The sequence below is a fragment of the Nannobrachium achirus genome (assembly GCF_963921795.1).
Source record: "Nannobrachium achirus genome assembly, chromosome: 4".
Classification (NCBI taxonomy): Eukaryota; Metazoa; Chordata; class Actinopteri; order Myctophiformes; family Myctophidae; genus Nannobrachium; species Nannobrachium achirus.
In genome coordinates, this window is record NC_137813.1 from 13018171 (window position 1) to 13086735 (window position 68565).

The 68565-nt window shown below is 43.9% G+C and overlaps 3 protein-coding genes across 3 annotated transcripts; 1 reads left to right on the forward strand and 2 right to left on the reverse strand.

Moving 5' to 3' along the window:
• Positions 1-26683: 26683 nt before the first annotated feature.
• Positions 26684-60667, forward strand: LOC308284334 (pregnancy zone protein-like). The gene is made up of 36 exons (XM_080724919.1): positions 26684-26815; positions 27005-27173; positions 28664-28814; positions 29562-29614; positions 29732-29752; positions 30502-30667; positions 31032-31116; positions 32475-32625; positions 33171-33288; positions 33548-33660; positions 33763-33924; positions 34309-34542; positions 35308-35371; positions 35964-36109; positions 36926-37075; positions 41448-41546; positions 41717-41798; positions 43063-43234; positions 44456-44684; positions 45371-45497; positions 46154-46275; positions 47042-47093; positions 47603-47698; positions 49937-50113; positions 51029-51104; positions 51823-51979; positions 52425-52499; positions 53630-53798; positions 54893-55080; positions 55773-55985; positions 56832-56956; positions 57588-57678; positions 57786-57851; positions 58409-58514; positions 59746-59834; positions 60479-60667. The coding sequence occupies exons 1-35, from the start codon at positions 26730-26732 to the stop codon at positions 59790-59792; spliced, it is 4338 nt and encodes a 1445-aa protein (XP_080581045.1). The 5' UTR covers positions 26684-26729; the 3' UTR covers positions 59793-59834; positions 60479-60667.
• Positions 60668-62096: 1429 nt separating this feature from the next.
• On the reverse strand, positions 62097-62750 carry LOC308282657 (cytochrome b-c1 complex subunit Rieske, mitochondrial-like; the record flags this gene model as incomplete). The annotated part of the gene is made up of 1 exon (XM_080723046.1): positions 62097-62750. One exon carries the CDS (start codon positions 62748-62750, stop codon positions 62097-62099), a length of 654 nt encoding a protein of 217 aa, XP_080579172.1.
• A 2962-nt stretch (positions 62751-65712) lies between these two features.
• Positions 65713-66753, reverse strand: LOC308282658 (C3a anaphylatoxin chemotactic receptor-like; the record flags this gene model as incomplete). The annotated part of the gene is made up of 1 exon (XM_080723047.1): positions 65713-66753. One exon carries the CDS (start codon positions 66751-66753, stop codon positions 65713-65715), a length of 1041 nt encoding a protein of 346 aa, XP_080579173.1.
• Positions 66754-68565: the final 1812 nt, after the last annotated feature.

Genomic DNA, 68565 nt, shown 5'->3' on the forward strand with positions numbered 1-68565 from the left:
ATACAAAATAACAAATTCAGTTAATCTGCCGATCTACCATCTTAAAAAAATATTCTGCTAATCTACAAGCCGTCTTTAAACTCAAAATACATCAATTCAATAATCAATTTAGCAGCTTAAATACAAGCATTACATTCAAAAATAAATATTTTTTACATTTAAATCCCAAAAAACATTACATTACAGAGCACATGGTCACTCACCAAGTCACAATGTTCCTCATTCACCCAGCCAGTGTAGCGAGTGGATCAGGTAGGTATGGTATCTAAAAGTCAAATTATTGCATCATGGGTAAGTATAAATAATGAATGACTTAAACTGTCAGAACTTGGAATAGTTGTTGAAATAAATAAAGAGTACATACCTGCTGCATGTAACACCTCCAGTGTTGTGGACCACACTGTGCAAGTTACTGCAGAAAGACTGACTTTATACTGGGTGTGGTTTGATTGCAAATTGCTGGGCAGCTGTGTTTGGGTCTATTCTGCATTAGAGGTGGGATTTATGGCTCTTTGAAGTGAGACAGTACCATCGATCTGGCTCACTAAAAAGAGCCGTTCAAAAGACTGGCTCATTTGGCTCCTTGTATATTTATATATTTTTAAGAAGAATTTGTTTAAACATGAATCCACAAGGTGGCACCACATTCCTCTGCTGACAGTTGAGATCACAATTTAGTATTTACCCTTTTCATAAAATGTGTGTGTAAATTAAGCTACCTTGACTTTTGTTATTCATAAAACACCTAAAAAAAACAAGCAGGCAACAATGAACTCGCTCCTCCACTTGTTCTCTCTCTCTCATTCACTCACTGTACTCAGTCAGTACTCAGTGGAGTAGCAAGGAGATGTTGAATTGGGGGGAGGGGGTCTCCCCCCCAAATGAACGGCTCTCTACTGCGCAAACCGGATCCCATCGTTCACTTCAAAGAGCCGTTCAAAAGATTTGATTCGTTCGCGAACGTCCCAGCTCTATTCTGCATCTAGCCTAAGGCCCAGATCATGGGAAACCCCTACTCACGTCAGGGTGGGGGGTCCCCAGTTCAAATATGATTCTTTTTGGTTTCAGTGATATTTGGACTTACCCTCTACAGTATTTCATCATGAAAATGTGACTTTGCACGTATGTTTTAGAGGCAGAAGAATAATTTGCATAAAACTTGCAATGTTTAAAAAAGCATGTTTCAATTTGAAAAAAATCCGATCTGACAGATCTTTAGATATTGGTCCAAAGTTCATGTAAAAAAAGTTCTGTGCACGTGACGCGAAAGTTCCGGAATAAAAGCGGGTTTAAGTGTTTTACGAACTGCTCAAAATGGCGGAAAATCTAAGGGCGGAGCTTACTTAACAAAGACACAGATGTCTTCCGCTTGAGTCAAGGCACGCATGTAAGCAAGTTGCATGTCTTCAAACGAAACGAGGCATGACTTATGCCCCTTTAAAGTTTGAGTTTTCAAACGCTTCGTATAGCGCCCCCCTTTGGCCAATTGGAGTAAGATTGCTTTCAGTGATATTTGGACTAACCCTCTACATATTTGCCAAATGCCATGAACGTGTCACTTTGCATGTATGATTTAGAGGCAGAAGAATAATTTGCATAAAACTGCAATATTGAGTGAATTATTAAAAAATAATGTTTCGCTTTAAAAGAAATCCGCCGAGACAGATCTGACCGTATTGGTCCAAAGTTCATGTAAAAAAAAGTTTTGCGCACGTTACGCGAAAATCCCAGGAGGAGATAGATTTTGACTGTTTTTCATATAATTCAAAATTGTGGGAGAAGTAAAGGTCAGAGGTCAAAAGTCAGAGCGTAAAAGTTGTTCGGCATGAGGAGACGCATAAGTGTATACAGGTTTCATTGCTGTACCTGAAACAGGGCATGAGCTACACCAGTTCAAAGTTGGCATTTTTCAAAGGCTTCCTACAGCGCCACCCTTTGGCCGATTGTTGCGAGCTTCGCATTTTAGCCGTTTGGCATAGTCCTCTGCCATACTGCCGAGTTTCGTAAAAAGCGACTGCACGGTCTAGCCGCTAGAGAAAAAGTGGCGGAATAATAATAATAGTTATGATGAAGTCCAATAACAATGAGTGGCCTTTTGCCACTTCGTGGCCTTGGCCACTAATGATAATTAATTATTATTAGTATACAATCGTTTTTGGTGTTCAAGGCAGTTGATAGGGGTAATTATAATAATTATAATTATTTTTATTATTTTTTAGCAAACCCCCAATAGCCACCTTTTTTCACATGGTTTAAGAGTGGGATCCTATGGGGAGACACAGAGCCCAGGAAGGCCTAGGCATTTCCCCTCTCTGGAGAAAAATGTCCATAAAAGAGAGGGACTTCAGCCAACAGGGAAAAGTAAGGCCTGTCCCTCGGCAAAGATTAATCGAATGGCCCCTTAATGGCCTGGAGGTCTGAGGTATAAATGTATGGGCTTTTTATGTCCCCATTGTAGATCAGTGAGCTCGAGTTCCAATGTAAGATGTTAAAGGACAGGCTTGCAGGGAACTCACCTTCTGTGTCCAGTCGTGTGAGGACATAGAGCAAATAGATGTCAACGTCAGGGTACTGTTTGAGCTGTTCAAGTTTCTGGCAAGGCAGTTAAGGAAAAGCACATAAACACAATAGCCAAAGTTAGCAGCAAGGCTTTCCAATAGGAGGAAATTGTAAACAGCCATGTAAGGGATCCCGGTTGTCACTTTATGACAATCTAAATTAAACAAAAATAAATGGACATGAAAGCAGTCTTTTGGTATTCTCCAAATAGCGGAGATCAAAATATAACCACACCGCAAACAACAGCATGTGACATGGAACAAAAAACACCATAAAAAGAGCGCTAAAGCACACAATACTTTAACCCTATATACTGTACATTATTGGAAAGTAGTCTATCTCACAAAGCTATGCAATATGAGCTTGTAGATCGGGTATTTTCTTTTTTTGAGCGGTGGTCACAACGCTCCTATACGTGGCTGTGTGTGTGGGTCTGTCTGTCTGTCTGTCTGTCTGTCTGTCTGTCTGTCTGTATGCGTGTCTGTCTGTATGTAGCCTGCCCTACAGTACCTTTTGTGACCACACATGTTAAGGGAGGGGCGCTGTTGTTCAGGCCAGGCCAGACACCCACACACACACACACACACACACACACACACACACAATATATATATATTTGTTTTGCTGTTGCGCAGCCTCCACGACCACCGCTCAGTTCACACGGGTGTGATTTTTTTTTTGCAACTTATTGTTTTTATTAACAGTGGCAAAACAAACTTCTCTTCATGTCCTGGGACAACTAACTGTGCCCCGTAATCCCATGTGGACTTGAATGCCTGTCCAAACTTTGGTCCACACTATGGACGAAGAAGAGGCGGCAATTGATGTCTTCTTTGTTGATGGATCCTTAATTGAGATTCCCGTCTCCTCCTCCACCTCCCGCATTACACATTTTAAAGGGTCCTCAGGTTTCTCTAAGGTTCCTTCGGATCTCCCCATGTGGGGGGACTGGAACCGGCTGTACCCTCCATTTAATTGATCTGGAGTTGTTAACGGTCTGGAATTGTTAACAGTCTTTCACCGGGAGGTGAAATAGGAGACAAAGTCATCAGGGGGTGAACCCAACGACATCCGGATTTCATCAGGCATATTTTTATCGTAGTAAGGATGCTTCAGCTTTATTATCGCACGGAAAAGAGAACTGACGAAGCCTCGACCACGATAGAACGGTAATCTGGGTTTACGAGAGGGGTGGAATTTGTTCGGATCGACCAGATTTGTCCGTGGAGGCTCTGGGATGTACCGTAACCAGTCATCTTTGAAAACGTTCTGCTGCCCCATTTCCAGCCGGCTCATGATTGGTCCATCCAGCAGCTCCCCTTGACGTTTGTCACTCACTTCCTGGAGGAAGTCTAGAAGCTTCTTCGGGGTCCAGAAGTATGGGTGTTTTCGGAGTTCCTCTAGTGAATGCGTCCAAACTTCTCTCTCCTTGATGTTCCCTATACACTTCAACTTGTTATGGTGTGATTTCAATTGTCATTGTGAACTACTTGTCGCGAGTGCATGTGATCTAGAGGTGGTTGTTACCCTCTGTGACCACTGTGTCCTCCTAAAAATCAAAGTCATATGACATTTTATCACCCAGGTCAGACACATCTGAATCGACGTCTTCCTCGTGTGATGGAACATAATTATGATTTGTCACTTTGACACTTTTGACGTCATCCTCGCATGTTTTGAGACTCAGGTCAAGAGCACCTGAATAGTCCTCTTCTTCGGAAGAGGACTCCACTTTAAAGGCAGCAGTATGCAGAGAAGTGTCAGTATGAGGTTTGGAGACAAGATGGTCTTTGGCCTTGCGTTGGAGAGCAGCAGTACGCAGAGAAGTGGTAGTATGAGGTTTGGAGAAAACACTGACTTTGGGAGGAGGCAGAGCGTTGACACGAGCACTTGGGGCCTTGCTGGAGATGACCTTCAGAAGACTACTGGAGTTCCAGAGCTGTAGGAATCAGATATAAAATTCACAAAAGCATGCATTAAACTTTGTAAGACTGTGACAGTGTAATTTATGTTGCCTGATTGTCCTTTCTTTATTCAAAAAATATATAATTATGTAAAACAAGTTAAGAACCACGACGAGGAAAGAAAGAAAGAAAGAAAGAAAGAAAGAAAGAAAGAAAGAAAACTGGTCAAAAGCACATTTAATGTAGTAACACACCTGAACTCCTGGCTCCTTATAAAGACAAATGTTCTCTTGCGTCCATTGCGTCACCGTTGGCACTATAGGCTATTATACTCACATTAAGGTAGGCATCTTCCCATAAAGCCTTTTTATATTTGGCAGAGAAGTCTTGGCCGTACTTGGCCTCACAAGAGCTCCTCATTTTATTGTTGCGGAGCATCAATGAGGTCATGTCCTCCACAATCCCATCGAAACGTTTCTTGAAACTCCTCGCCATGGCTCTGTGTGGAGATAAATAATCAGATCAAACACAATTTAGCTCAAACAGCAGCGATACAGAACAGTATCAATGGTGATATTGGTACAATACATTTCCACGTTTATCGCTCGCTCACTTGCTTCAGCAAGTGATCCCAACTTTCACATTGTATTATATTGGCCATAACCACAAGTGGTTTAAAAAATCACACACAATGTGAAGTGAGTGGTGGTGGTGCTTGCATAACGTCTTCAGACTAGGATATAGGTCTGTAATTGGTGATGTAATACAGGCTACACACACACACACATTGCCATGGCATAACGCTGAGGAAAACACATTGCTATGGCAAAACGCTGAGGAAAAGTGGCTACAGACACATGCACAGCCACTCTATGGAGCGGTTTACCAAAATATATATACTTTAAAGAAAGTAACTGTACATTTACTCGAGTACTGTACTTCAGAACAATTTTGAGGTACTTTGACTTTACTTGAGTAGGCCTATTTTATTTTATTTTATTCAAATTAAAAAAGAAGAAAAGAGCTCACAATGTCTGGAGCTTGTAGATCTGCTGTTTTCAAAATATCTGTATACATTTGAAACATTCGGGAAGTTCGGGGACGGGGTGTTGTTGATGTTGTTTGGCTGAAGCCTGCAGGCCTCCGGATGGATGGGTCGATTCACAATTCACGAAATTGGAAGCCAGCCCAGGCTAGCAGGCTAAGTACCAACCGAGCAGCTGGCTAACTTGTTTGCTAGCTTAACGACTATGTTTAGACCATGTATTAAATAAAGTCAAAGAAACCAAAATATCCACCTCTTTCTGCGGGAATTTACTGGAGAATGTTTTGCACCACACTGCACCGCACTTCCGGTTTACAGCAGACATACAAGTTCACGTCGCTTCGCAGATGCAGCCGTTGTGAGCTTGTAGATCACTTTCGTGATCTACATGTTTTGCATTAGCACAGTGGACATTATTATAACGTTTAAAATACCGGAAGTGCGTTTTGTTTTACATTAAACCATACATTTTATGTTAAAATGCATGCATTGTTGTAGGGATACATTGGATATTTAAATTAATAACAGGTAATCTAATGAATATCTTTTTTTTAGCATTAACCTCTTCTTTTTATTACATTTCGATAACATTATTTGCTCATTTAAATAAAGGGTGGGCTCAAGCTAAATACAACACAGGAAGCTACGTATATTGACAAGGGACAACAAACTTCCTTTCTTTTTTCTGCCTTTCCCGCGAACAGCATGAAAGTGAGTCTCTCCAATATCAAATATAGCCTGCATAATAGATTATTTAAGTTAGTCTGTCACGTAAGGCCAGACATATTATTGTTGGAGTCAACGAGGGTGCAGTGTGTTAAAACGTTTTCACCTGGTCGGTTGATTAATTGACATTGACATATACCGTCATGCATCAGTTTAGCATTTGCTTTGTTTGTTAGCATGTGGGCTAGCTTAACTAGCGTGGGGCTAGCCGCTAGCATCATCGACTAGGCCCCACTCCAGGTACATCTATGCTCAAAATCATAGACATGTACTAATTATGTAGTGTTGGGACGAGCGCGTTACAAAGTAATTATTTACTGTAACGCCGTTCTTTTTTTCAGTAACGAGTACTCTAACACATTTTTTTTTTTAATTCAGTAACTCGGTTACCGTTACTACACAGTGCTTTCCTCCGTTCTTTTGCGTTATTTTATGCACCTATAGAGCTGAGCTGAATCTTCCTCTGTCACTCACAAGCAGGCAGAGGGGAGGGGAGGGGAGACAACGACACGAATACCAGACAGAGCCGCGCTGAAACGTGCTGTGGTGCGTTCTGGGCATGTTTGTGCTTTGCCAACAGACTAGTGCAGACATGCAGACTGCAAACGTGACTACTAGTGGAGCGGCGTAGCTCTTGAAACATGCCAAATCGTTCAATTTTGCGATAAAAGCGCCAAACTTGGTAGATATGTTGATTGATATATTAGAAACAAATCTGGATATCGGGCCATCAAAAATTTTGATTTTTCAAAATGGCCACTAGCGGTTTGTTAAACCTTCCTAAATCACCCTCTAGAAGCGACAGTTTTAGTGATAGGAAGCTGAAATGTTGCATGCTGTGTGTGCTTGTTCATGTCAATTGGTTAAAAGGGGGTATGGCAATGGGAGTGGCCTATCATAAAAAGGTGCATAACTTTGATATAGATGCACAGATTTGCACAAAATGTTGTAGAAAGGTTGGTCACGACCCAAATAACAGCTGAGTAACTGTTCACACCATCTTCCAAAAAAGGGGTTTGTCATTAGGACCAGTGTAATACCAGTGTTAGTACCAGTACAAAACCAGAAGCTCCCTGCAGTCCAAACACCCAGAGGTCGTAGCGGCACGGGGCAGGGTGGAGGAAGCATGGCTTGGCTTTGCATGTGAGCCTACTGTGGAGAGACGTGGGATACTGAACAAGGCCAAACAGCTTCTCTTCAGTACCTATGATAACATCAAGGCCGGGGGAGGAACTGATGGAGAGGGTGCAGAGAGTCCAGCGCATGGTGAGAGGCAGTATGGAGAAGCCTGGACGAGGACGAGGACCAAGGAAGAGGACCAAGGAGGGACAGGTAGAGGGACACACCAGTGAGGAGAGGGTAGCGACCTGGTTCAACCACTTCCGAGGGCTGCTGGGCACAACATCAGATGGAGAGGAGGAAGATATACCATCATTCCTCCAGGACCTCAACATCAAGGATCATCCCTTCACGGTCATTGAGTTTGCCATGGTGAAAAACACTCTGAGAGAGGTAGCGGGGCTGTTAAGGAGAACAATACTTCAGTTCTGGAAAGAAGCACCACAATTTTACAGAGTGTACCTCTTGGGTCATTCTTTAGAAAAATCACATTAGACACTTAATTTTCAAAATGTCCGCCAGTTTTAAAGATGGCCGCCTTTTCGGATATGTTTTACAGTACGCCAGCCAGTTAATATCGAATTTTCATAATATTAGAGTTGTTTTGTAGGTTTTAAAACATCCTGAGTTCATTTATTACACTTTTAAAGCAGCCAGAATAACCTTTCTGACTTTTGGTTGGGGTCTTTCCTCACCTGGGACCCCCCAGACAGACCCCTGAGCCTATTTCAGTAATCGCTCTGCTCCTGCACCAGAACAATGTTAAATTAGATCTGAAATATGCTCTGAAATAAAAAATGACTAGTAGCAAATAACAGAGGTCTTCCACGGGGGGTCCGGGACCCCTGGGGGGGTCCTCAGAGCTATTACAGGGGGCCTGCCAAATCTCGATGAGATCTTTTTTTTTTCTTTTTTTTTTTACATTTGAAACTTTGAATGTTTTTATGTATCCTGGTTTTATGTATTGTACTTTGATGGTTTATTAGTATTCTCAGTATTATTTATAATGTTTTTTGTGTTAAAACAGTTATGGTTGACAGCTGTTACTGCAGGGATTGCAATAATGAAGGTATTGCAACTTTTCACTTTGGGTGCAGAACAACATTTCCATTTATTGCACTGCACTCAAACTGACAACACACACACACACACACACACACACACACACACACACACACACACACACACACACACACACACACACACACACACACACACACACACACTCACACACACACACACACACACACACACACACACATTTTAACCATTTATTTATGTCCACACAAAGGAGATGCATACAAGGACACAAATAGTATAGGTGCAGTAGAGTAACATTTACAAAATCATGGCATTATGTCTTCATGATACAATAGCAAGGCACTTGGTACTCTACGGGTATAAGTAACAGCGTCTCCGCCATATGTGGCGGCTGCCGATTATAGCGGAGACGGAACAATACTTTGCCAGCCTTTTTGCCTCTTTTTTAGGCACTCCAAGTTGTTGAAACCCTCTAACAACCAGCCTGTGGGTATGTCCTAGGCTGCCAAATATGAAAACAAATAGTCTGCACCTGTACCCCAGCTCTGAGATCGTATTTAGGAGAGGTTGGTATTTAATGACCTTGGTCATGAAAGCTTCCTCTAGGCTAGGGTCAAAGGTGCAGGCCATCTCCAATACAGACACTTCCCTGGACTCTTCATCAACCACAACAACATCTGGTGTATTAGCTGTCAAAGATGAAACATTTCCAAGTTATCACAGAGATGAAACATGGATGGAATGACACGGGAATGTTTGTACACACACACACACACACACACACACACACACACACACACACACACACACACACACACACACACCTCTTTGTTATTGTCACCCCAAAACCCTCACCTTATCCTCTTATAGAGCCCATGGTTAATTACGCCCAAAGAGATTCACTACACTACAGTAATTTCAGACATGCAGGATATATTCGTCTTCATCATCATCATCATCTTCAATGTCCAACCTAATAGTGTTGACACAGTCTCCACCATAGCATAGAGTGAAAGGCAGGTTATTTGAGCAGCTGCACCGTCCCCTACAACCTGCTTTGCAGACACATTTGATGGGCTCAAGTACTGCCTTTGGAGCAGGGAGAGCAAGAAAACTTAAACCTGGAATATACCCTCCACTCTCTGAATTCCATCTATTTTCTTCGATTGGTGGAAGCACAGGGAAATTTGTCAGGTATGATTTATCCTGCATTGTGACGGAGTTGGCACGGAGGTAATGTGGTAGCAGTGCATCACGAGTTGGAGGTAGCATCTCACCCTCCAAGTTATTTGACAGAAATAGTTCCCATCTGAGTAATCCCAGGGTTGTTGGACCTTTTGAACTGTAAACATGGCATGCAAAATGTTCGGACTGCAATGTTGATGGAAGCTCACAATTTATAAGCTCAGGAGGAATGGCCAATGACCTTGCCAAGGTCCTTGAAGCGGTTAGTGGCTTGGTCATCATCATCATCATCATCATCATCATCATCATCAAGTAGGCATTGACCCATGTCTTTTTGGTGATTCCAACAAATGTTCTTCCCCAGTCAACACCTGAAAAACGCAAAGGAACCCTTGACATTTGTAACATCAACTTGAACTCACTCGAATATATCAATTTCCTTTTTTTGTACCGGAGGCAAGGACTTGATAAGGAATCGGGGTATCAGCCTCTTCATGTGTTTGCACTTCCTCAAAATCATGTCCCTTGATGAAGGTATCGTATTATGATGCCTACTTCGTCATACCTGACAAATTGCCCTGAGCTTCCATCAATTGAAAAAATAGATGGAATTCAGAGAGTGGAGGGTATGTTCCAGTCAGGTTTCTTGCCATCCCTGCTGCAAAGGCAAAGCTCATCAAATGTGTTTGCAAAGCAGGTTACAAGGGACGGTGCAGCTGCTCAAACAATAACCTGCCTTGCACTCTCCTCCCTGCAAATGATATAGTGGAAACTGTCAACATTATTAGGGAGGACATGTATAGTAGTGAATTTCTTTGGGTACAATTGACCGTGAGCTCTTTAAGAGGATAGGGTGCGGGTTTTGGGGTGACGATAACAAAGAGGTGTGTGTGTTGTGTTGTCAGTGTTAGTGCAATGCAATAAATGGACATGTTAGACTGTGCGCCCAAAGTGAGAAGTTGCAATACCTTAATTCTTGCAATACCTGTGAACCTGTCTGTCTAACACACACACATGTTATAAATAATACTGAGAATACTAATAAAAACAGTTTCAAATGTAAAAATATATATACATATAAAAAAAAGGAACTTCCCCATCAAGATTCGGCAGGCCTCCTGTAGTAACTCTGAGGACCCCCTAGGGGTCCGGGACCCCTGTGGAAGACCCCTGGGTATTTGCTACTACTCATTTTTGCTTTCAGAGCCCAGTTACAACAACTTTAATGCTTCAGTTATGATCTAATTTAACATTGCTCTGGAGCAGGAGCAAAGCGACTACTCAGATAAGCTCAGGGGTCTGTTTGGGGGGTCCCAGGTGAGGAAAGACCCCAACCAAAAGTCAGAAAAGTTATTCTGGCTGCTTTAAAAGAGTAATAAATGAACTCACAATGTTTTAAAACCTACAAAACAACTCTAATATTATGAAAATCGGACATTAACTGGCTGGCGTACTGTTCAGAGGCAGCCATCTTGGAAACATGGCAGCCATTTTGATTTTTCAGTGTCTAACGTGTTTTATCATAGGAACAACCCCTAAGGAGTACTTGTGAAAAGTTTTAGGTTTCTTTCCACTTGTGAAGTATTTTAGTGCAAAAATGCATTTACCTGCCCCGCTAAGGGTAAGAGTGCTCTGCCGGACGGCATACCCCCAGAGGTCGTAAAGAACTGATGTCTTGACCACATCATCCTACAGTTCTGTAACCTTGCCCTGCTAGGCAACTACCAAGGCATCAGCCTGACCTGTATTGCAGCAAAGGTCTACAACCGGATGATACTAAACCGGATTCGGCATGCCATCGACCCTCACCCGAGAAAAAACAAAATGCCTTTCGAGAGGAGGGAACCACATTATCCCAGATCTTGGCCCTGAGGATTTGAATTGAGGAGGTGAAGAAGAACAACCTGATGGGAGGGAGCTTCTGGTTTTGTACTGGTACTACACTGGTATTACACTGGTCCTAATGACAAACCCCTTTTTTAGAAGATGGTGTGAACAGTTACTCAGCTGTTATTTGGGTTGTGACCAACCTTTCCACAACATTTTGTGCAAATCTCTGCATCTATATCAAACTTATGCACCTTTTTATGATAGGCCACTCCCATTGCCACACCCCCTTTTAACCAATTGACATGAACATGCACACACAGCATGCAACATTTCAGCTTCCTATCACTAAAACTGTCGCTTCTAGAGGGTGATTTAGGAAGGTTTAACAAACCGCTAGTGGCCATTTTGAAAAATCAAAAATTTTGATGGCCCGATATCCAGATTTGTTTCTAATATATCAATCAACATATCTACCAAGTTTGGCGCTTTTATCGCAAAATTGAACGATTTTATAGCCACGCCGCCCTACTATACAGATAACCCGCACTAGGTACAACATGATAGAATGCGATCACCTACAGTAGCTGACTTCTCCCTTCTCCGCTGCGAGAGGTGGACAGCTGTGCGTTCGTTATTGATGAGATGATTGACAACGTTTTGTAAATCCATGCATGGTTAGGCTATTAGGCTATAATTATATAACTCCATGGTCCCAACTCGCGGTAAAATCTGTGTCGGGTCTATTTCATTAAGGCTCATCAAACCATGATATTGTTGTTAGAGAAAGAAAGCTTATAGTCTAAACTTCCTGTGGTCGTAACTTAAGGTAATTATTTTTTCCTCAAGTGTTTTGCTTGTAAGGCATTGCACATTATTTCATAAATGGAAAATTGTTAAAGCAATTATATGCAGGAAAAAGCCTAAAAATTAAAACTATATATACATATATATTTAGACCTTTTTCCCCTCTATCAGACACTATAAAATCATGGTGAGGTGTAAAACCAAACATTCAGCATGCAATTCCCTTTTTTTCCACTATTTTTGACTTACATCCGGGTATACGGGTCGAGAACTGAGCTGGCCTGGTCGAGAATGAAGCGGGTGACGTAATGTAGAGAGGTGGTGTCGGTTGGTGGGGGAGAGCGGCGTTCTAGCCAATCACAGCTCCACTTGTTGCTAATGCCTTGCTAACTGCTGAAGCTACATGAACACAGAGGAACACAGCTAGCCTAGCCTAGCCTAGCCTAGCCAACTTGAAGCAGACAGCTCAGCTCTGGTGCCAGTGGCACTTCCAACCAACTTCTAACGTGCATAGCCACGAGCCCACGTCACGATATACTTCATCGCCGTTTCCCGGACTACTTTTTTATTTATTATAATTTTTTTGGCCGTTTACCGGACTACGTTGACTACGGTGCGGGCCGTGCGGCGGACCTCCGTGGACCGTGGTCGGTCTTGCCGCTAAAGACCCGGAGCACCGCTGTTTGGGAATGGAAGTAAGTCTGTCTCTAGTTTATTGATTTTTTTTCTTAGGCTGAGCTTGTATTATTGTACAGCCTCAAAACTTGTCTTGTATCTTTCCAAATTGTGTTTCACTGGACAAATAAAATACTGTGAAGTGAAACATCCCCATAGCCATAATTTATTTTGTTTAGTCCTCATTATAAAAACAACATCGTCACATCCATCAATTTCTTCTAAATGTTCAGCAAACGAGTCAAATTGCATTTTATGTATATTATCATAACAACGTTGCCACACCTATTCATTTTATTATTTATTCACCCCTCCTTGTGACATTCTGCTAAAATACTGAAAACAGGGGTAATGTTACTGCAATGTTACTTGTCTGGTAGTATTCTGCTTGAGTGCAACATTAGAGTCGTTTTCAATCACATGCATCCATGCCTGCATCACCCATTTGATAACATTTAGGAAATAATTGTTGAGTGACTGACTGTACCAGCATTGTTTGATATTGTGTATTTTTCTTGTAGGTCATGCTTCCTCAGAGGGACACACCACACAACAAATGCCATTCCCATGGGTTGATACAAATGTGGTTGAGTAAAATGCTACTCTAGACAAACATTATACCAACATTTTTATGGCCTCATAAGTATACAGTAGCATCATTTCTTTCATAACTTCAGAGACAGTGAATTGTCTGATACAAACCTGATAACATCTTACTGAAAAAGTATTTGAGACCTGTCTGTATATATTGTATTTATAATGCTCTAATCTAACAAGGTGTTTTAGTTATTAGGCTGTGTCCTCATTTATTTTGCTCTTATCACCAACACCTGAAATGTACATGTATACCCAAGGTTATGTAAATAAAAGTTTTAAAATCATGGATTGATTCCTTCATTGACCAGGTCATCACAAGGTTTTAGGTAGTTACCATGAATTTGAAAGGAATGTGTAAATCAATGTTTTTTATTTTTATTTTATTAGCATATATATATTTGAAATTGTACAAAGGGTGTCAAGTGCTCTTCCTCTCGCTTGACATGGTCGTGGAGGTTCTTGTCGCTGTAACCTACATCTGGAGGGAGGTCTGCTCTGCTCTTCACCCACCACTGGTCCTTCACCTCTTCGTCTGCTTCTGACAAGACTGGATTGGATTGAATTCTCCTCTCCTGATAACAAAAGATACACAAGTCAATTTTGCCATGTTACAAGGGGTCAATGTCTGTACATGGAAAATGTGTCTGTGGCAAATCATTTGTAGATTTAGATTTAGCTTTACACGCCATTATATTTTCATCATAATACCCAATTACTGAATGTCAAGTCACTCAGGCTGATTATCCAGAATATGTATGACATTATAAGGCATTAGTGGTTCTCAAACGTTTTATTTGCAAGGACCTCCATAACTCAGTGTACAAATATAACCAAATGGTCATGGTTCCATTTGTACACTGAGTAATAGAAGTCTTATGGTCATTCAGGGCGTTTTGTGTTTCTGGTAATATTATTGTCCATTTCATTTTGTATGTCAGTGGTGATGGACATTTATACCTGTTGTTTCTCACTCGACAGTATTTGAATTAGCACACACTAAGCAGTATATGGGCACATGATTTACTACGACACAAGTCCATTTAGTAGTCTGGTTGTCAAATGTTTTATTTGCAAAGACCACCATAACTCGAGTGTAGTATTACCGATCCATTTGGTTCCATTTGAATCGGCCACCACCAATATGTTACTACCATAGATGTATGGCTATGTAGCCGAGGCGAATTGACAGACTAGCCCTAGCTCTGGTCCATAGCGTTAGTGGTTCTCGAACTCCAACGCTATGGACCAGGGCTAGCTAGACTAGCCCATGATGCTAGTCACTGCTGTGCTTTGGCTAGCCATGAAACATGACGGAGTGAGCGTCTAGACGGCCGTCAAAACCACGATGTTTAGTAGCTACATACCTTTTCACCCTTGTCCAGCAACGTCCAAGTAAACATTATGTCCTCCTCTTTCTTCTTTTTTTCCGGTTGATGGTGAATATACGGAGTTAGACGCTGAATGAACTGAAGTCAATATGGTGTTGCGTGCGTGTGCACGTACATGAGAACGCGTGTGCATGCGCAGTGTAGGACAACAGAAACACATGTGTTTGCCGGGGGAGGGGGGGCGGGTGCTGCAGTATGACGTTGAGCGGGGGAGGAGTGTGAGGTGTTGGAGTGGGGGGTGGAGCCCAGTTTGAATTTCAGTTTGACAACAGGCATTGTTGGCAAACATTTACATTTAGGCTGCTGCCTGCATATTGCACCTTTAAGTGTTTTTTTTTTGTAGCCGACATTATTTGCAAATTAAAAATAAAATCCATGAATACATTATCAATAAAATCGAAGAAATTCCATAAATTGGAACACAAATATTTAAGAAATAGTGAAAATAGCTGATCTACAAGCTCACAAGGCAGCGCAAAGCGATGCATTGTGAGCTTGTAGATCTGCGTGGATAGGAATGGAACTAGACGTTTTAGAAATGTACTTTTTGACAATTTTTGAGAATACGTTGATCCCTGCCTACACACCATCTAGATCAGAGAAAGCGGCAAGCCCGGAGAGCAGGTAGCAGTGCACACACAACACCCGTCATGGTCCACAAATTATATTTTTAAAAACAATGAAGGAAATGCATATAAATATGGATTGCTTTCAGTATGTGAGCGACATATGACAATTCTCTCTCTCTCTCTCTCTCTCTCTCTCTCTCTCTCTCTTTCTTTTTCTTCCTTCCCCCCCCCCAGGGTCTGGCTGGTCAGCCCGGAGCTGCAAGAGTAAGTAAATCATCACTGGACTGCTGCTACTGTAGACATGACATACTATGATTTCATAGGAGTGAAGTCCATCACCTGATAGACTAACACTCCATCTCTCCCTCTCCCCATCTCTCTCTCAGGGCGGCAGAGGATTCCCAGGACAGCGTGGAGCACCAGGTCCCATCGGACCCGCCGGAGCTCGCGGCTCCCCGCGATCTGCCGGTAACGACGGTGCCAAGGTGAGACTGGACACCACCCTGAGCCTTGACCTAAGGTCAGGGTGGTGGGTCACCACCCTGACCTCGTACGTGACATGACGACAATATTCCACAAAAGTGTTTTTGTAAAGTATGTGTAAAGTAAATATTGTAATCCTGATATCTATGCAGTCAGCCTGGCATTAAAATGAGTGTCTCCTCTTCCTCGTTTTTCTCTTCCTCCAGGGAGATGCCGGAGCTCCAGGAGCCCCCAGAGCCCAGGGACCCCCAGGACTGCAGGGCATGTCCGGAGAGAGAGGAGCCGCCGGCCTGCCTGGACTGAAGGGAGACGGAGTAAGATATGACTGAACTACGATAACCCCCCTACCCTGTGACATCATCATTCCCGGAAGTTATGCGGGGACGCCTACTGAGTGGCAAAAAAACTACTTTCTATCCTTGACAGCCCATACATCCAATCGGAAAAGTCTGATTGCATTAAACATTAGACTCACTTTGCCATTCACTAAATGATAACAACACCTACAGTAACCTGGACTGAAGGGAGACACAGTAAGTTATGACCCAACCAGTGGTTCTCAACCTTTTTCTCACATCAGAACCATTTGATGATGTTTAGCCTCAGACCTCAGAAAACATTAGAATATCTTATCATCTTTGGATAAGACTTTGTCCAAAATTCCATGTTGTATTGATGTTGGTGCCATAGGAGAAATAACAGGCAAACATTGATCAAAATAACAACTCTTCTACATTCTCTAATTGTGTAGCTATATTTAGATTACCTTTTCATGAACTGACCTTGAAGCGATTATTTAAGGTTTTTGAAATGTTGAGGTCTTTGCAGACATCTGCCCAAAATCCTTCCTTAAACCTCCACAATATTAGTTCCATGATTGTGGAATACTTGGGGAAAGAAAAACAAACATGAAGAGCACACACATGTTCTCATCTCACACACAATACACCCACACTGGAGGCAAGTTAATCCAGTGTGGTTCAGTATAACTACAGCTCAAACATAACTCTGCCCAGTACGTTGTCGCCTGCATATGAATGACTCATTTATAATAGCCGTGCCATGCCAATACTCAGGATGGATCTACTGTGATGAAGGCCGGCTAGGGCTAGGGCTAGGTCTGGCCCAGCTAGGTGACTCATGGGCAGACAGTATCTGTACAGTTTAGCCTGGGAGGCTGCAGTTGCCTGGAACTCCCTTTCCATCCACCCAGAGTATTTGCAGGCTAAGACTTCCTCTACGATCTGCTTGGGAGGGGAAATTCAGGCCAGATGTGTCTTCAAACAGAAGAAAAGCTGCAGGGATTGGAGGTGGGATCAAGCCCATCCTTTGCGTGACCCCAAGACCTGCTCCTTCCTGGCATCTGTCTAACTGTCTTTCTCTCTCTCTCCTTCTCTGTCTGCATTTCTGGTTTGATCTCAAATCACTGTGTCATTCTAAATTTGCTTATCATCCATAAGATAAGATAGCTAAGTAGCTTCTTTGTTTATTTGATTTTAATCAAGGACGCCAGTTCAGCAAACGTTTTGCACATTGAGAGCTTTGTGGGTGCGTGAGGTGTTTAAGGTGTATCCTTTTCAATACCATTTTCAATACTATCAGCGCTGAGTCAGCAGACATGGCAATTGCCCAGTGCCGTAAAAGTCATCTACGATAAACATCAACCACTTTATTTGTATTTCTTTTGCATATTCCTCTTGTCCATTTGGCATTAGGCTACGTTGTCTCACTGTCTAAGCCTCTACAATTACAGTTAAATAGCGTTCAAGCCCCCACCCCAATTTACTGTCTATATCACTCTTTCTTCCTCTCTATTTATTTATCGCGGTTTCTTAAGGTGTCTCCACACCAAACAGCCTACAGGAGACTACTTCTGACTGTACACAGACTGCAAAGAACTGCAAAGAACTGCAAAAAACACACACTTTCTATGGGTTTGTAATTATGACAACTACATGATCCATGATTCCAACCAACGGCAGGGTTGTGCCAAGGTAGCCCATGCCTTTTAGTTGGGCTTCAAGGAAGAGTGGGCATCTCAGTGTTAAATAGGCTTTATTTTATTTATTTATTTTTAATGTTTTTTTTTCTTTTCTATAATATATTTTTTTATCTCACAATTTCCACCCAGTGCCATTAATTGCCTAAGCTGTAATCCTGGGCTCTGCTCTCCCTCAGCCATGCCTGGGGAGACAACGGACTGACCTCATGCTTCCTTCTATGCAGGAGTAGTCCAAGTTGCCTCTTTTCACCTGACAGGGGGTATTTCCCCGGTTTGGACGTAGCGCATGGAAGGAACACGTTATTTCAACCACTAAACATTTGACAGGGAAGGTCTGATATTTCTACAATTGCTACAAAACGTGTATATCAAGTCATTTTGGGGCATGAACAATAAGTTGAAGGATAAAAGCATTTTTTATTTTTATTGTCTGATAAAGTTGAAGTTTATCTTTTGGTCAATCCATTGACGACACAACACTGTGTATTGTTTGGGTTCAGGAGGATACCTAGCTCTGGTCCATAGCGTTAGTGGAGTTCTCCCTAACGCTATGGTCCTCTACCTCCGTATTTCTTGTCACAAAAATAACAAAAACTGTTTCACAGCTGAATATCACCCAATGAGACTAATGCTCTGTTAATGCGGTGCATTTCGGTCATCTCACCTGCGCGGCAGTAGTGAGCTGGCGCCGTGATGGCGATGACAAATAGTAAAAAACAAGAAGAAATGGAGTCTCCATCCGAATGGAATATTTGTCATATTCCTGAGGCTGTGCGTCACGTTTACAGGACAATTGAGGACATAGACAGATACAGACACACACACACACACACACGCACTCGCACACACACACACACACACACACACACACACACACACACACACACACACGCGCACTCGCACTCGCACACACACACACACACACACACACACACACACACACACACACACACATTCTTACACACACACACACGCACACACACACACACACACACACACACACACACCGTGTCGGGTCTATACAGGACATCTGAGGATACTCTGGGGTAAAGTAGGCCTGCCCACCACTGTGGACTGGAGTCTATACAGCCGTGTTTCCCAAACAACTACAATCCCTCAGGTCTCCATGTCTCCCAGACATTGTCCAGTGAGCACAATAGAGTACCGAAGTCCTGACGTCACTTGTTCATCCCCTGGTTCGCTGAAGTATTAAATTGGGTCATCTTGAAATCGTTTCCAAAAATAAACAAGCTGTCTCTGCGATATTGACAGGGGAGGTGGCTCTGGATCGTTTACGATAGTCAGTCACTCATATTTGATACAGTCTGTTTCTGGTGAAGATTTTACTAATTTGGCGGCAGTAACATTAGCGTTGTTTCGCCATCATTTGATTCTTCAAATTCATATGAAATACACTGATTTAATGTCATCACAAAATCATCCCCTCTCTTTTTTACCATACAACACTGAGGGTGTGGCTAACTTCAGCTGAAAACGTTCTTAAAAGCAGCAGTTGCTAACGTAACATTGCTATTGATAGGTAATTTAATTCATAACATTGGCCTATGCTCTTAGTTTACACGTTGATGCGTGTGTAACAATAAAGCCCAAAGAACCAATAAAGCAGCAAATGGTGCATTTCCTACGTCATTGTTCACAGCTGAGAAGCGCGAGACAACGCCATGAAAATCAACCAATCAAAACACTGCACTAACGCAGCACACGGCCAAACCCCAACTTCTGAGTAGTGCGTGCAGCCGTGCACTCAGCACACCCGGTGCGCAGCGCACTGGATTTCCGAACGACAGCGCACCAAGTGCACCGAAATAGACGAACAACAACATGGCACACCAGTGCGTTGAGTGCGCATTTCCGAATGCACCCTTAGTGAACAGGTGGGTGTGGCCACATAAAAACATAATTTTAACACTTCCTGTACACTTTTTTGAAAATAATCTTCCTCCGAGTATAGACGGGTTTCTTGTTTACAAACATTGAGACTAAATGCACAGTTGACTGTATCATGTAATCAATTCCGTCCAATCCCCAAACCTGTTGTTTTGGGGAGCGCTGGTTTCATTGGCTAATTTTGGTACCGACCCTGCGCACGCATCTAGTTCTTATCAGTGTAACGTGGACCAGAAACCCGTCTATAATAATGATACCTGATGATTATGTTGTAGGGGGAAAAATCACTGCACAATGTCATTAGGGCAACCAGACTATATTGTTCTAGTCCGGAACACAAACATTGCGTAAACATAGCCAATCAGGAAGCAGCATTCTCGGTGACGAGTAATTCCGATTCTTTTGGGTGGTGGTGACGTTCTGGCTATCCAGTCAATAAATATGCAACCACACTTGCAATTTCCATTTGCATCTTCCTAGTTATCTTATCTCTTGTCCCCATGCGCCCCTGTTCGTCCGTCTATCTGTCTCTCTGATTGAAGCCACTGATCATTTCCCTGTTTCATTTCCCAGCCACACCTGCGGCACACAAGGGTTGCTTTCACTAGCTAACAAGAAACACACCATGAACAGGTTTAAGGGTTTTAATGAAGTAAAGGCAGGTATGAATATGATAACGACGTGAATCAATCAGGGTTATAATGAAACCAACAGTAATGAGTCAATGGAAAGGGGGTTGGGGAGGGTATTGGTTCCGGGGAGGGTCGCGGACCCTGGAGTCTTTGGGGGGGTCGTATAGCGTGAGCGCCTGCACCGTCGGCGTCAGTGGCGATGTGGACTGAACCCCCCGGCAGGAACCTGAGAATAGAAAATAGAGAGAGGAGGAGAGGGGGATAGGGAGAGGAGAGAAAGGTAGAGTGAGAGAGAGAGGGAAAAAAGGCTGTGGTGGTGTAGGGGTGGTGGAGGGATACGAAAAGCAAGAGGGGTTCTGGGAAGTTAGAGTGAGGATAAGTAGAGCTAGGTAGATGTCTAGGGGGCGGAGCTAAGGGCCAGGTAGGCCAGGTAGATGGTGTGAGAGCAGGTAGGTGGAGAGGGGGGAGGAGTCATGGTGTGTTTCTCTCTCTCCTGAACTTCTGTTGTTCCAACACCATTTCACTAGCTAACAAGAAACACACCATGAACAGGTTTAAGGGTTTTAATGAAGTAAAGGCAGGTAAATAATGAGCAGTGATCGAAGCAGGCATGAATATGATAACGACGTGAATCAATCAGGGTTATAATGAAACCAACAGTAATGAGTCAATGGAAAGGGGGTTGGGGAGGGTATTGGTTCCGGGGAGGGTCGCGGACCCTGGAGTCTTTGGGGTAGGGGTCGTATAGCGTGAGCGTCTGCACCGTCGGCGTCAGTGGCGACGTGGACTGAACCCCCAAAAAGTATACATAAGGGCCACTGCGATAGATGTTGGGACGGTGTGGACTAACCCCCAAAAGGAGAAACGAAGGGCAGCTTCAGGACTATGCTAGGGCATGGAGGGCTGCTCTGAGGTCTTGGACGCTAGTGCGTATGTAGCGCAAGTAGGCTTGCGAGGTCCACCTGCCTAGCAGTTGGACGGTGTGGTCTTGTAGGCCACGGCTAGCGGCTGTGGATGCGGCACCGATGCGAAAAGAGTGGCCTGAGTAATTATCTGCCAAGATGCCTGAGATGGTGAGAATTTGGCGGAGGTGGGAGTGGAACCAGCTGCGGGTGGCTACTGTTCCGTTTTCGGTAGTGAACAGGGGGTCTGAGGGTCGGGTGTTGTGGGAAAGTCTGGCTCGGATGTGATAGGCTAGGGTTTCGTATGGGCTTGTTGTGGAGTTGAGGCGAAAAAGGTAGATAGGGGTTAAGCGGCACTGGGAGGCTTTGCTCTTTTTGATTGTGAACACGAGGGTGTTGTGGTCGTGGATGGCTAGGTCTGAAAGGCAGGGATGGATGCTGGGGTCGAAATTAGAGTTGGGGGTTGTGTACTCTGAGCATCTGAGGAAGCCGTAGAAGGCGAGGAGGAACATAGATTCTAGAGTGGGGGAGGTGGTTTGGTTCGGGTAGCCTGAACGGATGGTATGTATGCAGGCGCCTAGGATGTCTAGTGTGAGAGGTAGGCGACTGGGGGGGAGGCGTGGTTCGAGGCGCTGGAGGCCTTTCAGTTGGAGGGTGATTTGTGGGTGCTGTGTGAATGGATGGGGTGAGCCGGTGATGAGTTTGGAGAAAAAGGAGATTCCACAGAGGTAAGCTCGAATTGTGGAAACTCTGGTGGAGTGTGTGGAGTGGCTGTGGCTGATGTAGGCTGAGAGTGTTATGAGGTCTGAGGAAGGGAATTGGATATTGTGTGTGTGGTGGAATGACCTGAATTTGGTCCACGCGGTCCAGTAGGACGACAAGGTGGAGTCGGCAACGCCCTGGAGGACGGACTGCTGGGACTGCAGGATGAGGTGGTGGAGGGGGTGGTTTATGGGAAGATGATGTCCGAAAATGGTGGAACCGGGACTGGATGGGGGTCTGAGTGTGGAGCCAGTGTCTTGAATTTCTGAAACATAAAACGGGAAAGTGAGTCAGCTATGGCATTGTGGTAACCTGGGATGTGAGCTGCTTGGATGATGAACTGGTGTGTGACGGAAAGCCATGTGAGTCGGCGCAGGAGTGACATGATGGGGAGTGAGGAGGAGCGGCCTTTGTTTATGATGTGGACTACGGCGGTGTTGTCGGTGTGGATGAGGATGCTTTTGCTGGTCCATTCGGGAGCCCATAGTGCGGCGGCGATGACGATGGGGTATAGTTCATAGAGGGCGGAGGTCTGGGTGTTGTTGGGGTCGAGCTGGTGGAAGTCGTCTGGCCAGGGGGAGGAGAACCATCTTCAGTTGTAGTAGCCGCCGAAACCGGTTGAGGGGGCGGCGTCGGTAAATAGCTGGAGGTCTTCGGGGGAGGAGATGAAGTCGTCGTAGAAGAAGGTGATGCCGTTCCAGTTGGTGAGGAGGAGGTGCCAGAGCCGGAGTTCCATTTGGCAGGGGGGGTCGAAAGTGACTTGGTGGTGGAGGGAGGTGGAGAGGTGGAGTAGGTGGGAAATGAATGAGCGGCCCTGGGGGATAATGCGGATGGCGTAGTTGAGGTGGCCGAGTAGGGAGAGGAGCTGTTGCTTGGTGCACTGGGGGATGTTGAGGTAGTTGGAGAGCAGCAGGGTGATGCGGTTGAGTTTGTCGGTGGGGAGGGAGGCTTGGAAAGTGAGGGAGTCAAGGGTGATCCCTAGGAACTCCAGGGAGGTGAGGGGGCCTTCGGTTTTGTCGAGGGCTAGGGGGACGCCGAGGGTGTTGAAGACGGAGGTGAGTGTGGTGAGACCGGAAGCGGGGGGGGGGGGGGGGGGCTGAAGGGGGGGTGACCACTAGGAAGTCGTCTAATAAGTGAGTGACGAAGGGGAGTTTGTGATTATTGGTCAGGATCCAGCAGAGGGCCTCGGCAAGGGAGTCAAAGATTTTGGGGCTGCTTTTGCACCCGAACGTGAGGCGGACGGCAAAGTAGTAATTGTTTAGCCATCGGACGCCAAAAAGGTGCCAGCTGTCGGGGTGGAGGGGCATAATTTTGAAGGCGGCAGTGATGTCCGCTTTGGCTAGAAAGGCGCCTTTGCCGGCGAGCCGGATCAGGTTTATGGCGCCGTCTACGGAGGAATACTGCATAGAAAAATCGGGGCTGGGGATGAGACTATTGATGCTGGGGGTGGATGTGCCGTGGGGGGATGAGAGATCGACGATGATTTGTTTTTTTACCGGAGTATTTGCGGGTGGCAATGCCTATGGGGCTGATGCGGTAGGTGGGGAATGGTGGGGTGGAAAATGGGCCGATCATAAAGCCGGAGTCTACCTCTTTTTGCAGGAGGGAGGTGACTGAGTCGGGGTCGGTGGTGGCGGACTGGAGGTTTTGGCAGGTGTGTGAAGTGGCTGGGGTGGTGACTAAACCGGGTGAGAAGCCGTAGTTGAGGCCTCCGAGGAGGTAGCATGCGATGGCGGGGTCTGGGTGGTTGGACAATTCGGCGGCTAGGGCGGGGATGTTGATGGGGGTGGATAGATAGTGGGATAGTCAGCTGGGGCCTGATGGCCTGGTGGGGTTCTGGGGGCAGGAGGCCCGGGCATGGGAACCGCCGCAGTGGCTGCAGACGTGTAGCAGTTTGCATGAGTTGGCTGAACAGCCCAGGTCATTGAAATTGTTACGAATCATGCTTTTTCCCATGAACAGCACGGGGCGCCCACGTCGGTCGGTGGTGCGGTTGTTGGCAGGGTAGACTGGGGAGCGGTTTGGGGGCAAGCAGGGGAGGCCGAGGAGGGAGGGTGCGGCTGGGCTGGCTGTGGCTGCTCTGGAGGTGGATGGGCGGGGGGCGGCGAGAGTGCATTGGCTGGCGGGGTGGGCAGGGTTGCCGCAGAGGCTGCAGGACACGGCGGCTCTGCCTGCGAAGATTCTGCAGTACAGCTCCAGGTCGAGGTGGCCCCAGTAGGTGATGATGTTAAACTGCTGGAGTCTGGAAGCTGCCATGGCGGCAAACTGGCGGTGGTATTCCTGGAACAGTGATCCCCCGAAGCGCACTGCCAGGTCCAGGAGCACGGCCATGTAGTCGTCCAGTTCCTGGCGCCGGGATGGGTAGGCAGAGCAGAGGACGTCTCGGAATATGGAAAAGGCTCTGGGATGGTGAGTATGGATGACCGGGTGGGGGTGGAACTGCGTAGTTGGATGGAGATGTCACCGCAGTCTAGGAATCGGGGTTCGGTGTTGGTGATGGAGGGGCGGAGGAGGAGGGCGAGGTCGATGTTGTTACCTTGGAGGATGTTGTTGCGGAGGGAGGCGGCTATCGGGTGGGGGTTCCTGGCGATGGAGTTGGCTGGTGGGTCCATGGGGCGAGCTGTGGCAAGGGTAAAGGGAGGGGGGGTTGGGGGTGGGGTATTAAGCGGGAGACAGGACAGAAAAGAGGGGGAGGGTTGGGCAGTGCCACCGCCTGTTGATGTACCGGGGGTTGGAGGGGTGGCATGCCCGAGAGAGGAAGGGAAATTGAAAGAGGATCCACTGGTGCCCGGTGTGGCTGCTGCAGTGGGGTTGTTAGAGAGAGAGGAAAGAAAAGAGGAAATTTGAGTGGGATGTAGGGATGGGTGAGAGGGGGGGGGGGATGAAAGTGCAACCTGCAGGACAAGGGATGATACGGCAGACAAAAATGACATTAATGGGTGGGTGGCAGGCACGGGGTTGACATTAGACAAAGAAATAGGAGGATTAGTAGTAGAGTTATTGGTAGTAGTAAAGGCAGTAGTGGTAGTAGTGGTAGTAGTATTGTTTTGTTGTAAGGATATGGCTGGTGGTTGGTTGTTCTGGTCAGGCGCGGCCGGGCCAGCCGTGGCTTCGTCGAGTTGGCTGGACAGACCAGATTTGAATAAAGTTGTTTGTGAGTTGAACTTTATTAGTGTGGTTGCTATTAGGCAACACACTATAGGTCTAGGTCAGAGAATCTTTTACCTGCAAATTGAACCTGCTTACTTTAGCACAACATAAAAGTGAAGCTTATGGTCGTGCTTCACACACTGTTGTCACTGTTGTCATGCTTCACTTGACAGCACAATATACAATATGAACGGTAAGACGGAATTCATTTCCCAGTGGATTCCTCGCGACTCACGTCAGTGCAACCACACTTGCAATGTCCCAGCATTGCACCTTTCTAGTTGGAATTGTGTTTGATGTGACGAACGTATACAGGATGCCCTCTGAATGCTAGAGGCATTGTCACCATCATTCTACATTGCGTTGGGTGCATTGAATGATTATTAAGAATGTCGCATGAATACAGTAGTACTGTGATGTTGCATGAATATACAGTAGTACAGTGATACTCTAACTCTGGCCCGCGGGAAACTTCCGGCCCATGGCACGATTTTGACTGGCTTTTATTATCTTATCTTTAGCCTAATTACCTTACTATTTATTACATGAATAATCATCCAGAAAGAGAAAACTGTGTGCGCTCATTCAGAGCGGTGGCAAAGATGAGCCTCAGCAAGCACCGAAACGTTGATGCAGAGAACAGTCACTTTAACCCAAAATAGACATAATGCTTTCGCTTTCATTTTACCATGCAAATTCAATGTTCATTTGCCAGAAAACAGTGTCAGTTGTTAAGATCAACAATACAAGGCGTCAACGGAAGACAGAAGTTATCAAGTATCATTAATGTTGCCTAATGCCTATACGTATCATTAATGTTGCCTAATGCCTATACGTAAAGTTGATGCGCAATTTCACACATACTTGCTCAAACAGCGAGCAAAGATTGGGTAGACAGTACTAGACACATGATATATATACTGTATGGAAACATGTGCCTGGATTAATGATGTGCTGTTTATCATTGTGAATGTTGGCACATAGGCCTACTGTATAGCCTATTGACTAAAATAGGCCAAGTCAACCAAGTAGAATTAAACATGTCAATCTTTAACCCATTGCAGTGGGAACGTAGTCAGTGTTGGTTTTGCAAATATTTGTGTAACCAATCCAAAGTCTCCCAAAAAAACAAATACAGCACTCCTGCATAATATTCAGTAAGTTCCGCCCCTATCCCCTTATAGGGTTGTATCCGTTCGTGATCTATTGTGTGTGTGTGTGTGTGTGTGTGTGTGTGTGTGTGTGTGTGTGTGTGTGTGTGTGCGTGTGCGCGCGCGTGTGCGTGTGCATGGAGGAGGGGGCTCAGATTAGCCTGATTTCAGACTCGGCTCACGTAACAGTCCACTCTGAGAGTGGGCGGGGTCTATGGGCTGGAAACCAGGCTAGGCTCAGATGGGACAGTATAACAGAGACAATCGCTGCAGGTCTGGCCACCGCCACCCTCAGTCATGGCTCTGTGGAGGGTTGAGACTTGGACATGGATCCTATCTGCCTGTTTCACCTGGACCTGTATCAGCCAAGCAGCCGCAAGACCGTAAGTCCAGTTGGTGGTAAAAGCACTTTCTTTTATGAATACAAATCTTTGAAAATAGCATATCTACAAGCTCACAGAAGCTCACACAGCTTGTACCATTTGTTTTGAAAGGTGCTACAGTAGGCTATATAACTAAAATGTACCGTACCTTACCATTTACCTAAACATGGCATTTGTTTGTGATTATAGGCAATACATGGTTGCCATTCCTGCAATTCTCGAGGCGGGCTCTGAGGCCAAGTTCTGTGTGGATTTTGTGCAGCTCAAGGAGGCTGTGACCATGACCATCTCTCTCCCTGGAATGACTATCTTCCGTGAGACCTCTGACAAACCATTCCACCTCTGCAGATCCTTTCAGGTGCACCTTTGACTGGCGCATTGAAGGCGCAGGAAAGGATTTTTTTCTTGATTTTGTACATATTTAACATGAGAAATAATAATAGTAATATGCATTGAAACAGTAATCTAGGATAAGTGGTTATAAGGAAGCAGAGCTGGAAGTAGCAGAGACTAAAATAATGAGGTTCTTTCTGGGAGTAACAAGGATGGATAGGATCAGGAACGAGTACATCAGCAGGATAGCGCATGCCAGATGTTTTGGAGAGATGGCCTCTCTGGCCAGAGAGAGGAGTGAGTATATCGGTAGAAGGATGCTGAGGTTGGAATAGCTCCTATATAGCTCAAAGTTCCTTGGCATCAGCTGACCAAATGAGATTTTTCCAGCGATAGTTCGACACTCTTACATGATTCTTACCTTTAAACATTGTATCCAAAAAGTATATGCTACATGAATGCTACATGAACCATCTTGAGAGTTTTGTTTAAATGACAACTCCTCCCTAAATAACATCTAGGTTCATTTTCCTACTTATATTGATCCCAATGACTGTCCATTGGGTCTATTAGGCAGAAATGCCCCTGTTGTCCAGTTTCCCCAGCAGAACCCAGCAGCCCTCATAGCTTAGAGTGGAGCCCATGAGCCTATCGCTTTTACGCTGTTTGTTGCGGTCAAAAGTGATTATTTTGTTCTTGAACGTGGTCAAAAGTTTTGTTCTTGAACGTGTTACTAGTTGTCATTACAAACACATCCATGCCTTGGTTGTTCCACCCAAGCCACCGTAGTCTGCTAAAGAGATGTTATGCTGTTCTGTGTTTTCCCAAGTCCCGGAAAAGACACACTGTGATTGACCAGTGAGTACAGTCACTTTGATTGGCAGTTGTGCCAAATGCTCACCCCAAAACATGATTTACTAGACTGGCGGCTCATGTGGGACAACCAAGGCATGGATGTGTGTGTAATGACAACTAGTAAAAATAAAAATCACTTTTGACTGCAACAAATAGTATAAAAGCGATAGGCTTATGTGCTCTATATAAGCTATATGAGGGCTGCTGGGTATTCTTTATTTATTTTATTCGTTATAATTTTGCATTATTCTTTTTAGTTTTAGACAATGACATTAATGGTCCATGCATGAATTCTGTATTTAAGAGGTTGTCAATACTTCTCTTGGATTGAAACTAGGGATGTCCCGATCAAGTTTTATTTGATCCTTCCCGATCCGATCTTTCGGCAATGCATTAAGGAAAAAGGAAAGAAAAAAATGAAAAAAGTTTTTTTTTTTTATTTAAATAACAGTATCCATTCTAGCCAAGCTTCTTTTTTCACTTGGTGCAGCATTTTATCAAAACAAATTGAAAATAAAGCTCATCAACTTATATGTTTTTTTAAATATATAAAGACAAGGTGTTTCCCGATCTTTTTCTCCCGATTCCGATCTATTGAAATCGTCCCCGATCTCCCGATCCGATCGGGACATCCCTAATTGAAACTATCCATCGTCGTAGGCACCAGCAGTGAGCCAAGTCCAGAGCCTTCAGGTGGTGGTCCAAGGCCAAACATTCCAATCCACAGAAGAAAGGAAAATCGAGTTCAAAGCCTACAGACCCATGACATTCATCCAAACAGATAAACCATTCTACCTCCCAGGACAAACAGGTAACATCTGCATTATAACATTGTGGTTGAATTAAAAGCGAAGCAACATTTTCATCAGATTCTGTATGATTTAGTTGGATTTGGAAGAGATTAAATAATGGAAATGCTACATGAACCATCTTGAGAGTTTGAAAGGAATTACATCAGGATTATACAATTATACAATTCCACGTGCATGTCAGGTTGGGTTCCCTGGTTCAAGTATTATTATTTTTTGGGGGATCGCGGCCTGAAAAGGTTGAGAACCACTGTCATAGATGAGCTTCATTTCATGTCTAGTCTCGCGTAGCCAGACAACTATTCCACAATCTCCGAATGCTATATAGAGTCTGGAAGAGCAGCTCCCGAACGGCGAGTAAAGGAAGTAGCCAGTGCTGCACTGAACTGCAGTCCCATTGGAAACATAACAGAAACACAATAGCTCAGACAAAGTCATTCGAGCTGCCTATTCTTGTTATGGGTGTATAGTTTAAGAAAACGTTTGAAAACATCATGGAGTTAACACCAATAACACCAGAGAAAGACGAAATAAAGCCCCCAGAAATATTGAAAGGAGACATAACGCTTCCAGTAGGACATGTTATTGCTACTGCACCAAGGGAGCGGTTGCGTCACATCCGCTTTATCTCGCACTCATCGTTTCTTCCCCGGTTTGCCAGACTGTATGCCGGGAGCATTTGGCCAAATCGCGGAGGCAACAGTCTGGCCACGCGAGACTATTTCATGTCTAATGTTGTTTTACTGCAGTGAAATTCAGAGTGGTTTCCATGGACACCAAGTTCAGACCTGTGAATGAGCTGGTGAGTTTTACATAAAGAATAGTGGTGGAAAAAATACTCGCATGTTTTACTTACACTATGTGAATAGTGGGAAGGATTTCTTGTTTAATGCCCTTTTGTTTTCTTTCCTCCTTGTAGTACAACACTGTGGTGATTGAGGTAAGACTTGCGTAAACATACACAGTATCAATTCCCACAACACATTTAAATGTTTAAATTTAAGTGTTAATTTCATTGAATCAAACTATGGTAAAAAGTTTGTTGACTAACTTTTTTCACCAGCGAATGCTAAATAAAAACTAAACTATGATGACTAAAACTAATGCTAAGTATACTGACGATTTTGTGTCAGACTAAAATGTTAGGGAGGGACTAGTGGAGAAGAGATTCAGTAAATGAAAAGTCAAGTCATTTTCTGTTTGGTTGAGCCGGGTTGTAAAGCACTGAAAATAGTAGATCTACAAGCTCACAGTATGTTGCATTCTGAGCTTGTAGGTCTGCTATTTTCCTCATGCAACCAAGTGTATAATCAGCCATTCAAAAGACTGAATAAAACCAAAGAAAATGTGTCAAAATCAACACTGTTTGATATAAAACCTAATTTGGTGTTCATAGTCACTAGCGATGCAGTAGCACAATATAAAACTAAATGCATATTTTTTTGTGTGTGTGGTAGGCCATGTTGAAACGAAAACGGCAAAAAACAAGCACTGCATGATTGATTGATTGATTGATTGATTGATTGATTGATTGATTCAGGTGTGCACTCTCCATCCATAGCAATAAACTTTAGATAAGCCAACTGGTGACCTAAACCGGATTTTGAAATGTTCTGAATGGTTCTCCACTGCTTACTCATTTGTGACGTGATTCTGATGAATGGCCGTTACATTCTACAAATCGAACAGGATGCTAATGGTAACCGGATAGGACAGTGGCTGAACGACAGATCTAATGGGACAATTCTGCAACATTCTTACGCACTGAACCCGGAGGCCCGCGAAGGAACCTACAAAGTTATCGTATCGACTGTTGACACGATAATAGCTCACTCCTTCAAGGTGGAGAAATATGGTAAGTGGTTGGTTGGTATTTTCATTTGAGAGAAATATGCAGCACTCTGATTAGGCAAACTATAAGCCTACCAGTAAGACTCCCTAGTCAGGAGATAAGCGACCGTCAGGTCACATGTATACACATGGGACAGATCCATCCATTAATGACATGACTCTAGACATACTGTGTACCGCTTTAGATGATTTTAGGGCTGTAGGACTCTTCACACCATTTCATGTTTTTTTTTTCTATAGGCTACTGATACATGTCTCACAAAAAATGTAAAATTAAATATATAAACGAAATAGAAATATGTATAATATTAATTTGCATTGTGTTGTATCATAACAAAGCATGCTAACAAATTATAATTTGCTCCCAGTTTTGCCTAAATTTGATGTTAAGGTAAAAGTACGTGAGGAGATAAGCATTGAAGAGGATGAATTCACAGCTGAAGTCTGTGCAACGTAAGTACAGTATGATGCATGGACTTCTCTTAGCGTGTTCCTGTAGTTAGTAATTTGATTGATTGATTGATTGATTGATTGATTGATTGATTGATTGACTGATTGACTGATTGATTGATTGAAAAGGGGGAAAAAAAGAAAAGAAACAACAACAACGCACTTTCCCGACAAACACAAAATGAAGACCAATAAAGGGCTTATTTTCATTGTTTTCCTCTAATTTCTCGGAGCTTCCTCCACACATAATAGAAACGTATATGTTCTCGGAAATATGGAAATGGCAACATTTATTTTAGAGGATAGACATGGGGCAACATGGTATATTTGGGGTATATTCATTGCAGATTTTGAAATATTTTTTAGCAGGGTGAAAGGATTAAATACATTCAGGACATTCAGATCCCTCACCCTAACCTGGCACGAAATACAACTCAGCCTAACCCTAACTCTAACCTCACACTAACCTTTTTGAGCGGTGGTCACAACGCTCCTATACGTGGCCGTGTGTGTGGGTCTGTCTGTCTGTCTGTCTGTCTGCGTGTCTGTCTGTATGTAGCCTCAAGTCTGCAGTACCTTTTCTGACCACACATGTTAAGGGAGGGGCGCTGTTCTTCAGCCTCAGGCCAGGCACACTCACACTCACATTCACACACACACACACACACATACACACGCACGCACGCACGCACACACACACACACACACACACACACACACACACACACTCACGCAGCTTCCACCGCTCAGTTCACACAAGTGTGATTTTTTTAATCCGTGGGACTAATATAGGATGCCTCCTTTACATAGGGAGTGTTTCGCTGTCAGGGACATGCTGGGCCCCTGATTCAGCCCGGGAAAAAGAGTTGGAGAGGCCTCATTGCGCGCTATAGAGAGAGATCTCTCTCTTTAGGTATTGTGTACTTGTAGATCTGCTGTTTTCACTACTTTTGTGCAACGGCCTTGTATGATGAAGCAGGGCTTTGCTTTGCGAAAAAATTTATACATTTGAAACTTGGAGATACGAGGTTTCTGCCCGACAGTGACGATTTACTTTGTTGGCCGCCCAGCCCCCAAAATGGAACGAAGGCCATTTCGTTCCAGGACATTTTATTTAAAAATTTCCCGGCAATGAACCGGCCGTTCGGGAGTTGTCCCGCTTTTCCCAATGGCCAGCACGTCCCTGTTCGCTGTTACTACGTGTCATCTGTTCTACACCCAACTCTAACCCTTACCCTAAACCTAACCTCAGTGGGGTGAGTCGCTAACCCTCCCGACGCTCCTTTGTCGAAATGACGGTCGTTCGAAAGAGCGAGATTTCCCCCTTTTCATACAGGTATTCTTACTCTTTACTCCATCAGGTATACATATGGGCAACCTGTGCCTGGTAAGGCAGGAGTGGAGCTGTGCCGACCACTTAAAGAAGGCATTTTTATCCCGCTTACGTTCCATCCGGAACACCCAGAGGGAATCCCTGCTATTACTGCACCCTGCTATAAAGAGAGTAAACAGGTGACATAGCATGTTGATACTTCCCTGTGTAGTAAAAAGTTGGTCGGTCAATCATCGACCGGTCTACTTGTGTGTCTGTCTCTCTATCTGTCTATTCATCCTTCCATCCATCAATCATTATCTCCCTCTCTCTCTAATCAACTCCAAGCCATGTGTTATCGACTAAAGGGCTTTGCAGACAGGCAAAGGAATTGGAATAAACTGAATTTTTTTTAAGAAACCAATGACTCTCTATGACCTCATGCACACCTGCTCCAAATTTGCCGTGCGGCAAGTGGCTGCGGCAGTGCGTTTTCGTGTTCGATTCGTGCGTCTTTTCGCATGTGGTAAAAACTCATTCACTCCTTTTATGACTCCTTTTTGGATCCGCAGTGAGGATTCCGCACAGCATTTATTGCACACCAAATACAATGTGTTTTAATCATGCAGCAAACTGAAAAAACACAACGGGCCTGTGTGCAAAGCCCATAAGACTTTCTTCCTCACTTATTTAACGTTTATTTTTATTTTTTTCCTTCTTCTTCTTTCATTTGTATATTGTACAGACGGACAAGAGCGGCTGCGCCAGCTTTACTTTGAAAATGTCCACTTTCACCGGACCTGACCAAGACGTTCTTGAGGATCATCTGCACCTCAATGCTAACGTAGAGGAAGATGGAACAGGCAAGTCTTCACAGAGATAGAAGCAAACAGTGAGCGTCAGCTTCAAGCTCAGTAGCTCATCAGAATGATGATGTTTCTGAGGGTAAATTTACTATAATCAAATAGTCAAAGTATGTATAGGGCTGGTTAATGTATGTTTTGTAATAATAATAATACAAGTAGTACAATATTTGCCTCTGAGATGTATAGTGGAGTAGAAGTATAAGGTATTGGACATACTTGTACATGTACTTAGTATACTTTTCACCTCTGTCCACAGGTGTTATACGGCCACAAGGGGAAGTGATCGATATCTCTTATGCAATTGGAGAGCTTTCCTTTATTTATGTGACGTCCAAGGTGTTTGAGGGGCAATCAGTGATTGAAGGAAAAGTAAGTCCAAATATTACGATTTTTCACCCATCAGTTCAGCACAGTTCACACACTCCCGACTCGTATGTATTCTACATGATTATTATGTTGTATTTCCGACAGGTCAAAGCACGTTACTTGAATAACACAGCCATTCCAGACATGTTGGTGTACATGTTTGAAGGCGAAGGGCAGTCAGCAAGTAAAATATTGAACCTCAAAACTGACAATGATGGTGTGGCCGCTTTCTCATTCAACACGCCAAAAACGGAGATCATGCTCACAGTAAGTCAAGAGACAGTGTCAACCACATATTGATAGGGACAGCGAGACCTCACGGTTATACTGTAGGTCACAGACAGGACAGTGACTGATGGGGCTGAAGGCAAACACCAGCACTTAACTGCAATCTTCAGTGGACAGTAGATGAGTGGCAAAATTGAGTGGCTGAACCAAATGGATTTGGTTCCATATGTGCACTCTGAGTTACAGACGTGTAAAGGTAATGTAAGCCTATATATCTGTCCACTCATTTTGTAGGTCCATGGCAAAAAAAAAAAAAAAGAAATGTCCACCACAAGTCAACATTGGTGATATGACTCCTTATGAAAGAGTGAAAGGAATAAAGAATGAGTGATTTAAATCTTGTCTTTTCTTGCTGTGATGAAGCCTAGTGCTAATCCAGAGCTAAACCTACACCCTCGTGCCAGAACGCCGTACTGGCGCGAGCGGCAACATCGCCTGTCGGTGCGGAGGCCAGAGAGGCCAGGGAGGCCAGGGAGCTCACTGGAGGTGAAGAAGGTGGAGGAGGAGAGGCCACTGCTCTGCGGAGTGGAAAACCACATCACCATCCACTACACTGTAGCTGGAGAGACTGCAGGCCCTGTGGACCTGATGTACCTGGTCAGTGGCTCTCTCCAACGTGTGCATGCACGCACGCACACGCACACACACACACACACACACACACACACACACACACACACACACACACGCACATGCACGTGCAACAGTCTGTTTGTGCCGATCCCGAACAAGTTTGGCTTTTTTTCAATACAATACAATATTTCTTTTGCTATTTTACTTACCCTGAGCTGCGACGTTTCACGGGGTGCCGATCCCGAACTAGTTCGGCTTTTTATATAAAATGAATTAAATAATCGGAGGCCTCGGGCTAAATTTTCTTTCAGGCCGCGATCTGTTTACATCGGCCCACGAGAGGGTAACGCCGCCGAATCGCGCCGCTGAATCCAATGCATTGTCACATCTTTAAAGCTAATTTTCTCTGAACTGTGTTCTTATGGAAGCGGACAAGGTTTATTTACGGCTAAATCGCCGAAAATCGGGCTTCTAAAATGAGTGATAGCCTATAGCTATCTTGTAGCTCTCTTCATCCGGGTAATTTTCATGACACGCACGAACGTGAAAACGCACGTCACTGCTACGTGGGTCCCCGTATGTTACAGCGGTGGTCTATGGGAGTGACTCTGGCACTCTGGCGCCCTCAAGTGGCCTTGGCACGCATCGAGTTAATACATTCCTTTGCATACTGAGCTATGTACAGTCTGTATCTGTAAAATGCTATTGATGTTGGTTCTGTGTGTTGGTGTCATGGAAGCTTCCATTCCATGTTTTCACCTCTCCTCTCCATCTCCATTTTGTTTCCAGATTTTGTCCAAGGCAACTATTATCGAGCGAGGACTTGTGACAGTTCAAGTGCTGCGTTCGTCGGGTAAGTCGACATGATGAAATGCAACAGCGCTGATGATGCCAGGGCTCCACTTCAGCTTGTGTGTCATCCACTTCAGTTGAGAACGATTTTTTAAAACGATAGCTTTATCTCTATCGTGCCCGGTGGGAATGCTGCTTATGGTGGGTCCTTGCAAACAAAAGGTTTCAGAAGCACTATATCTGGAATGGACTCAGAATGTGCCATAGTGTTGTATAGTCCATGGGCCATACGGGCCATTTCCCCCTATAGTAAAGTTAATGGGACACCAACTCTATAGTGGCTGATAACACCAATTTAGCTAGAAAGGGTTGTCATACCAAAATATAATCTACAGATATAGAGCTTTTCAAAAATGCATTTGCCACCTTTCGGATACCGACATCTTGTATGGACTAGTAGTAGAAAACCTGGAGACTTTGCGTTCAGTAATTGGGTCTTTGATCAACATAATAATAAGTAATGGAATAGGAAATGGACAAGACCATGTCTTTGCCACTGACACATTTTGACATATTGATGACCCCTGAACAAGTGCATCCTCCTCTCCTCTCCTCTCCTCTCCTCTCCTCTCCACATTGCTGTGTGGTTCCAGTCACAGAGGGCGAGGTCTCCTTGAAGCTGGAGGTCAGCCCAGAGATGGCTCCTTTGTTGGAGGTGCTGGCATACGCTGTCCTCCCCAGTGAGAGGATCATGGCTCACAGTGCAGAGTTCACCACAGAGAAATGCTTCTCCAACGAGGTCAGTTCAAGGCTGGCCTCTGCCTGTTTTATGTCATCTGGTCACTCTTTATGATGAGGGGTCAGATGTGTTCAGTTCAATTACATTAATTAAAAGGTGACATAGTGCTGCTTTAATTGACATATTTAATTTAACAACTATCCACCATTATCGCGTGAGTTTACTGGAGATTATTTGGACCACACTTCCGGTTTAACAGCAGACATACAAGCTCACGTCGCGTCGCAGATGCAGCCCGTTGTGAGCTTGTAAATCACACTCGGCTGCGGCGCCGGAAGCTCGGTACAACGTCTGTGCAATGCACTATGGGGCGTTCGAAACCCGTGGATATAGCATATTACTTAACGTTTTAATTAATTTAATGTTTATTTATTTAATGTTTTTACTACCATATGTAGTTAAAGTGAAGACTGGCCAATCACAGCACATCTCGCCAGACATGCTTGCAGAGACTTTTGGGTAATGGAGTCACTTTTGGGCACTTTTGGCAAAACATTGAGAAGATGGCGGATCTACAAGCTCTTAACAAGTCACGCTGCGACACGTTGTGAGCTTGTAGATCAGCTATTTTCGGGGAACGACCCAGCACTCTTTAGCTACAGGAGATGCTGCATTCAGGAGAAAGTTTCGGAAAAGGGCAATTCCCCTGAATGCTGCCTTTGGGTATGGCATGGAAAGGGGGGCATTTGCATTTATTTCACCGTAGTAAATGTTGCATTCATGGCCAGGGGAGGGCAGGCAGGAGACGGGTCAAAGGGCAGGGGCTGAAGCCCCACTTTGATGTCTATGTGTGCATGTGGCCTGCTTGCTTGCCAGGTGTCTCTGGAGTTCTCTCCACCCACGGCCATCCCGGGAGAACAGAACACGCTGCAGGTGTCGGCTACGCCAGGCTCGCTGTGTGGAGTCAGCGCCATCGACCAGAGTGTGCTCATCAAGGAGCCCGGCAAACAGCTGGATGCAGACAAGGTAAGACCATATAGAGCAGGGGTGTCAAACTGCCATTTCGCGGGCATTTTGCGGCCCACGCCGGCCCTCTTTGAAGAAATTCAATTCAAAAAATTAAAAAAAAAAAAAAAAATCCAAAAATGTAGTAGGCATGATCGCAATCGCGAAATTGTTGTTTAACCCCCATACCACACCACATTTGAAGAAAACATAATGGCTCATGAATGCCTGAATGGATTTCCAAGCGGATTTTTTTTGTTTGAAAGCTGTGAACAGTGTGCACACACAATGGTGCATGATCTAGGCATGGGCATGCATGGCATGGGCATGCATGATCCGTGCACTATGAATTACATGGAAGTCTATGGAGACTGAGGCATCCTGGTACTTGGCAGCCATTTTGAAAAGCAGCGAATGCGTTAGTAGAAAAAAAAAACTTTCAAGGTGCAACAAGCATGGAATATGAACACAACATGTATTACTTTCTAACAAAATTAACAGTGTGGGAGAACTCAGAAGCACTATGCTTCTGCACTAAATCCTGAATCATTTCCCACATATCTTGTCAGGTGCCTGGAAACAGAATGTTTCTGTCTTGAGCTTAAGCTAATATGTATAACTTCAAATTGAGTTGTTCTACTTTCAATTTTTTTATTGGGCTCCTTAAAAATGCATTGTTTGTTTTCAATGACTATAATTAAAGTAGCTATACAGCAGTGAGTCAGTTACTGAAATACAATGCTGTGTAAAGGCCCATTCACACTGAGCACTATATACTTATAACTTTACAAATCTTGTGTGTGTGTGTGTGTGTGTGTGTGTGTGTGTGTGTGTGTGTGTGTGTGTGTGTGTGTGTGTGTGTGTGTGTGTGTGTGTGTAAACACCTTTGACACAATCTAATTCTATCAATAGAAGAGCAGGAAAACTAAAAACAATCATCTCAATTGTTATATTGTAACATACACTACCATTCAGATTAGTCATAAAATGTGATTTTATTGGCCAAGCAAAGTAGGCCTGCATAATACAAGTGTAACTATACAAGCTGAAACTCTGGAGTCTCAGGTGATCATAGCTGAAACCTCAGAACAATAGCCACACATTAGCAACCATAACTACAGATAGCCACCCATTAGCTAACAGTGTGTGTGTGTACATATGTACCGGTATATGCATACCGTAAATCACCAATTAGTAGCCCGGGCGTTTATTTCGCAAAATGGGGTCGGACCCCGGGCGCTTAAAAGGGACCAGGCGGCTATTGGTAACAGGCTTTTATTTATTTTGGCACTGGCCAGCACTGGGCCATTATTTGGTAAATTTTTCTTTCTCAAACTATATAATAGTAATAATAATCTAAATGTTATAATACATGTTATAATAATAATTATTATTATTATAATTGTTATGAACACCCAGAAAATAGCACATTGCGATCTATTAGACCCAACCTCATTTAAAAAATATCAAGAGTGTATGAAAATATATATATACTATATTTATACTAAGGGAATCTTTCTCCAAAATAATATATTACCGCATGCCAGCAAAGACGCATCTAGGTCAAGTTCAAAGAGTCAACGACCCAATTAGCGCATAAGTCCTAGCAGCTGGTGCTGGACTGGACTCGCTGACATGACCACTGAACAGCTCCATCCTCACATTAAACCATTATGGTATTGCATTATGATTAAGCTTTCTGCATTCCCCTTGCACCTCAAAATAATGGATTACTTCTTCAAAATGCGGACTGGATAACAAGAGGCAGCAACAGTAGGTAATGAGTCATTCTGATCCAGCTGGTCTTTATATTGGCCAGTCTTTCTCCATCACAAGTTTAAAGTAGCCTATACTCACGCAAACTTTGCATTGTAGCAACGTTTTAGACAGTAATGAATGATGGTCAGTACGCAGAGAGCAGCAGACTCCTTTTCTTTTTTTCCTCTCTCTTTTTTTGGTGTCCTTTACAATCTGTTCCCCGACGCACAGTGCGTCCTGCGCGTCATGGGAGCGCAGCACTGGGCTGGGCACCATATATAGCCTACATTTGGCTTAGAAGTGTCTGTCCACAGGGCTGTGAGCTTGTAGATTTGCTGTTTTCGGCGCACTCCACCGTGACCGTCATGCAACATATGACCCGTAGCAACGCACAGCGAGTGCGGTGCGTTGCAACGTGCTGTCACAGCACTGCTGTGAGCTTGTAGATTTGCTGTTTTCAGCGCACCACTGCCATGCAACATAAATGACCAGTTAAGTTAAATAAATAGCAAATAATACCAAACAACCAAACAAATAATAGCCCGGGCTCTTACATAAAACATAATAAGGATAATATTAATTGCAAATAACGGCCCAGGCGCTTATACGAACCTTGCGCTTATTTGAAACAGGCGTTTATTGCGCAAAATGGGGTCAGACCCCGGGCGGATATATGGGACCCGGCGGCAGTTTGCCACCGGGCGATTAATTGGTGATTTACGGTATGTTTATATATATATATATATATATATATATATATATATATATACACACAAACACACATATGTTTATTTTATAAATATAAATATATATATATACATATATGCACACTTAATGGCACTTAGCTGGATGTGTGTGCGCGTTAGGGTTGGGTATCGTCGGCGATACTTTTAATGGTATCGATTCTCTGACGTCGATACTATCGAGTATCTGTTCACGTAAAAACGAACGATACCTTGTTTCGATACTTTTGAATGCACCCCTTGCCGGTCGCATCTGTAACAGTTGGGCTACTGAAAGTTTAATGACTGCTTTAGTAGGCTACACTCGTTACTGCCGAGAATAGCCTGTAATGTTTATTATTATGATAATGATCCAACGTCTATAAAATAGCCCATAGAAAAAGGCAAATAATAATTATAATAATAATAATAAATAAAAAGTATCGAAAATGGTATCGAAAAAGGTATCGTATCGATTAAAAGGTGAACGATACCCATCCCTAGTGCGCATGCGCTGGCTGCGGCCCAGCTCAAGTCACCTTTTGACCAATGTGGCCCTCAACCAAAAATGAGTTTGACACCCCTGATATAGAGTATAATAGACTCAGAGAGCGGATAGCCCCGCCCCCAGCTAAGAATGAACGTCCACACAGCTTCTCAAAATGTCTTTAGCTCCATGGTTACTGAAGTATATATCATTGTGTCTGAAAGCAGAGATGGAAGCATTACCCCATTATTAAGATTAGTTTTTGCGCTTTTATATCTTTATTATAACAGTTTGTAGACCGACAGGAAATTGACATGCAGCAAAAGTCTTTGGGATCGGGATTCAAACCAGCAACATGATGTCATGCATCAGAGCCTATGTTGTATGCACCTGGACCGCTAGGTCAGTGCCCAGTGGGCAAAGTAATCCGGTCTCTATAAGAAACTGGTGGAATAACGTGTGCCTTCCACCCGCTATGTCCTATACCAGGGAAACTCCCCCCTGTCAGGTGATAAGAAGCGGCCTACTCACTTAATCAGGGGATATCTTAAAAAGTCCTGGAATAAATTCCTTAACAAAACATTTCTTCACCAATGTGTTTGTAAAGGTGTCTAGTAACACATCTCACAAAGACTGAAATTCAGTTTCCCTAGGAAAATCTTTGACAGCTAGGGTAATTCTGGGTCTCATTCACTCACTCATATATACACTATACTATAGGGGAAAAAATCACTCCCAAAATATATGTATATATATGCAAAAACAGCCCATAAAATGATGGCTTAGTGATGAGTCATCACTTTTCACAGTGGTATGGGGGTCCATTTCTAGCCCAAGGAATGTTTTTGGTGCAAAACAAATGCTTGCAATGGATTCAGAATAATTAAAAACACCTAGTTAGACCCCTCACATCCCACTTAAAGCATAGTTTTTGGGAGTGATTTTTTCCCCTATAGTAATAGTGTATAGTGAGTGAATGAGACCCAGAATTACCCTAGCTGTCAAAGATTTTCCTAGGGAAACTGAATTTCAGTCTTTGTGAGATGTGTTACTAGACACCTTTACAAACACATTGGTGAAGAAATGTTTTGGTAAGGAATTTATTCCAGGATTTGACACTATTTCTAAAGATATCCCCTGACTAACTCCTTATGTACTGAAGGAATTTGAGCTAATTTCTTGGCTCTCCCCAGGTTGGCAGAGGGAGCACAGCGCCCAGGATTACAGCTTAGGCTACTGGCATTTTACTGGGTGAAATTTGGGTTACAAAATGGTGGGAAAGTAAACCTTCACACTGTTGAGTTTATGTTAATGTTAAGTCTCAGGTGTCTCATTATTGGACAAAGTACCATATTATGCTTGGACTCCTCGGTTGCTGGTTGTGGCTATATTTAATTAGTTTTCATTGTTTTCTTTTTTTTTGTAGATATTTAACCTGTTGCCAGTCACAAGAGGAAGTATACCTTTTGCACTTGATGATGGACTACGATGTGATGGAATCAATGATGATTATGAAGTGTTTAAGGTATCTGTGTGTCTGCGTGTGCGTGTGCGCTAATGTATATATATATATATATATATATATATATATATATATATATATATATATACCGGTAGATATGCAACGCCGGGTATTATTGTTTGAACTTCCTCTTTGGGATAGATACTTCATGTCTTCATGTTTATGTTATCTAGGCTCTGGGACTGAAGATGGCAACAAATTTGGTCAAATTAATATGCCTGGATGACCATGGCCGCCGAAGGTATTACTCAGAAGGTATTATTGTGATTGTTTTACTTTTTAACTTTGACTCCTTTACATTGGGACAAATGGAATGATGTGTCGTCTTGTCTTGTCTTGTCTTGTCTTGTCTTGTCTTGTCTTGTCTTGTCTTGATCAAATGGACATTCTGATGGGCTGTTCCATTCTCTCCCAGCCAATGTTTGCATTAGCTCTGTCACATAACTTTACTGAACATGTATTAAGTAACTTGAGTACAGCTTGAAGTAACTTGAGTAGTCTTTTCAACAAATACCTCCTTAAAGGTGATACATCATGCATTTAAAAAGTATTTATGTCATATTGTTTATGTCCCAAAAACGTTTTTCAAAAGGTTTGAGGCTAAATTACCACTCCTGAATAGAGAGCCTCTCATTTTTGAATGGCTCTCAGAGCACTTTCAGCTGCAGTACCACCTTTGGCCTGAACTACTGTATAGGCTGTCGGAAATAAAAATATGAATAGCGTCTGCCCTTGTTTCAAAGTAGCGTATTTGATAGGCATTGTGCACTGGCGTATGCCCTGGCCACACAAATAGCCGTGGATCATAGATTATAGTATGCCCTCAAAACAAGTCTGGAACACACCTCTGGTACTAATGATTATCTGCTGCAGTGCTGGTTTGGAGGGTGGAGTCTTGGGGCAAGAGCAGAAGGGGAGACACCTGACCAGTGCCTCCCCAAACACTATAAAGTACCTGCCTGACTTAATAAGGGGCTTTCCCACTGGGCGCGATAACAATAACAAATATTGTTTTCAATTGAAGTGGATGTCAGCGTCCACACCACAACGATAACACAAACATAATTGATGTGAACGGCGACATGTTGTTATCGTTATTGGGCGCAGTGGGAAAGGACCTTTTTGGCCTGATTTACACTGCCACCCACATCCAGCCCGAATCAGATCTGTGTCACATCAAAAGTGGAATCCGATTTGTTTAAAATAGTCTAAATGCAGACAGGTCACATGCAGGTCACAAGAAATCCGATTATGAGAAACCACATCCAGAGGTGTTTTCAAATTCGATTCTGTCTCAGTCTGAAGGGGAAATCTCGCTTTTGCGAACGCCCATCATTTCGACCGGAGGGTTAGCGACCTTACATTCCCTCTCCTCAGTCCACTCCAGGCCGCTGGAGCGGCCAGACACAGAGTTGGAAACTCTACTTTTTTAGCTTAGTTTCTTTAATTAATGTTGTAAATAAAATTCACACTTCTTTTTGCATTTATCCTCTGTGTCGTCTCCCCTTTTTTGATGTAGTCCCACTCGTGGAGCCAAATTTTGGCATTTCACATATTACACCTTTACAAGGAGGAAGTGGGTATATGGACCCATTCCACCCAGGTATCTGGAGCTCTGCGGTTCCACCCCCCATACAAACAATCCGCACCTTCTTCCCAGAGACATGGATATGGGAGCTGGTGGAAATGGGGTGAGTGCACAGAGCTACAACAACATCGACGTTATTCTCCATTGAAGGCAGGCCAACTTATATTAGCAGTGTGGATTTAACCACAGGTTGGGAATCACTGACTGACTCAGTGGAACCTCCTATCAACTCCATTGGCTTCCCATCAAACAAACGCATCAACTATAAAATTCTCCTCCATACCTTCAAGGCCATCCATAACCTCGCCCCTCCATACCTATCTGACCTCATCGACATACACATTCCCTCCCGGTCTCCCAGGTCTGCCTCTAGCTGCCATCCAACTGACGCCCCCTGACAAACCCTCAGCCTGTGTCTCCACCATGGGGCTACAAGCTTTCAGCCGCTCTGCCCCTCACCTCTGGAACTCCCTACCTCCCGATGAATCACTCCCCATGTTTAAAACCCACCTCACAACTCACTTCTTTAGGCAGGCATATGCCTGACCTCTTTGTTGCTCTGCTGCTAATTGTTGTTTTTATTGTGATTATATTGTGATTATATTAACTGCCGTTTTATATTGTTGTGCTCTGCTGCAATTTGTTCTAGTTGTGTTTTGTCCTTTGTATTAACTGCTGTTTTTATATAGTTGTACCCCCCCCCCCCCCCCCCCCCCCCCCCCCCAAAAACAACATGCTGAGAACCCCTGCATTAAGCAAGCCAGGAATTCATATGCAGACGTTGCCTGGTTAATAAACCAGACTGCACTCAACACCACCCCCTGGCGGAAGTGGTGTTGTAGTGAAGTCTGGCCCTTCACTGGCCCCCCCTTTTTCCACTCGCCCGATGAAAGGGCTAGCCAATCAGGGCTGTAGGCTTGGGGCACGTGGTGGTTGATGGCCTGGTTCAGAACCACTCAGCCAATCAGGCGAGTCTGTGTGTATACAAACACATCCCCCCCTCCACTCTATTACAGACATCATACAGGTCGTAGTCTTTGATGCTTTCATTGGCTAACGAGCTATTAACGCTTGAATGACTCAATCAATTACTTAGTTCACAACCCCTTTGAAGTTCAAAGGGAGCAATTAAGAGCTCTGGCTGAGCTCATTAGGCTTTAGCCCCCCCCCCCCCCCCAAATGGAATCTCTCCCTTCAATCCCAGACTCTCTTCCCAAAACGAAGTGTGTGATAGAGGCTGGCACCGCCATGCAAGTGCAGAAGTGATGTGCGATTTAAGAACTTTTAATATGTTGTCTTATATGTCCATCGTTGTTCCATCCAGGGACTCTGGAGTAGAGGACATGGCCCTCACTGTGCCAGACACCATCACCACATGGGAGACGGAGGCTTTCTGTTTGTCTCCAACAAGTGGTTTTGGTCTGGCTCCCCCCAAGGAGCTCCGAGTGTTCAAGCCATTCTTCATGGATCTCAGCCTGCCGTATTCCATCATCAGAGGGGAGAGCCTTGTCCTGAAGGCTACTGTCTTCAACTACCAGTCTAGCTGCATCATGGTACTGTCTGTTTGTCTGTCTGTCTGTCTGTCTGTCTGTCTGTCTGTCTGTCTGTCTGTCCAAGGACGTGCAGAGAATATTAGAGAGGCAGGGGCTGACATTTCTAAAACGGCCTTTTGGTGAAAATATTGAAAATAGCAGACCTCCAAGCTCGCAACATGTTTTGCTGCAACACATTGGGAGCTTGGAGGTCGGCTATTTTCGGTGCTTTATATGGGGACTGCCCATAAGTCAGAAATCTCATTTGTCCTACATCTCATAGTCCGAATTTAGTTAGGGTTAGGTTTAGGCATAGTTTTACTGAGGTTAGGGTTAGGGTTTGGGTTTGGGTTAGGTTTAGGAATAGCTTTACTGAGGTTAGGGTTAGGTTTAGGCATAGTATTTTTCCCCAGGTTAACATCACCAGATTCTGACAAATGGGATGTAGGAACAATGAGATGGCATGGAAAGAGGGCATTTGCATTTCTATTCCCATCAACTGCATTCATGGTCTGGAGAGGGCACTTTTTACAGATGGGTAAAAGGGCAGAGGCTCAAGCCCCCTTTGTCAATGTGTGCACGTTCCTGTGGCTGTCTATCGATCAACCCACAATCAAACCCACTCTTTAACGGTGGCATGCAGTTCAATTATCCACCCATGTGTTTTCCGTTGCTCCGTCCAACCAGTGTTGTCTCTACTCATGCAGGTGAGTGTGACTGCGAGGCCCTCGTCCGATTACACGCTGACACCCGTCCCCGGTGAGGAGTACTCCTCCTGTCTCTGTGCCAACGGACGCAGGACCTTCCACTGGACCCTGGACGCCTCTGTCCTAGGTGAGACCCAAAGGGCCCTATTATGATCCAGGTCTTATGCCTTATGCCTTAACTTCTTTACCTTTTTTTCACTATTTTGAAAAACATTTTTAAATACTTCAAATGCTGATCTACATCTGCACGTTGTGAACTTGCAGATCAGCTATTTGACATATTTCAAAAACAAAAACAAAATAGTAAAAAAAGGCAAAGAAGTTAAGGCATAAGGCATAAGACCTGGATCATAAAAGGGCCCATAGTCTTTTTCACTGACGAAAACTAAACAAAAACTAAATAAGAACCAAACTATGATGACTGAAACTAACTAAATAAGAACTAAGCTATGATGACTGAAACTAAGACTACATATATTGATCTATAAGCTCACAACGCGACGCAGCTGTGAGCTTATAGATCTATTTTCAGCATGCAAGTGTGAAATCAACGCCTGCCATCGTGAAATGTAGTCGACTAAAACTAAAACATTTCAGATGACTAAAACTAAATTACATTTTATTCAAAAGACTATGACACGTAACACGGAATTCAAAATTATTCAATATTTATTTTTCAAAAATGTCCAACAATAGCAGATGTACAAGCTCACAGCCCGGCACAAAGTGGCACTGTGATAATGCGTTTTGGGGCGTTACTTCTTCCATGGTTGATGTTGGTAGGTGTTGTCAACGTATCTGTGGTGGCTGAGGCGGTGACGTCCCACGCATCGTGTGGCGGCCAGGCAGTCAGAGTTCCAGAGAGAGGCCGCATCGATGGCATCACACGCTCTCTGATAGTCAAGGTGGGTACTCGTCCTAGACAATTCACCCTCCTGGCCCCCAAACTGTGGAATAAACTCCCATTCGCACTTAGAACTGCAGACTCACTCGCTAGCTTCCGCCATGGCCTGAAGACTCACCTCTTCAGACTCTACCTAAGCCCATAGCACTTACTGGGACTGTCTGAATAGATATGTTCCTGGCCGTCCCCTTAGGTCCGCTACGGCTGACCTACTCCAAATTCCTAGCATAGAAATGAAAATTAGAAAATACAGTCTTTTCTGTGTCAACGTTTTATTTACTTTTGTTTTGCTGTATTGTAATTATTGCTGTTTTGTTTTTATATTTTGTTGTGTGAAGCACTCTGGGCTGCATTTTTGTATGAAGGGTGCTATACAAATAAAGTTTCATTCATTCAGTCATACTGTAGCACTCGCCTTCCCTCAATGACCATATCCACACTTTGATAAGTAGTTACTGTATCGATTTTAAATCGTATCGCTATGAATGATCCAATATCGTCCATGTATCGTATTTGTCAACCATTTATCGTGATGCAGATGCACATCGTGTCGCTGTTAAAATCTATCGCTACACCCCTATTATTCAGTGCACACCTGTACATGTACATATTCTGTCATGCTCCTGCAGCCGGGTATTTAGACAGGACATTACTATTACTCAGTGTGGCATCAAAGAAACTAGAGAACAATTCAGCCAAATCATGATGTGCATGTGTAAACAGATTTGGGACAATACACGGATTGAAATAATGCTCTGCCCTTTCAGGCAGAGGGAACAGAGATGGTTAAGACCGACAGCTGGCTGCTGTGTCCAAAAGGTAAGTGTGGATTGTAGCTGAGGTGGGTCGACTTTGGGCTTGTTTTTCTGTAAAGCATTTCCGGGTTGCGTTTTTATTGTTGTACTTTTATTTTATTTTTGGGGGAAGGGGTTTGTTTCTGTCACATCCTCTGTAATATGTATACATCGGGTCGCACTTGTTGTTGGTGACATCACCATCAACAGCCAATGAGGGACTAGCATTCTTGGTGACGTCATCAACAACAAGTGCGACCTGATATATAGATAACAAGGCGCAAGTCGGCAACCTCGACAGAGTGCAATCTTAATTAATATTGTTTAAACCAGTGGTTCTCAAACATTTTTCATGTCAAGGACACCCAGATTAATATGTATTTGTAGACCCAACCTTATACAATATTTTGTGCCAGAGAAGAGACTTGGGTTTGAAATGTGAAAACTTGTTTGGTTTATTCTCTCTCTCTCTCTCTCTCTCTCTCTCTCTCTCTCTCTCTCTCTCTCTCTCTCTCTCTCTCTCTCATTGTCTAGGAGAGACCTTGACAAAGGAAATCAAGCTACAACTCCATGACTGTGTCCAGGACTTTGTGATTTGGGGATCTGTCCGTTCTTCTGTATCCGTCCTGGGTAAAGAGACAATTTAACCTTTTTATGCTCTTTTGAATTTAGTACTTTCTTTCTGTTTCCTGCAATATCTTACTCCCAGCATCATTCCTGTCTCTTCTATCCTTTGCCCCTGCCTTTTTCTCTCCTACACCGCACAGACCCTATTTATTGTCTGTCTCTCCTCTATATTAGTGAATGTAAAAATGTTACAATGTAGATATAGCAGACGCTCTTATCCAGAGCGATTTACACTAAGCAAGGTAATCACATACAGCAGGGTTCCCCAATAGGCGGCCCACGGGCCATTTGCGGCCCGCGGGGGGGCTACTGTCTTAGCCTGATAAATCAGTCCGCACATCACCACCCCCTGTTGGTGGGTGGTGTGTAGTGTGGACTGACACTGGAGATTATTTATTTCATTTCAAGCTCGCCCGAGGAGCGGGCGAATTGAATGGGCTAATCAGGGCTGTAGACTTGAGGCACGTGGTAGGCTGGTCCGGTCCCAGCCCCCCCCCCCCCAGCCCCCTCCCTTCGGAGCTGTTCTGCCCATGTGAGAGTCCCTGGTGGACTCTGATTGGTGCTCTTCTGGCCATGTGAGTCGATAGTGGACTCTGATTGGTCCGTGAAAACTGTCATGGCGGAGTCAGACTCGACTCGAATTATTTTAATAAACTATACAATAGTGCCGTTTCATTACGTTTTAATACCATTTTGCACTAACGTAAACATGCAATCATATAATATGTTATGAGAAATAACGTATTTTTGCAATGTCACGCTACGTCGCCGTCGGGGGCTCTAAGCGTGTGTGTGTGTGTGTGTGTGTGTGTTTGTGTGTGTGTGTGTGTGTGTGTGTGTGTGTGTGTGTGTGTGTGTGTGTGTGTGTGTGTGTGTGTGTGTGTGTGACGTCAATAGCCTTTAGCCCGCCCCCGCTGAAGTAGAATCTCCGTCCGCAGGATCAGACTCTCTCCCTGAGTGAAACGTAGTGAAGAGTCTGACGCTTGCAGTCAGGCTACTACTGTCTGGCCCCCACCAACCCCAGTAATAATGGTAGTATAAGAGCAGCAACAACACCAGTATATCGTCATTGTTGGGTGGAAACCTCGTATCTCAAAATGTGTACGTTCTTTCACAAAGTAAAGCCCTGCTTCATCATACGAGGCCGTCGCACAAAAATAGTGAAAACAGCAGATCTACAAGCACACAACGCCTCGCACCACGAGGCGTTGTGTGCTCGTAGAACGGCTGTTTTCACTAGTTTAAATTGTTTTTTTAAACGGTTTTGGACATACAAGTTTTCACCCGACAACGACGATATCTGAACTGTCGCTGGAGTAGCAGGAACGCAGCCGTCGCCCCCTGCAATGTTGTGGCCCTCGGCTTGGTACCCTAGACATAATTCGGCCCTTGGGGAAAACTAATTGGGGACATACAGTATGTGCATCAAATGCATCATTTTAGCTCGAGAACCAGAAGAGAAATTTGATGTCTCAACACGAGTCGCAATGCGACGACGTGTTGTGAGCTGTTTTCACTACTTCTTAAAAGTATGTTTTCTCATTTTTATTTTATTTGATGAAATGTTATTTAATTTGTTTTTAGCTTTAACTAAAATGGTAATGGTTGGGGGGGAATTGTTTAGAAAATCCTTTGAAATAATAATAATTAAAAACAATACCTAAGAAACAAAGGTCCCACTCTCCCCTCTTAGTCCATGGGCCATACGAGATGTCGGTATCCGAAAGGTGGCAAAGGTTACCATGCATTTTTTAAAAGCTCTATATCTGTAGATTATATTTTGGTATGATAACCCTTTCTGAGACACAGCTAAAATGGTGTTATCAGCCGCTAGAGTTGGTGTCCCATTAACTTTACTATACAGGGGAAAAAGGCAAAAAATGAATCTGCTTTAAGTAGCATATGAGTGATCAAACTACGTTTTTTTTCATGATTCCGAATCCATTGCAAGCATCTGTTTTGCACGAAAAACATTCCTTGGGCTAAAACAGCCCCCACAAGTGTGAAAAGCGATGACTCATCACTTTTCATCACTAAACCATTGTGGGGCCGACCAACTCTAGCGGCTGATAACACCATTTTAGCTGTGTCTCAGAAAGAGTTATCATACCAAAATATTATCTACAGATATAGAGCTTTTCAAAATTGCATGGTAACCTTTGCCACCTTTCGGATACCGACATCTCTCTCTCTCTCTCTCTCTCTCCCCCTCCGTCTCTGTGTCTCTCTCTCTAACAACAGGAGACCTCCTGGGTCGTGTCATGCAGAACCTCAGTGGTCTGCTCCGGATGCCGTACGGCTGTGGGGAACAGAGCATGGCGCGCCTGGCTCCCAACGTCCACATCCTGATGTACCTGAAGAAGACCGGCCAGATGACACCCACCGTCAAGTACAAGGTCACCGAGTTCCTGAAGAGAGGCGAGTCAAACCTGTCCCGTTCCCTCCGGATCGTTTTCCTTCATTTAGGAAGCGGTGGTTCTCAAGATTTTCAGGCCGCGACCTCCAAAATAATAGGTAGTTTAAGCAAGGACGGCTACGGGAGTCTGCTAAGGTAACCGGAAATGGATCAGTGCTCGATAGATAGACCTGCTTCCCGTCGCAGCCAGGGGCATAGTTCCGCCGATTTAAAATGACTCCAATACGGAACTAAAACTTCATATGATTGGCCGCTAGTTGCGCTGTTCCCCCCCCCCCTCCCCCGGCCGATCACAAAAAGAATTGGACCCCATTCATTTTCCCCTTTCGTTTTCTAACCTTAATTAACATTTTCATAAATACTTTATGGTTCCTATCGCTAGTTAAAAATTGCCTTTCAATCACGATTATATGCGTTTTGTGAAAATAAGGTCCCATTTATGTTAAACTTTGATGATAAAGTTGCGGGGGGCGTGGCCAACTAAACTAATACCAGCCGGCTGTGTTCTTCTTCGTGTGCTGTATTTCGGGAGGCACCGACCACATTCTCACATGTATCTCTGCGGTTGCATGTGACTGTTGGCAGCCAATAGCATCCTTGTAAAGGCATGGTGCCTTTACAATCTATGATGGCAACACCCATGCCAAGGACCCATATTGTGTCATTTGCGCTGCACTGAAACCAATGGCTTCGCTTTGTCCATATCTTTTATACAGTCTATGGTCCCAGCCCTTCCTACCACATAGCATCTACAACACCTGCTGCATATAGACGTGTTTGCTTAACGATTTTGACTGCTGTACTTTTATCCTTTAACACACCTGCACCTGGCCCTCAATGCAGAATTGTTTTTGTTTCCCTCTGCACATTTGTCATACCTTCATCATATAATAACCATGAGGTGATCGCAAACACAGGCTTCCAGAGGCTCCAGTACTTCAGGTACAGGGATGGCTCCTACACCACGTTTGGAACTGGACAAGGGAACACATGGTGAGGTTATGTTAATATGTAGACGTGTTTAGAACATTAGGCTGGCTACAGACATTTAAGCACAAAGTTGAGTGAGAGTTGTGTGGGGGAGGCGGGGGTCAGAGACAGCACAATGCATTCCGGATGGAAGTCCAGTGGTTTGAAGTCTAGTGTGTGTTGTGTGCTTGTTGGATGGTGCTCTGTGCAACCACAAGACTCTCACTAGACTTCAAACCACTAGACCTCCATCCGGAATGCATTGTGCTGTCTCTGCCCCCCGCCTCCCCCACACAACTCTCACTCAACTTAGTGCGTTCCAGTGAGAGTGCAGCCTTAGAACAAAGAACAAACACACCAACGCAGGTCTGTACGTGTGTGTGTGTGTGTGTGTGTGTGTGTGTGTGTGTGTGTGTGTGTGTGTGTGTGTGTGTGTGTGTGTGTGTGTGTGGCCTCGATCGTGACCCATAAAAATCGGTCTGTGACCCACAAATGGGTCCCGACCCATTTATATACACAATCTTCATCTGTGGAAACATACAATGACAATGACCATCTTTGGCCACCAGGCTGCAGCAATGTGCAGCAGTAGCCAGCCATGTTATTTGTTTTAACACAAAATAGTGGTCTGTGAAGTATTCAATGGACTGAATGATTGAATTATGTGATTTCCATGCAAACAGTGCCTCAAATAATCCCAAACTTGAATCAATGGATCTCTTTGTCTTTGTCCATCTTTCAGGTTGACCGCATTTGTCGTCAGATCGCTTTCCAATGCAAGGTCTTTCGTATCCATCGACCGTTCGCACATAACCCAAGCGAGGCAATGGCTGCAGAGAAAACAGAAGCGCAACGGCTGTTTTGAACAATCTGGGAAACTCTTGAACAACAGACAGAGGGTATGGAAGGCCAGCCCATACTGTATGCATACAGTACATTATCATTGCTGCGTTCATAACTTTTCCTTTGTTACAAAACATAATTTTTACCAGCCTTTACGGTAGCATATGTTAATACAATTTATGACACGGCACTGGTTGAATGCTTGATTCTGATTGGTCGATTACTGAATTCAGCCGTGTTATTTTTTTAATAATGACTTCAAACACACACTTTAGCAGGCTAACACACGCCTCTCCAATTCCAGTCTCAGAACACGGATACAACGCATTTTGAGATCTGCTATGTTTGCTACCGTTGAATTTGAATCTTAAATGATTGAACCTTTATTAACAAGTTGAAAACAGGACCGCACAATCAATGCTAAAAGGATTAAAACAAGTCTTGATGATCCAATTCATACATTTTTGGGCGATTTTCATGCATGATGTTTCCTCTGTACAGGGCGGAGTGTCGGATGAAGTGACTCTCACTGCTTACGTCACAGCTGCGTTCCTGGAGACCAACGTGCCACCTTCAGTGAGTCATCTTTGTGTTTAAAGATCATTGATACGGCGTTGGTGGGCGCTCGGGTGGCGTGGTTGGTTTAACCCATCAAGACCTGGAATTATTTGATATTTAAGCTGACGTAGCAGATATACAAGTGCACTGCGTAGCACCAAGTACCGTGCTGTGAGCTTGTAGATCTGCTATTTTTTTTATATCATGATTAAATAAAATGCATATCCCTTTGCATATTCTTTTGCATAATTATCCCCATCCCTCAAATGGTTTTAAATGGACCCTTAATTACAGGTCTGTAACTCTGAGAGTGCCACTAAGAGTTATGATTCAAGCCATTTTTGCCAGACCCAGGGGGTCGGCCTACATAAGGCTTTGTCGGTCTGTCGGTCGGTCGGTCCCTCTTTTCCTCAGTGTGCCTGTGTTTGCCTCTGACTGCTCATCTGCCCCTCCCTTCCCTTGCTCGGCTGATTGCCTTGAGTGCCGTCACCTGTACGGGACCAGCTGAGTTGAGTTGGCTGACGAGCTGCTGAGACTATAAATTCCTGTGTGTTCATGTGTTAGTTCAGTGCTGCAAAACATTTGCCCCACAGCCATACTAGTGAAAACAGCCCATCTACAAGCTCACAAACATTTCCAGCTGCTCAGCCTATAAAATCCTGTGTGTTCATGTGTTAGTTCAGTGCCATACTAGTCAAAACAGCCGATCTACAAGCTCACTACGCTTTGTTGCTGAGACTATAAAATCCTGTGTGTTCATGTGTTAGTTCAGTGCCATACTAGTGAAAACAGCCGATCTACAAGCTCACTACGCTTTGTTGCTGAGATTATAAAATCCTGTGTGTTCATGTGTTAGTTCAGTGCCATACTAGTTTTCATTGCGGGTCTGGCACAACCAGGTGACCTGGTCTAGTTATTGTACAGTTCCTGAGTTAAAGAACAAAATGTGTGTAAGGAATGTCTGTCACTTCTTTCTGTCTGTCTGGCGTCACGACGCATTGTGAACGTGTACTGTACATTGGCTATTTTAACTTTTCTCTACATAGTGATCATAATGTGCAGTATTTTGGTAAGTTTGGGTGGAGGGGGGAGACACCATATTTATCGTTTGGGTCTCGAGCTGAAACGTTTGGGTCTCTGTCGTATAGCAACCTGTGGTGGAGCGGAGTCTGTCTTGCCTGAGGGAAGCCATGCATGAGGCCGAGAAGACCAACACCTACACCACGGCTCTGATGGCCTACGCCTTCTCTCTGGCCGGAGAGACGGAGAAACGCGCACATCTGCTGCAACACCTGCGCAACAATTCACTGCAAGATGGTGAGATAGAACAGTCAGTGGTTCTTAAAAATCTTCATTTCAAGGACCTATAACTCTCTGAGTGTACACATAACCTCCTCAAGGAACACAGAACACATTTCGAGAACCATGTACTGTAGTTTGAAAGACTGATACAGATCCGTGAACCACAGACGGCAGACGTACGTAAGTAGATTTTCACATTCTGTTTGTATTTTGTATTGTAATAATAAAGAAATAAATGCATTCCTGGCATATTTCTGGTGCCTTATAAAGTAGGTCAGTATGTTGGAAGCAGACACTTGTGGAATAATGAAATAAATAATAAATAGTCTTCAGAGAAGTCGTCTAAAACAGATTCATGTGGAATGGTTATTGTGAAAAATATACCTTTGGAAGATGAAAAAATAGAATTGAAAAAACAATACAGTATTATTATTATTTGTTCCATCGTCTCCTAGTCTGCCATCACATCACCCATAAATTAGCCAACTTTTGACACATCAGTGCAAAACCAATGCTGTAATTGTAAAAAAAAAAAATCTTCTTCTTTTTTTTTTTTGCGTTGTGTGTTCTCGCATAACTTCCGGGTACGATGATGTCATGTGCATACCCTCTATACGTACTATAGTGGATCCCAAACGTTTTAGCTCAAGACCCAAAAGAGATAGACGATTGCCCAGGACACAAACCAGTGAAAATAACACACCTGCAAGCTCACCTTGCGTCACTTTGCACCCTGTTGCAAGCTTGTAGATCTGCTATTTGCACTACTTGGAATTGTTTTAATAGATATACTTTTGTTTTATACTGTAGCCTATATGTTGTTGTTGTTTTTTTTTTTTTTTTTAATGGACAATAGGAAACCAAAAAAAGGGGACATCTACTCACGAGTCTCGACCCACATGTCTTGGGCCGCGGACCAAAAACAGTGCAGTGTATAGAGTTGATGTGACTAAATCACGTGGCATCTATGTGAGGTGTGATATTCAAGTGACTTGAAAAGTAAATGGGGTCAATGCCAATGACAGACCACTGTAGTTGATGAATTATTAATGTTTTTGTGTGTGTATCTGTGTGCATGGCTGTCTGCGTCTGGGTTCATGGTTCCCCAGGAGGTATGCTCTACTGGTCCCAGACCTCCAGCGACACCTCGGCCTCTCTGTCCATAGAGATGAGCTCCTATGTGCTGCTGGCCCTGCTCACCGGCTCTCCTACCACCCAGGAGCTGAGTGACGCTGCGCGCATCGTCAGGTGGTTGGCCCGCCAGCAGAACCCCTATGGAGGCTTCAAATCCACACAGGTACTGGACGGTCGCCCGAAAACCTCACTCTTTCACACACAAAACTGAATCGTTTTTCGAAATTCTGTTCATCTCACTGCCATTTAAATTAATATTGACTATACTCCTTGCTGCGAAGTTTTCACATCGTGCATATTACATCTTTATATTGCGTCAATCTTTTCTTCCCTCACTGTTTCTCTGTGAGAAAAGTGCTCACAGAGTTGCTCTGTGGTTATGAAGCCACTTAGTAGCATTTGGAACTGTCTGTGGCTGGGATGGCTAGGGTTTATGATAAATAACATCTACAAAAGTAAAGGTTCACACTCCATTACTGTAAATAATTTGTGAAAATGTTCTCTATCGTATCGAGACTACAGTATATCTCCACCCTCTCTGTTTGCACTTTGTAAGGCTATGTATGCAGCACTGTCTTATTAGTTATGGTCTGTGAATATCACCAGACAACAACATTACAGTTGCTTAACATTAAAGTCCGATTTTGGGAAGCCACAGTCCCGTGACGCATTGTGAGCTTGTAGATCTGCTATTTTCAAATGGTCGAAATGTACTGGCTGAACTGAAGTGGGACCCGGCAGGAAAGCGCCACTGAACGGTGAACGAATCATTTAAACTGATATGCCATAAACGTGAACAAAAAATATGTGTTCACTGAAATGAAGGGTTTTGCCCCATGCACCACCACTTTGCAGGACACGGTGGTTGCTATCCAGGCGCTGTCCCGCTACTCCACTCTGGTCTCCAGCCAGGAGGGCTCCAGCACGGTGACCATCAAGTCCTACAGCGGCTGGGAGAGGTTTCACGTGGACCAGAGCAACAGGCTGCTGTACCAGGAGAGGTCGCTCCGAGATCTGTGTGGAAAGTACATCCTGGAGGTCAAAGGCGACGCCTGTGTCTCAGTGCAGGTTAGCTTCTATCTATCGTAGTCTTGCGTGGCCAGACGATTTGCAAATGCTCCCATCATACAGTCTTATGGGCAAAGGAAGTCTTATGATGAGTATGGGATAATGCAGATGTGACGCACCCGCTCCCGTGGTGCAGTAGCGATAAGTCCAACTGGAAGCGTTATGTATTTTTCTATATTTTTGGGGGGTGTTATTTCTTCTTTCTTTGTTGATGGTGTTACTTCCATGATGTTTTCAAACTGTACATGCATAACAAGAATATGCCACTCGAATTACTCAGTCTGTGCTAGTTTGCTTCTGTTATGTTTCCAATGGGACTATAGTTCCGTGCAGCAGTGACTTCCGATACTCGGCGTTCAAACATTATGCTGTTTTGAAACATTGAAAATTTAGTTTTGAAAGGGTGGAAAAAGTTAGGATAGGACATGTGAGCTTGCAGATCTGCTATTAGTCCTAATCACAATATATAGGTACATATTGGTTAGCCACTTAAACCCGAGCATCCGCATTCTGGTGTGAAAACCTTCGCAGAAAATAGCTAAACTACATGAACTTGTCGATCGGCTTGATCTAATTGACCTGCATTTGCCGGTCATCAAATTATTGGCTTAAGAATGTGATGAAAAACATGCCCATGAATTCAAGGCTTCATGGGGTGTGTAATTGATAGATTTTGGGGGGATAAACTACTGGTGAAAACAGAGAGTCACTCACTAGTATAGAGCCCTGAGGGACTTTGCTCAATACTGTATGTTTTTGTATTTATTTTGTTACAGATGGAACCATGGTTATACTAATCATAGTGCTTATTGTCATGTTGTCAAACCTTTCATGCTCCTTCCTCAGATGTCTATTAAATACAACATCGCAGCACCGGCTGAGAACAGCAATCTGACCATCAACGTCTCTACTGAGGCCGGCTGCAGCGCGACCCCTCATAGACCGCAGATGACTTTGAAACTACAGAGCCTGTGAGGATCATGGGTAGAGAGAGAACTACAGCCCGTGTCAATGATGATTTTATACATAAAGAAACTAAGCAATCATGAATAGCAATAGAGGATGTATGCGCGTGACATCATCGGACCCGGAAGTTATGCGGGAATGCCTACTGAGTGGCAAAAACAAATATTTATATATATATATATATATATATATGTGTGTATATATATATATATATATACATATATATATATATATATATATATATATATATATATATATATATATATATATATATATATATATATAGGTTAATTTGTCTCTATCCAAAGCACCTGCACCTGAACTAAGTGGATGTGCGAATATCGCCTTTGCAAATACATAAAGAAACTGAAATTGCTCCACAGACAAACAAAAACCACAGTAGAATATACAATATATATATATATTCATATATAGATATTCATTCAAAAAATGTGAGCTAGTTGATGGGCTATTTTTTCGATGGTTAACGTAACTAAAGTTTTCAAATAATTGTAGTGGAGTAAAAGTACAACATTTGCCTCTGAGATGTAGTGGAGTAGAAGTAAAAGTATAGATTGTGAAATGTTGTAGACTTTAAAAACATAAATGTAAACATATCTTTTACGGTACCCACAGATATACCGGAGATAAAGCACCTACAAACATGGTGTTAGTTGAAGTAGGGATGTTGTCTGGATTTGTCCCCGAACCAGAGTCGTGGAGCAAGGTGAGTTATTGTAAAAAATAAACCTTTTAACTGTACCATTGCAGACGTTAACACTGCGAGCACAGAGCGCACATACTAACCAGTTGAACGTTATGGTTTCTCCACAGCTGAAGAATCTGCTGGGAGATCGTGTGACGCTAAAGGACAATTGTGTCCACATTTACATAGAGGAGGTGAGACTGGTGAATGCCACTTGATGTTCAATATATCATCATTATTGCAACAATAATCTTTAACTCGGAAATTTACACTCAGAAATTTGAAGAGAAGACACTGGAGCAGCTCGGCACAATTGGAGCTTCTTTTTGTATACAACTGGCTTATTTACAAGCCCCTGTCGCCTTTACAATGTTGCGTTGTTTGTGTCTTATTGTCGTTGATGATTTGCTAGGGTTAGGGTTAGTGCACGTGCACGTGTGTGTGTGTGTTTGAGAGAGAGATAGAGTGAGTGATAGAGTCTAGCAGTTATGGGGAGAGAGAGATGAAGTGACTCAGCTATAACCAAATACTAAGTTCCCAAAGCTGCTACGCCCAAATATGAAGTGTGGCGTTGTCAATGTGTCATCATGGCATCACACACAAACTGAAAAAGGGAGATATTATTTACTCGAGACTCGAGAAGAATTGATCCGTGCGACCCACACATGGGTCCCGACCCACTGTTTGGGTCCAGCACTGTGTGGAGATGACGGGAACAGACTCTTGATCATATCTGCTTTTCCGTCAACAGTTACACAAAGACATGCCCATCAACCACGAGTTACAGGTCATACAGGAGGTTGTGGTTGAGAACCTGCAGCCTGCCCTGATCAAGATCTATGATTACTACCATCCAAGTGAGTACATGTCCCCTCCCGTGATCTATGATTACTACCATCCAAGTGAGTACATGTTCCCTCCCATGATCTATGATTACTACCATCCAAGTGAGTACATGTCCCCTCCCGTGATCTATGATTACTACCATCCAAGTGAGTACATGTCCCCTCCCGTGGTGGAAAACAGGTACTGATGGTCATGATTTATTTCCCCCCTAAAACAAGATGATCAGGTTTTCTGATTATACTAGGAGGAAGGTTTTTTCCAAAAAAGTGTACAGAAAGAGTTAAAATTATGTTTTTATGTGGCCACACCCACCAGTTCATTAAGTATGCCTGGTTGTCAGGTGGGTGTTAACCCAGCCAAGGTTAACCACAACCACAGTGTTGGGTGTATGGTAAAAGGGGAGGGGATGACTTTATGATGTAATTAAATGAGTGTTTTTCGATCAGGTTTTTTGACTCAGAGGCTTCCAGCCGAAACCAAAAATACACAGGGAAGGCAAATGTGCACATTATAGCCACTTCCGGTGGTCTATTAGAGTTATGTTAACTCCATAGACACATACAAAACAGAAAAAGTACAAAACTATGGCACCATCTCTTTAAATAAGAGTAGGGCCCAATCTCACCAAGATTGCACGCTGTGTTCATGATTTGAGACATTTTGTTCAAAACGGCCCAATCCTGCAAACTTTGGAAGCCAATTTTAGCCAATCAGGATGGAATATGGAAAATCGGACAGATCCATGTTAATCACATGACTGTAGAGATACTGTCTACTGATTTGCATGATTTGTGGACAAAATCTGTAGGAGTAGTGTCCAAAGAAGTGTTTTGCAAACATCTGCCTCATGGTGGCGCAAGAACAGGGCCATGTGAAAAATGTGGAGCAGAGGTTCTGAATTGGCATGCAGGGAGTGTGTGTGCACAGTTTGGCTGCGAACCGGGCCAACGGCGCCGGAGATTAGCTGGTAACAGACTAATCGGACACACAGACAGACGGGCGGACGAACAGACAGGGGCGAAAATTTACATACTCTCCTGCTGGAGATGAAAATACATTTAGTCAAAACCTTAATTCACATCCACTGTGTGAATGCATACAGTACAGTATGTGTTTTCTCACTTGGCAAAGTAATAGTGGACCAAAGTCACTGACTGCCCACATGTCTCAGAGCCCCTTTCTTGTTTCCTTGTATTGCTTGTTGCTCCAAACATGCTTACAGAACTTTTTTCCCTCACTCAGGTGAAAATTCGCAGACAGAATACAGCTATCCTTGTGGTTCACAGTAATGACCATGTGTGCTGTCTGTCACATAGCCTGCAGTGCAGCAGGTAGGTTCCAATATTACACCATCATGTGGAAAATATAACCATTTATATCAGGGGTCTTCAATGTTTTCAGCCCAAGGACCCCATAGCTGAGACTGAGAGAGATGAAGCAGGGACCCCCACTACGTATTGTATAATTGTGTTGCAGACTATGTTCATAGATTTCTTAGACAGCTTAGACATGTTTAACAGCACTGTCATCATGTTGGAGAAATGTGTATTTTCAGACATTTAACCACTTGGAACCGTCAAATACTTTAGTCTGCTCTTTTCCCTCTACAACCATCTTTTGCCAAAAATATCCGATCTACAAGCTTACAACGCCTCACAGTGCGAGGCGTTGTAAGCTTATAGATCTGTTATTATTGGCTAATGTTCCACTCAGAATAGGGATGCTAGGGTTCAAGTGGTTAATGTAAAAAACATGATCCTATCACACAAAGATTTGGCGGCCCCCCTATAGTAACTCTGAGGACCCCCTAGGGGTCCCGGACCCTCTGTTGAAGACCCCTGATTTACATAATTAATGTTGTGTTCCTGTTCTTTATGTGAAGGTTGACTTGACTATTTAGCAGATTAGAAGCGGCGTATACTGTATATGAAAACAAATCACTTTAAGTCTTCATTTATTTTTTTCCTATCCACAGGATGTTGTGAAGAGAAGTTATTCTTCGGCCTATGATTGAATCTGCTTTTTTATTATCATTATCTTTTTTCCTGAAATGTTCTGAACTTAAAGCAGCACTAATATGTCACTTTTTTCTAATGAATAAAATGTAATGTTGTCCAATCTGGTTGGTAGAGTATAAAATATAACTCGAGGTGGTTTTATTATGTCTCTCTGCTCCCTGCTCTTCTATTGAGACGTTTAGATGGTGTCATGTGGTTCATGTCTCACTTAGACACAGGATCTGACACATATTCTGACCTGATGGTCAAGTTTCATTTAACCTCTGATCCAGTGGTGTCAGTTCAGCAAAAGCTAAGGTATGGCAACAACAGTCATGTTGCCATAACTTAGCAACAGGCATGATGATGATTATATTTTTTCCCTGTAGCCTTGCCATACCCAATTGACGCCTATATGCCCTGATCAAGCAGGCAGGCTCTATCAGCTCAGTGTTAAAAATGTCAGCTCGCGCAGGAAACTGAGTTAAAGCGTTAATAGTGAAAATAGCCAATATGCCAATATAATTCATAAATATATATTTGTTGTAAATGTGGGTTACACAAGTCACTTTGTAGAAATCTAGAGGAGTCAACAATATACAATATTGAGTGAGAGTGAAGTCATGTGTTTGCAAAAAACAAAATAAACTAGAAAGGTGCAATTCTGGGAAATTGCAAGTGTGGTTGCACTGACGCGAGTAGCGAGGAATCTGTTTGGAAATGAATTCAGTCTGACCATTTATATTATATTGTGATGTCATGTGAAGCATTACCATAAGCTTCACTTCACTCAGAGAGTGTACAAATGGAACCGGGTCCATTTGATTCCATTTGTACAAATTAACATTGATTTTACATTATAAATTGGCTTCCCAGAGATAGAAATACCATTAAACGGGGGGGTCTGTAGCCTAATACTTGTCCTTGAAATTAAAATGGCTGAGAATCAAAGTTCTTCTCTTGGGGGTCCCTGCAATACCTTATGAAATGGGTGACTTCGGGCTACTACTGTAAGTGTGAAAAGGTTTGAGAACCAATTGCACAAAGGTTTTCCGGTGATTGGGTTGAACATTCCATGGGTGGTATGTGCAGCTCGTAGATCTTCAACGTATAAAAGAAGAAAAAGATTTGGATGGGGTCTGTGGGCCAAATACATTTTGGGGGTCCTTGACATGAAAAAGTTCTCAAACTTTTCTCTCTGAAGGCTAAAACCTCTCCAACCTTTTTTTGAGCGTTCCCTGCCGCTCCAACATTTGTGTGTATGTACGTCTGTCCGTATTTTGTCACACAAAAATCTCATAGATCGTCTATTTCCAAAACGTTTTCTCAAGCTAATGATAAAAAAGTAACGGTTCTGGACATATAAACTAGACCAGGTCAACCTGGTTGTGCCAGACCCCCTGTCTGTCATCATCATTTATGACATCATGCCTTTTGTAGGCATGTCATCATCATGTCATCATCATATATACCCTTTATATAGAAAAGGAACAGACCGACATTTGCTTATGTAGGCCTACCCATTTCATGGGTCTGGCAAAAAGGATTTCAGCCCGTCAGCAACAAAAGGCGAGCTCAGACCGAGCGGTCATTTGGTCAGTTTCCGACAACCACCATGTCGTCGCCCACAAACTCATAGTAGGGGACCTCCATGTTGAGGGGGGCGGGGCCTTTCCTGATCCTGCCCGAGCCGTCGTAATGCGAGCCGTGGCAGGGGCAGTAGTAGCCTCCCTCCTTGCCGTAGTCCCCCTGGTCGGCGATGGGTATGCAGCCCAGGTGGGTGCAGACGCCCACCATGATGAGCCAGCTGGGGTTCTGCACGCGGTCCCTGTCGTGCTGGGGGTCGCGCAGCGCCGACATGGGGACGGCCTCCTCGGTGGCGATCTCACTGGCCGTGCGGTGGCGGACGAACAGGGGCTTGTTGCGCCACTTCAGCGTGACGTTCTTGCCCTCTGGGATGTCGGCCAGCTTGACCTCGATCTTGGACATGGCCAGGACGTCGGCCGAGGCGCTCATGGACGTGATGAACTGGGTGGCGACCGTCTTGGCGGCGTACACGCCCACCACGCTGGTGGCGCCTGTGAGCAGGTAGGAGAAGGCCCGCCGGTGGTCGGCGCTGTCCCGGGAGGACTTCCGCGGGTCCTGCACCTCGGGCCGCCGGTAGTCGGAGAAGTCCGGCACCTTGATGTCCGTGTGGGCCAAGCGGGTTCCCGCGCCGCTAACCGCGAAGCGAGCGGGCCGCCCCGTCATCGGTATGTGAGCGGTCAGAAACGTGCGGCTCAGGAGGAGTCGCCTCGGGTCTCTGAGGAATCTCATTGTCCAGCGCAACATGTGGCTCACGAGCAATGGACGTGGAGCGGCAGTTCCGTTCTGTAAAATCGTATAGACTCCTCCTCTACCATTTATATTGGTACAGCGAGGAGTGATGTCATCAACATGTCAACCGTCTCCATATTCAGGCATATTTTCGTGTAGGCCACAGCTTCCCACCGGAGGGTCCAAATGAATGCAAAGATCAAATATTTATATATTCATTTATATTTACATTTTGTAAATAAAATGTTTTTCAATCTATTGATTATTTCAAGAACAATAACTCTGTGATGACGTGAGGGTGTGATGCGGCGAGTGGGACGTCAGCGGATCTCCAAAAAATATCGATAAATCTGCCATATATGGAGTTCTCTGATGTCATTAACATGACGTCATAGTAAGACTCCATATTAGGGCATGTCGTACACAGAACTCCATATATGGGACACAGATAGACTGTTACATAATTCTCCATGTACCGGTATGGGCATGAAAGGGACATTGGCGGATGTTTTAAAGTACCGGTGATACACACAGACGCACACGCGCGTACACACACACACACACACACACACACACACACACAGAGCTGTGTGGTTTCACCTTTTCCTATGAGATGGCATTCTATATCAAGCACAATGAGAACTAACGGAAGCTAGTTGTTTTCCTGTATGTTCATGATCTCATCCCAAGTCACACAGCACACAAGAGAACTGTCCATTATTAAGGCTGGATTTAGACTGCAGTCAAATCTTGCCTAAATCTGATTTATTTCTCAAATCCAATCTTTTGGCCCGACATTTGCCCCTGCATTTGCAACTGACACAGATCTGATCTTTGTGTTCAGACTGATCTTAACAACATCAACCCAAAGCCGCCCGCATCGACATATCTGCTTTGGTTACCGTGGTAACGACGTAGGCGTCATGACTTTTCTCTCTTTTATGTGTTTTTCCTCTGATATTGCAAATAGGACCTTGTGAATATTCTGCCATGCCGTGAAATATGTCTTCATATTTTTGCCTGGCTTGTTCTTTTACATTTCTCACGTACTGAGGCATTCCCCCAAAGTGCTAGGAGGCGTTGAATTTCTCTGTCTGTCCACTGAATGCTGCTCGCCATTTCTACTGTAGTGTAAAACCTATGCTGAATAGTTTTATTTTCATTACACCTAGTGTGGGGATTTAAGGGGAGCAAATGCTAATTTCGTGCAATTTTGACTTAAAGCACACAATTTTGCACAGATGTAGCCCAGGGCTTGCTCTAATGATTTAGCTAGGGCGCCCGAGTCTGCGACCTTCGGGGTCGCCACAGCGGCCAAATCAAGTTGGGCTCCCATTGACTTTCTATACAGGAGGAAAATACACAGAATTATAATTTTTTTCAGGGTATTTAAGGAGGATCTGAGGGGTCTAACTAGGGGTTTGTCATGATGCTGAATCCATTGCAGGCATTTGTTTTGCAAAAAAAACATTCAGTGGGCTAGAAATGGCCTCAGAAAACAATACACGATTGGGTGAGTATTCATGTTAGTCGGAGGCCTTAGGGTTTTTTTTTTCTTGTGCTAATCAGTCTAAAAGTTAAAAACTTTGCACAGATGTAGCTCAGGGCATGCTCTAATGATTTAGCTAGGGCGCCCGAGTCTGCAACATTCGGGGTCGCCACAGCGGCCAAATCAAGTTGGTCTCCCATCGACTTTAGTGATGAAAAGTGATGAGTCATCACTTTTCAGAGTTTTGTTGGTGCTGTGGTGACCCCGAAGGTCGCCGACTCGGGCGCCCTAGCTAAATCATTAGAGCATGCCCTGAGCTACATCTGTGCAAAATTTTGCACTTTTAGACTGATTAGCACGAGAAAAAAAACCCTAAGGCCTCCGACTAACATGAATACTCACCCATACGTGTATTGTTTTCTGAGGCCATTTCTAGCCCACTGAATGTTTTTTGTGCAAAACAAATGCCTGCAATGGATTCAGCATCATGACAAACCCCTAGTTAGACCCCTCAGATCCTCCTTAAATACCCAGAAAAAATATATATAATTCTGGGTATTTTCCTCCTGTATAGAAAGTCAATGGGAGCCCAACTTGATTTGGCCGCTGTGGCGACCCCGAAGGTCACAAACTCGGGCGCCCTAGCTAAATCATTAGAGCAAGCCCTGGGCTACATCTGTGCAAAATTTCGCGCTTTAAGTCAAAATTGCACGAGATTAGCATTTGCTCCCCTTAAATCCCCACACTAACCCTTGTGCTCTCGTAAATCAAATGCAATTCTCGCACTCTGTAATGACATCAGTGGTGCTCGGGTCGCGCTGCAAGTGACGTTTTGGACAGTTTGATATGTGACTTGGCTCATTAAATCAGGTTACTGCATTCAGACTGAGACACATCTTTAGAAATCAGATTTGAATCAGATATGAAACCACCTCTTGATGTGGCTCAGGTCACATTTCCCTGCTTGTACTTGTTTGCACTGTAGCTGCAAACTATTTCCCTGGCAGATTCCTCATTTCTGACAGCAATAGCCAAAACAAACACACTGTGCATGAATACAAACTCACACCTCAACGGTCCAGGAGAATCAACAATCAACTTTATTGTCACTAGTTTACAGGTGTAAAGAAGTGTGCAGAATTTGTATTTGAGTAGGCTCCATCATTTTGTTTTTGTTTTGATTTTCAAAAACAGAGAAGAAAAGGTTGGGGGGAGGTAGTGCACAGAGAAAAAAAAATCTAATTAACATTAGAGAAACATGTCAAATAGAACCTCCGATCAATTAATAGGCCTTCTGTTTTTATGCTTTTTCAACCTTTTCAACCTCATTTCAACCTTGGACTCTTGGAGGATGCTCTGAGGATCCTACATTTAGAGTTGCACATTTACAGTTGCACATATTAATTATTAACACAAATTCAAAGAGGCAGTCTCTTGACTGGTGATCCCTGAGTTTGCGCGAGTGCTGCTGGGTTGAGGTACCTCTTCGGCGAAGGCATTCTCCAGGACTTTTAGGAGAGACTTGCGAACTTCATGCTTGAAATTCTGACCCATGAACACGTACAGCAGCGGGTTCACGCAGCTGTTGATGTACGCCAGGCAGAAAACGATGGGAAATATCACATGGTCCCGCGCTCCATTGGGCTCCCCCGCCACGATATCCGCCAACTGAATCTGTACCATGACGTGAAGGGGAGCCCAGCACAGGAAGAATGTGACAATAAGAGCTGCTATGATTTTGGAGGAGCGCCCCGAGTGGCCGGCCAGCGATTGACTTTTCCTGAGCCGGTAGATGATGACGGAATAGCAGGAGACGATGACGGTGAAAGGGACCACGAATGCCATGAGGAAGCGAGTGATGATCATGGCCTGGAGGCGAAACTTCAGCAGCTGCATCTTTGCGGGCGTGGAGTCATCTGCAAAGTTGTAGTCGCACGCGATGATGCCCTTATCGGGCCGCGTGTCGTTAAAGATGAAGTATGGGGAACTGAGAGCCAAGGCCAGTACCCAGACACCCAGACTCACGCACAACGCCTTTCTGACGCTGCGGTGGTTCTTGGCCCACACAGGCCACACCACGCAAACACATCTGTCAACACTGATAACCATCAGAATGTAGACGCTGGCAAACATGTTCAGGTAGAGAACGGTAAAGTTCAGCTTGCACATGAATCTGCCAAACGGCCAGTGCTCATCCATAGCGATTTTTGTGATGGTCAGGGGCAGAGACATTGTGAAGAGGAAGTCGGCCACGGCGAGGTTGAGGTACCAAACGGTGTTGATGGTTTTCTTCATCAGGAAGCCCGTCACCCAGATGACAAGGCCGTTCCCCAGCGCGCCGAGCACAAAGACCAGGCTGTAAATGACGAGGAACACAACCTTGAGGCCTTTGTTGAGTTCAGCATGTTCATCCTCGTAGTCCGAGCCATTTCCACCAGACAGATCCATGGTTGTATTGGGAGAGACAGCAGTCGTGGTCATTATCTCGATGTTTCTATAAAACCTAAAATAACAAAACAAAAGTGCATGTATTATCACACCATGTATTATTATCCTCTAGGGCTCAGTAAGACTCCCTAACCATCATAATTGCCTCAATACTCAATACAATAACAAATTCACAATAGAATATTAATAAAAAAAAGTACTACATGAAGTCCATATGATATTTATCTCAACATTTAAAAAGAGAAAGACTGAAATTTCCATTTGTGTGTCTTAACATATCTGTGAGCGTAATATAGCTGAGCAACTTGTGAAGTGGAGATGGATTTATTTCTTTTAGATAGATAGTTAGATAGATACCTTTATTATCCCAAGGGGGAAAATCAGTTGCCCAGAGGCAGCACAGCAGTATAAGGTTATTTACAAAGTACAGAGAAGTAAGAAAAAGAAAAAACAAGAACAGAGTACAGTAAAGAGCAAGGTACATAAAGAGAGGGAACGAATAATATATAAATATATATACCGCTATACATAAAGTGTCCTTAAGCACAACTATCAAAATAGTACGGTGTCCAAATCAAATCAAAAGATAGAGTTTTAAAATATTTTATACATTATAAATTGCTCTATAACCATAGCAACAATTGCTAAGATAAAAAAAAAACAAAAAAAAAGCTACCTGTTTTTAAAGTGTTGAAGAGACGCGAGTCAGAGAAGTGTCCTGATCAAACTGCTCACATCACCCTATAGTGTGAGGTGTGGTATGGTTGTGGTCGGGCAGAAACCTTGTATCTCCATGCTTCAGGAAATGAATGCCACACTTCGTCATACTACGGAGTCATATAAAAGTAGCAAAAAGCTTGTACGAGCTTGTTGTGAAAAAAACTTTGTGTAATCTTTTGGGTGAACTACTCTTTTGAGGACATAGGTTCATTAGAGGATGTGCGTGTGTGTGGCTGTCATGTGGCTGTGGTTTGACACCCCGCCTGTTTGCTTCCTGTCTGTGGGCATGGGCAGAGACCAGATTAGACTAAAATCTAGTTTAGATGTGTATTTTAGTAACCAATTGAAAACGCAAACTTTGAACAGGCATATGGCATGGCTCATTTGGCTTACAACCAGGGGTGTTGCACCAAATTATGGGCCGTGGGTTACAAGGATTCACTCACATTTTGTGCTTTAACTATTGAAAAATAGCAGATATACAAGCTCACAGCACGGCACCGAGTGCCGCGCTGCGAGCTTGTAGATCTGCTATTTTTGAAAAATCGTGAGTCGAGGTTTTTTGAAAATCCTATGTTTCTATGTCAGTGGTGCTCAAACTATTTCCCGTGAAGGACCCCCAAAATGATATGTATTTGGCCACGGACCCCCCATCTCAAAATATTTAGTTCCAGGGACCCGCCCCAGAAGCAAAATGTGTTATTACTTATGTATTTATTTGATCATAAATGGCATAAATGCAGTCACATTTTTAGAAACATTGCAGTATAGAGAGCCAAACAGACACCAAATGGCCAAAGGGTGGCTCCAGTCAATCAATCCATCCATCCATCCATCAATCCATCAATCAATCGGATATGTAGGGTACATTTTAACGGCAAAATAAATTATTAATATTGTGTTCATGTGCATATCAAGCAAAGATCATTCACAGGACCTTCATCCATGCATGTTAGATATCATGGTCGAGACTCAGTTCCTTCTTTATTTTTCTCAGTCCAATATTGGATCAAAAACCACAAAACACTGTTCAATGTCATCACTTTCATGTATGTATACAGTGGTGGGTCATCCAATGTCCATAGGCTGCAC

Coding starts and splice junctions, on each gene's coding strand:
- LOC308284334 (XM_080724919.1), top strand. CDS start 26,730: ATGGCTCTGTGGAGGGTTGAGACTTGGACATGGATCCTATCTGCCTGT. Junction 45,498..46,153: donor CCTGGACGCCTCTGTCCTAG/GTGAGACCCAAA, acceptor TGATGTTGGTAG/GTGTTGTCAACGTATCTGTG. Junction 55,986..56,831: donor ACGCCTGTGTCTCAGTGCAG/GTTAGCTTCTAT, acceptor CTCCTTCCTCAG/ATGTCTATTAAATACAACAT.